General features: G+C 44.1%; 2 protein-coding genes across 2 annotated transcripts; one reads left to right on the forward strand and one right to left on the reverse strand.

Moving 5' to 3' along the window:
• Nucleotides 1–19,342: 19,342 nt before the first annotated feature.
• LOC141020716 (uncharacterized) lies at nucleotides 19,343–34,355 on the reverse strand. Its single transcript, XM_073495655.1, has 2 exons — nucleotides 34,011–34,355; nucleotides 19,343–19,948 (listed from the first exon to the last, which is right to left on the reverse strand). Exons 1-2 carry the CDS (start codon nucleotides 34,353–34,355, stop codon nucleotides 19,343–19,345), a joined length of 951 nt encoding a protein of 316 aa, XP_073351756.1.
• Nucleotides 34,356–48,339: 13,984 nt separating this feature from the next.
• LOC120970535 (uncharacterized) lies at nucleotides 48,340–49,179 on the forward strand. Its single transcript, XM_040397559.3, has one exon. The coding sequence runs from the start codon at nucleotides 48,363–48,365 to the stop codon at nucleotides 48,957–48,959; it is 597 nt and encodes a 198-aa protein (XP_040253493.3). The 5' UTR covers nucleotides 48,340–48,362; the 3' UTR covers nucleotides 48,960–49,179.
• The last annotated feature ends 22,910 nt before the right edge of the window (nucleotides 49,180–72,089 follow it).

Genomic DNA, 72,089 nt, shown 5'->3' on the forward strand with positions numbered 1-72,089 from the left:
TGAGATGCTACAGAAAGGATACACTCGTCCAAGCTCTTCACCATGGGGATCACCAGCAATCTTCGTGGACAAAAAGGATGGCAGTCTACGAATGTGCGTAGATTACCGACAGGTGAATGACGTCACCATTAAAAACAAGTATCCACTGCCGAGGATTAATGATCTATTTGATCAACTCAGTGGGGCCAAAGTATTCTCAAAGATTGATTTGAGGACGGGATATCATCAACTCGAGATAAAGAAGGAAGATATTTCTAAGACCGCGTTCACCACCAGGTACGGTCTTTATGAATACACCGTTATGTCCTTCAGCCTCACCAACACTCCTTCATTCTATATGCATATGATGAACAAGGTGTTTATGGATTTCTTGGACAAATTCGTGGTGGTGTTTATTGACGGCATCCTCATTTACTCCAAGAGCAAGGACGAGCATAAGGAGCATCTTCGGGCAGTTCTGCAAAGGCTTCGCGATCATCAACTGTATGCCAAATTCAGCAAAGGTCAGTTTTGGCTCCAGCAAGTGGGACTCCTCGGACGTATCCTCTCGGCAAAAGGAATCTCAGTGGACCCAAGCAAGGTAAAAGATGTACTTGATTGGTCCGCACCCACCACCGTCTCAGAAATCCGGAGTTTCCTTGGACTGGCCGGATATTATCGCCGTTTTATCGAAGGATTTTCCAAGATTGCCAAGCCAATGACTGAGCTCCTCAAGAAAGACAAGAAGTTCGTATGGACTGAGGACAGCGAGCGGAGCTTCAATGAGTTAAAAACCAGGCTGACATCGGCACCCATGTTAACTCTTCCAGACATCTACCGCAGTTTTGATGTTTACTGCGACGCCTCCAGAAAAGGACTGGGGTGTGTGCTCATGCAAGATGGCAAAGTGGTGGCCTATGCATCCCGCCAACTGTGGCAACATGAAGGAAACTATCCTGCTCATGATTTGGAATTGGCCGCTGTGGTGCACGCTTTGAAAATCTGGAGACATTATCTGATCGGAAAGAAGTGCCAGATATTCACCAACCATAAAAGTCTCATGTATATATTCAGTCAACCCGACTTGAACCTTCGACAGCGAAGATGGCTCGAGTTGGTTAAGGACTACGACCTCAGAATAAATTATCACCCTGGTAAAGCTAATGTGGTGGCTGACGCCCTCAGTCGCAAACCAGCCAACCTTAATGCTTTAATGGATTCCTTACCTCCGGAGCTTTATGAAGAAATCATGCAGCTAAACTTGGTGATCACCGACGCCCGTCTTACCAATATATTGGAAGTTGCCCCTGCTCTCGAAGAGGAAATCCGCAGTGCTCAGGCAGAGGATAAGGTGTTACAAATATATTTTCAGAACGTGCACCAAGGGCGTGCACCAGATTTCTCTATGGACCAGCACGGTTCGTTACGGTTTCGCGGAAGACTTTGCGTACCCGACCAAGAGAGTCTGAAGAAGAAAATATTGGCAGAAGCGCATGAAGCACCATATTCAATTCATCCCGGTGGTACCAAAATGTATGAGGACCTTCGCCAGATATTTTGGTGGGATGGAATGAAGAAAGATATCGCATACTTTGTGGCCTGTTGCGACATATGCAATAAGGTGAAGGCGGAACATCAAAAACCCGCCGGACTCCTCCAGCCTTTGCCGGTATCCCAATGGAAATGGGATGATATTTGCATGGATTTCATCACCAGATTACCAAGGTCTCATCGAGGAAACGACCTGATATGGGTCATAGTGGACACCCGAACCAAGGTGGCACACTTCCTGCCTATTCGGACTACATACCTTGCAAATCAACTCGCACAGCTGTATGTATCAAGAATCGTCATTCTACATGGAGTACCGAAGACTATCACCTCCGACAGGGGATCTCTTTTCACCTCCGCATTTTGGTCCCGACTACATCAAGCCTTGGGAACCACTCTGAAGTACAACACGGCTTATCATCCTCAGGCAGATGGACAAACTGAGCGAGTAAATCAAATACTCGAATATATGCTCCGGGCATGTACATTGGCCCAAGGAACCAAGTGGGAAGACTCTCTACCTTACGCCGAGTTTTCCTACAACAACTGTTTGCAGGCCAGCTTGAAGATGTCACCCTATGAAGCCCTGTATGGTCGGAAATGCCGCACCCCATTGAATTGGTCTCAAACCGGAGACAGCCGTGTTTTTGGGACTGGTTTAATGCTTGAAGCAGAAAAGCAAGTCAAGGAAATCCGGAAAGACTACAACTGCCCAAATCCCGGCAGAAGAGCTACTATGATGTCAAACATCGTCAGATCAGCTTCGAACCCGGAGAACACGTATATCTCCGAGTCACCCCTATGAAAGGAGTCAAGAGGTTTCAGACCTGAGGAAAATTGGCACCCCGATATATTGGTCCATTCCCCGTCATGGCCAGAGTCGGAACAGTTGCATACCAATTAGAATTTCCACCAGAATTGTCAGAAGTACACAACATGTTTCACATCTCACAGCTAAGGAGATGTATCTCGCCACCGGAGAAAAGGACTGATATGGCAGAAATATAATTGGCTAAGGATTTGACTTATGAGGAAAAGCCAATCAGAATATTGGATCAGACAGAAAGGGTCACTCGCAGCAAAGGGATAAGGTTTTACAAGGTTCAGTGGGAGCATCACACCGAAGAAGAAGCAACCTGGGAAAGAGAGGAAATTTTAAGGACTGCATACCCAGAATGGTTTTCCCAAGAAACTGAATCTCAAGGACGAGATTCATCCTATGTGGGGGAGGTTTGTGAAAGCCAGGATTTTGCCTTGTCTCTTTTGCCGGACTTGCCTTCTCTCTTTTTCCGGACATGGTTTTCACTGTGGTTTTTGCCCTGATTTGCTTTGGGTTTTGAATCATTTCAAATGAACTTGTCACTTGGGCATATCCTTGGTTTTCACCCAAGTGAGCTATCTACCTTATTCCTCCCACAAATTCCCAAAATAATCCAATGAATATTTTTCCTAATAGAAAAATATTCATTTTTCTCGCTGGAATTCACTTCAGAACCTTGTGCTCCAAAGCAACCCCAATTTTTCTTGCTCAGAAAAATCTGAGATAATTCCTAAATATTCTTAGAACCTTGGCACACCTTCCCATGCAAAAATATTGCACCACTTTTTGTATTATTTTTTCTATAGAAAATCATTTCACTTCTGGACCAGAAATGCACTTTGTACAGCAAGTACATTTTTCCTTGAGCTTTTAGCCTTGATCTTTCTTGAGCTTGAACACCCTCCTAAGAAACCCTAAACCCCAGGAGATCAGCCCTAATGGCCTTCTAGAAGGTGGTCAAACTTGGCGACCAAGTTTCTGTACAGAAACTTGTCAGCTAAGTGGAGTCACTTCTGGTCGACCTTGGCATGAGCCATCAACTCCCCTAGACTAAACACTGCACGGTCGAGCGCGTAGACAAGGTTTGGCCGCTCCTGGGCGTCGTTTTGACCATGCCAGCCTGGTGACCGTGCGTGGACACGGTGCCTGGCATGCGTCTCGACGCGCTCTGGCTGGCGCCTTGCGCTCTGTTTCGCGCGTTCTCAATCCAGCGCTCGCCTCCGACTGCCACACCACGCCACAAGCCTCGACCCATCACCCTTGACCGCTCCCTGGTGCTCGCCGACGCCGGAGCCGCCGCAGCAAGCACGGGCGCGTCGCAGCCAAAAGGCCACAGTACGCGCATGCCCTTGTCTGCTTCCCCAACCGCCTCGTGTGCACGTCCGCAAGCGTGGGCAAGCCCCTGAGTCGACACAGCACCTTGCCCCCTCACGTTGGAGTTTCTCGCCGACGTTCGCCACGTGTCCAGAGCTCTCCGGCGGCGACACGTCCCCCCTCCGCTCCGGCTATATATAGCGCTCCCCTCTTCGATTGCTAGCCACACACCACTCCAAACCACCTCCACGAACACGTAGACGAGCAGAAGCCCGGTCGGGCAGGCCTCTGGCCGTCGCCCCGGAAGAGGACTCCGGCGATCCCCGCATTCCAGCCGCCGCACTCCGGTGCCTCTCGAGCTCAAGCAGCTGCTTGGGCGGGGCATTGGGGGTCTGCTGGTGCTGCGTGGACCCCGTGGAGCCCATGGAGCTGTGTCTAGCCATCGTATTCTTCCTCTTCGGTGAATCTCGTCCGCCACCGAAGCTTGCGAGCTCAACTGCAACCTGCTCCGGCCACCTCTCGCCAAGCCACGGGTACGGGCAGGTGCGCCACGAGCCCCGCTTCAATCATATCCCTCTCGTTTAGCCCCAAACCCCCTCATCGCCGGCGTGAGATCCGGCGAAGCCCCGCCTCCCTCTGATCTCGCTCTCTCTCTCCCTCCTGACATGCGGGACCCACCTGTCGGTCTCACCACTCGCGCCCGAAGCGGTACGAGTGGAGGCGTATTTCTGTTTTACGCCTTCGACGTCACCCCCAGGAATTTCTGTTTAACTCAAATTTATTCAGAAATTTAACCAAACTTTGACCAGCCATCATTTCTAAACCACAAGTCCAAATGATTTGATTGTTTTTGCATTGTCTTTGTTACAGAAAACTCTAGCAGCACACCAGAAGGTGGATTTTTCCTTGCTGTCTAGAATTTCTGGTGATTTTCAGAATGTGTTTTGACATTTACTTTTGTGGTTTTAAATTATTTTTCAGAAGGAGAAGCTTGTGTTGAAGCAAACCAAGAGGGTTGTGATCCACCTCTACACTAAGGCAAGCCACACCAGCATTTGGATGGTGTTATTTCAATATCTATGATTTTCTACTTGAATATGAGTTCTTATTTGGTTTTAAAATTTGGTAAATAATTTTGGTAAATTATTAGTTACCTTATTCTGTTAGAAATGCTTGCTTTAGTTACTGGTTGCATGCATTGAACTTGTTTGGTTAAGTAGAGTAAGATTTTGCACTATGCATATTGCTATGGAAATTAATGGTAGTAATTTTACTAAGTGATATTTCCATTTAAATAAAGAACTAATAAAAATGTTGCTTGCTGATAAAAATAAGTTATAACCAGAGAGTTTTGATCTTTAGTGTCGCAAGGTAATTATGTGGTTAAGTTTGATCCATGAACATGAGTTGTTTGCTTTGCATGACGAGTAGTTGCATGAAAATTATTTTTCATATCATGTTTTTGATAAATAGTTTTTATCAAAGTTAAACCTGATTAAGTTCAACTTGAATATGATGTTGATCACATCATGGTGCCACAGAATTGGGTTTTAATTCAGTGTGACCACATTTACCTAATGGGAAGGTCTTGATTCGGTCCTTTGTTGTGGCTCTCACCGGTGCCTCCCGCGAGGGAAGGTTATGGGCATGCATACCCTGGCCCGGTAGGCAGACATAACCTTGTGTGCTCGTTTTGTTTTCATGGTACCTTGTCCCCGTTTGGGACCGTTTTGCCACGACGGTAGTTGTTGGTGTCTTTGGTAGACACGGGGCCACACAAGACCTAGCCCTGAGAGGGAGATGGTCGGAGTGGTCGGGGAGAGTGCATGATAAGGGAAGGGTTTCGTCGGAATATTTTAATCCACCCAAATGGGAGTGCGAGGTCAGGTATTCCGTAGTGTGGGTAAAGTGCGCTACCTCTGCGGAGTGTATTTAATATATCAATAGTCGCGCCCTCGGTTATGGGCAAGACTCGGGAGTAAGTCACACCATGGATCAACTTTTATAATTAATCTTGCAAACTAAGAGATTGTTGTGATGCATTGTTTCGTGGTGAACCTTGAACACTCGAGGTGTTCATGGGTTTTGGTTTGAGGTGTGACCCAGGTGTGGTCACCGTTTGGTTACGAGGTAACCGTCTGGTAAGCGAGTCCGCGTGACTCGGTGCACTGTTTGGCTGCATTGCATCTGTAGTATTTCTTGCATTGATTTAATTTGATTAATTATCATGATATTGTCTGTCACCGTGCTTATGTTTGTCGTGAGCTTACAAGTACATTGCATGTACTTACCTGGCATGTTATGCCAGCTTTCAGACAAGTCGATTCGTACTGGAGCGCATCTCTTGTCTAGGCCGTGTCCACATCGGTGTCCCTGTGCTATGGAGTTCCACTTCATCGTTCTTCCGCTGCCGCGTAGTTTCATGTGATCGAGGCCCCAACCATGTTCATTAAATAATGTACATACTTTCCAGCAGCACCGTGTGTGCCGCTTGGCCTCGCATCTCGATGTAATATCAGACCTCTGTATCCCGCTTGTATCAATAAAGCGGTTATTTCTGTACCATGTTGTTTTGTATTCCCAGAAGACTCGATCTCTGGGCTGGCAATGCAGGGTAAACCGGTTGCTCTGAGCCAGGGTGCCACACTGTCGGGGGCTTTGAGTACTTGTACGTTGGGATTGACAAGTTCACAAAGTGGCCGGAGGTGGAAGCAGTAAGGAAGGTGACATCACAGTCAGCCATCAAGTTCTTCAAGGGGCTAGTGTGCCATTTTGGTCTGCCGAACAGGGCCATCACCGACAACGGCACGCAGCTCACGAGCGACACCTTCATGCAATACATCCAAGACCTCGGCAACAAGGTCTGTTTCGCTTCCGTGGCACACCCATGGAGCAATGGCCATGCAAAGAGGCCAAATGCTGAAGTGTTGCAAGGCCTGAGGACGAAGACTTTTGTCAGGCTGCACAAGAGTGGAAGGCGCAGGATTGATGAGTTGCCGGTGGTTCTTTGGTCGATCAGACGACGCCAAATCGAGCCACCGGCCAGACACCCTTTGCCCTGGTATACGGGGCAGAAGCAGTTCTCCCCACGGAACTCATATACGGGTCACCTCGAGTGCTCGCTTACAACGAGCTTGAGCAAGAGCAATTGCGGCAAGATGAGGCAATGCTCCTTGAGGAAGATCGTCTTCGGGCGGCTGTCAGAGCAGCACGCTACCAGCAAGCCTTGCGCCGCTACCATAGCAGCAAGGTTCATGCCCGAAGCTTTGACGAAGGCGACCTTGTTCTTCGGCGTGTTCAGTCAGCCAAGAATTCCAAAAAGGTGACGCCGAAGTGGGAAGGCCCTTATCGGGTAATACGAGTCACCAGGCCCGGCACAATCCGCCTGGAGACCAAAGATGCTGTCCCAGTGAGCAACTCTTGGAACATCGAGCATCTTCGCAAGTTTTACACATAAGGCGCAGCTTGCCGGGCCTCCCGGCAAGCCACCTTTTGTACAAGCTTTGCCAACAAGGCATGTAACCCTTTGTACAAAGCCAGGCGCAGACCCTGAGCATAAATAAATGAAGCGCTGGCGCCCTAAGTTATAGCATGCATGCTAGGTTTAAGTCTCTCCCTCGGTTAGGTTTGGTAGTGCTTGGCGGCGACTAACCCCTAGCCTAGAGGTCGAGTGTGCGTCTTTCTATCCTCTTTGGTTCGCAGGGCACATGGACAGTTCTGCTGAGCCACTTGGAAGAAAGTGAACAAACCGGCGCTCCGGCCCCGGCAAGCCGAGGTTGCCGGGGGCTGCGAATTCAGATATGTCTTTCACCCCTGTTACGCATTTCCGTATGGAACTGGGACGTGTGAAACCTCGTTTATATTCTTAAACCACCGTGCTCCCCTTTTCCTGTGCCCAAGAGTTATCTCCTGGGTCGGAACTTGGACGTAGTTGCGGTGGCGAGAAAATGAACGAGGGGCCTAACTCTACTTCACCCCTGCCTCCGCCCATAGCGTGAGAATGGTCGATTGAAGTGGGAGGACGGCAAGGCCTGTTGCCGGGCGACAATGTCTAGCTTAAAAATAACAAGGATTCGTTCCTTGGCATGGGCCTCGCTCATGCACAAAGAACCCGGCAAGCACCCTTTTTCATTAAAAATGTCCCATACAGGTACAGTTCGTACGGAATAAAAAAACATGAGCAAGGGGACTATGAGTTTTAAATCTAACAAGTGCCCGCTGGCTTACGAACTAAAAAAAGATAAGATGCCCGTAATCCCTTTCTTGTCCCTCTCCTCAGGAGATGGAACAAGGTAGCAAGAGGGCGAAAGGAGCGCCTAGGCGAGGTGCGAGAAGCAGAAGGCGCCAAGAGAGCATCCCGGTGCCGAAGCTGGAAGATGAGGCAATGCCCCGACAATACGCGACGAAGGCGTCGGTGCCCCGCGTACTCCAACTTGACGGCCGCCGCCCGCCTTCTTCGCCTTCTCCGGCCCTCCTACGCCAGCCACCCAAGGAGGCGACGGGGAACGCGCTGATGAAGAGCTTGAAAAGGAAGGCCCTTTGCAGGGCGCGTGGCCAAGGGAGAAGCGACGCGGTCAGTCGAAGTCGGAGTCGGCATCCTGCCGCTCGACTCCCTCGTCGTCACTGTCGCTGTCCTCGTCGCCACTCCCGCTCGAGGAGGAATCTTCATCGTCAGAGGAGCTCTCCACGTAGCACTTTAGACGAGTTCCAAGATCTCCAAAGGACTTGACGGAGAGCAGGCCGCCCTCCATTAACTTGAAATAGAGGACGAGCCCCGCGGGTCAGGCCGTGGATGCGAGCAAACGTCTTCCATCCACGACAGAGGTGCATGACATGAGGAGTGGGGAAGTCGACGTCGACCCACGTGCCACCGTTCCTGCAGCCCCTCATGTGCAGCCTGAGGGTCTGGGGCGGATCGAGCTCCATCTCCCGAGCAAATGGAGAGGGGAGGCGAAGACGATGACGTGGTGGCCGAGGCAACCTGCTGAAAAACTCGCGTGGCTGGTCCCCGACGTGGCCTTCAATCGCGGGGGGCAACACTGGCAGAGGCACAACCATCGCGCCGCCTCGCCCCCCCTCACCCGACCGCTGCGGCGGCCTTGGCCTTGCCCCCTCCCCCTTCCTCTCGTGGACGGCTCCGCCGCCGCAGGCTCGTAGGAAGGAGGAATACGCTGTCCAGCGGCGACCCTCGCCGCCACCGTCGAAGGCCCAACACCTCCTCTCGCCATGGCAGATGGAGGAGAGGAGCGAAGGTGGAAGAGGATGGATACTGAAGGAATGTGGAGTGGCGTCCCCGTGCCCCTCCTTATAAAGTGGCGGGGTCGAGGCTCGGCCGCCCCACTCGGCCAATCCAGCCATTAGGGGCGTAGGGAATCATGACCGACCCGCTGCACCAATCAGCCACTGCCAGGTTTCCCGCCTCCGCCACCTGCCACCTGCATGGAGGACACGTGGCGAGCAAGCAGAATCGAGGTGATAGGTGAGGCGACCGTTCCCTGCCCCGTGATCGTGGGGCGCGGACGCCTTGAAGACCACGACCCGAGTCCACTCAGTAAATGAGCCGCGCCTCTGCGCCTCTCTCTTTTTATGGGGAAGGTGCGAGCCGTCTCTTTACCATGATGTGATGCATGCATGCGGGAACCGCCCCACGCCTGACCCCCACGTCACGCGCGATCCTCCACGTCGCTCGTTCAACGCAGGTCGTGGGGAAGCGCAGTGAACGAAACAGTTACTACGGTGAAATCCGTCCCACCTGCCTGCGCACCGTTCTGGGCCTAGCCCAACAACGCGTCGCGCTTAAGTGTGGCCCAGGCCCGGGAGCTCCTTTCGGTGTACAAAAGTAGGGTCTCTCGTTTTGACCCCTCTACTTGTGCATGGGCAGTCAGAGCCGCGCGCCATGGCCACACCTAGCAAGGCAGAAGAGGGAAGCCGGAGAGAAGCCAAAGCGCAAGGCAACCGGGGCAACGCCAAGACTAGAAACACAGGAGAGCAAAGGGGCGAGATGGACTCCCTCGGCAAGGCCCTTGCCGGGGTGGCCTCCGCGGCCCCGGCAAGAGCTTTGCCGGGGGAACTTGCCCAGTACCAGGAGAGTGAGCCACCCTCGAGCCCAAGAGTTCCAAACGCCGCCAACGACTACGTTGGAACCAAGGCTCGGGAGGCACCCCTGAGGTGGCATGCAGATCTTTGTCAAGATCATAAACACACAATATCAGATGAGGACCAAAAGACGGCGACCCTCGGCGGGATCCTAGCCGAGGAGATCCAGAAGACCCCCAGCAAGCGCCTTGCCGGGGACGACTGCGACACCATGACAAGACCCTTGCCGCCGCCCCGGCAAGGCCCTTGCCGAGGACATCAGCGGGGCCACTGCTAGGCCCGCACTAGCCAAGACTCCACCGCCGTCCCCAAGCAGCTGCTAGCTCAACCAGCTGGGCAGTCACCTGCGTGGCGACGGGCGGCCTCTACACCAACTCAGCAAGCAGCTGCGTGATGGCATGCAGATCTTCGTGAAGGCCCTGCCACGACGCCACCTCAGCTGCCTGCCTGCCTACATGGCACCGCACGCGTCGCTGGCCTGGGCGCATGTCAAAGCGAAGCGGAGCGGCGGCGGACGGGACGGGCCTCGTCCCCGTCCACAATAAAGCTAATGGACACCTAAGTAGCGCATTTAATGCGCTTTGTCCTGTAATGTCGGGCGGTAAGCTCGCGCACTGTAGACCTTTCCACCTCCTGTGTGCCACTGTGGCAACCCCTTTTGCCTATAAAAGGAGGCCCGAGGAGACCAGGAGACGGATTCGGCTCTTTTGGGAAAGTTACACCTCGTAGCTAGCTCAAGAACACTCAATACATCCACCAAAGCAGGACTAGGGTATTACGCATCCTCGCGGCCCGAACCTGGGTAAACGATCCGTGTGCTTCCTGTTAGACCTGCTCTTCTTGCAACCCTGCACCCGCCAACCGTAGAAGGGATTCCAATGATCCCATAGGTGTCGTTTCCCCGACACTAAGAGACAACTAGCTTTCTTGTTGATGTATAAAAAGTTATGACCAAGAAGTTCTGGCTGTTATATGGTTGTGTTATATTTCTTTTAGTTGTGAAGTGGCTAGAATGTCGATGCTACAATTATTTAGTCGTTCTAGTCAGCATTTCAAATACTTGCTGATTGATCTGCCTCATGTCTCTGTTTTTCTTTGAATTGAAGAACTGCTTTATCAAGTTAAAGCCTGCAGGCTTCTTTGTTGATGCAGGTAAAGCTATGATCAACAAACTCTTGTTGTTATGTGGTTGCATCAAACCTATGCTTGTTTTGGTACCAAAATTACCAATTCATTTTGGTGTGCATTTGAAAGATGTGCTCTGATCTTCCCCGTGTGTCTTCTCTATGACGCATGACTACGAAAGCGAGATTTGGGCCTTGAAATACCAGGTTGAATTGCTAGTTGCAGTGTTTGGAAAATTTAGCAAACATTGGTGTGTGGTGTTCGTCTCTTCAGACGGTGATCTGCTTGTGCTAGTCAAAGTTTACGACCGGCTACTTCAGATTGACGTGGGTGGCAAGCTGGTTGCCACTTTATATCGCAGAGGTCTGGGTGCCACTCGACATTGGCTCAAACAAACTCTAGTTCCAAATACATTGTTTGCGGCACTAGAAGGTTACGTTGTGAACTCTTTGCTTTTCCTTTGACCAGATGATTATTTTTGTGAATATTACAGGTTATTTTGTGAACATTAGCATTTTCATCTGAGGGCAGTTGAGTATGGTGCTGCTGCTTAACGGCCTAGCTATCCATATGTACATGAGTTGTAGTACGTATTAACGGAATCCGCTATGAGCCTGCTAGCTTCTTTGTTGATGTATAAAAAGTTCCAATCAAGAAGTTTTGGCTGTTACATTGTTGTTGAATATCCTTTTAGTCTGGATTAGCTGCCGTGAGGGTTGATGCTAAAACTACAAGACATTCTGCAGCATTTTTAAATGTTTGCCAATTGCCCTCACTCATGTTTATGTTTTCTTGAACTGGAGAATGACTATGCTATTTTTCTTTATATTATATAGTGGTCTTTATAGTACTCAATCGTTAACAATATAGCAGCCTCTTGTCTCTGTTTATTTAACTGAAGAATTTCATGTCCTTTTATCGAGGTCTTCTTTGACAAAGATTACCCAGTAGTCTTGTTAACACTAATTTTGCAAATATACACGACTTTGATGTTTCTACGTTTTTTATAGTTGTGGATGAATGAGGCAGATTATCCTCATTGTCGACTAGAAAGTTACACCTGAATTTTATGAGAATTCAGAACACTAGTTAAATTGAAATATTGCATTATAATTCTCATTCTCTATTGAAACATACTATAGTTCTTCCTTAGTTGCATCATTTGGAATTATATTTATCATTTCACCTTAGCTGCTAACTATTTTAAAGAACCGGTGCTTCATGTGATGTTCGATCTTACATATGCTCGAGAAATGAAACTTGTACTGATGAACACAAGAAAGATTTATCATGGTCAGGCTGAGGTCCAGATTGTGTTACCCTTTAGACTACCAAGCCATATTCTTTTTTTTCTATGAAATGCACGATGCATATGAACTGGGTCTACTGAATGATTGCATTATAGTCAACTTTCAAGTAATGTTCTGTTGCAGTTCCTTCTTGTTCATGATTCCATTGTATCTGGTTAGGTATTGAGTCATAGTATTGCAGTTCTGCCCTTGTGTTGCATCGTTTGGAATTATATTTATCATTTGACTTTAGCCGCTAACCATTTAAGGAATCAATGCTTCATGTGATGTTCGATCTTAACATAAGCTCAAGAATCTCTGACTGTCATGGCTGCATGAAATTTACACTTGTCTGAATATCCTTTTTGTTTGAAGTGGCTAGAATGTTGATGCTAAAATTTTGAAGTTCCTGTGGTCAGAGTTTGAGATAGTTGCTAATTGATTTGCATCATGCCTCCATTTCTTTGAACTGAAGAATTGAGAGTTATTGACCCAAAACCACCACACTTGGGGCTAGGGTAATAGGTCAGTACCAGATTTGAGCCATGTCACAAAAAATCACCAACTCTGAGACTAATCGGTAATGCGGAGCACTGACGAGCTGATATGGCCGCGTAAACAGCGAAACCGACAGGTGGGACCCATCTGTCGGGTTGACGTGGCGCAGGCTGACGGACATCGTTAGACGGACGATGACGGCCGTTTCCGCGCCCGTGTATTAGTGGGCCGCGCGGGTCGCTGGTCGGACCAGACCGCACTAGAGCACATCCGACCCCTCTGTCTCGACCTCCACGATCGCCGGCGCCGCCACCATCGTCTCGCCGCCGTCCGCCGGTCCGCCATGGTTTCCTGGAGCGAGGGGTCAAGGTCTTCTTCTTCGGACGATGAGTCAATGACTAGCCAGGTACGTTCATTAGGGGATTCCAACATTTAGGGTTAGGGTTAGGGTTCTTCAGTTAGGGATTTCTTACCAACTCGCTGATTTGTTCAATCTCTTTGGTTTTAAGCTTCCTAGGACTATCCCATGCTATGAAAGGAGTGGCATTGCTCATGAGCTCTCCTCTCGCTGTCTGCATCATGAGCCTTGCCTCAGGCTAGTAGCATTTGAATCTATGAACACTGGCCGATGTTTTCTTGCTTGTGCTGAGGAGAAGGTATGTTGGTTAGTACTGTATTTAGTTAATCTTAGTTAGTTTTTGCTATATTCAAATGCCAGAAGGAAATTTTGCTCTTCTTATTAGTGTGAAGAATTGTCACTGCCATAGTAGGAAATGATGCTTTGCCAGTAGGAAATTATGCTCTGCCAGTGTAATTTGCTCCAAATAATTTAGTAGTGTACAAGATTGTTAGTGCCAGTAGGAAATTATGCTATATTAAATAATTTGGTGGAAATAATATAGTTGTTGTTATAATTAATGACAACATATATTTAGTTTATATGCTGTTAAAATTGACAAAAATTTCTTATTGACAACACATATTAATTTCATAGGCTTTCTTAATTGTTTGTGCATTTAAATGATCACAATTTCTTATTGAGAACATCTCTTGTGTAGTATGATTAACAATATTTTTTTTCTGAATTATAGGCTGAACTAAAGTGCAACTATCTGGAGTGGATAGAACCTGAGTGGTCAGTCGCTTTGCAGTTCTACCTAACTGAATTGTGGAGCATGTATGACAAAGAAAACAAGGACAGGCTGAGAGACAATGTTTAGCTTTCTGAACACAATTTCAAAGTAGTTGCAGAAAAGAGCAAGATGGAGGAAGAGATGAGATTTTGTCAAAATTGATTTTGCAAAAATGGTGGCTGACAAGGAGGATGCTATTACTGAGCTGGGCAATGCTAGGTTGGCTCTCAATAATCTGAAAGAGGAGATGGAGAAGAAGAAGCTGGCAGACCATGGTTGCACAAATCTACATCAGTTACTCAGGGCAAAGGCAGAGAAGGAGAGGGACAAGCTTGTGGTAGAGAGAGACCAAGTGCTCACAGAGAGATACCAACTAAAGGAAGAGAAGAAAAAGCTGGAGTACATCATTTCTGATTTGCTGAAATAGAAGCATGGCTACAAGGACAAGATCAAGAAGTTGAAGGAGATCTGTGATGAATTTTAATTATTTAATGTGGTATTGTACTGGTGTAGTTGTGCTCTGTTGCACTGAATAATCAGACATAACTAGAAGTGCACTGTACTGTTTTAATGGTTAAATTTGTACTGAATTATGCAGTTTATCTGCAAGTCTAGAATTTGAACTTATGGCATGAATTTGAACTTAATTTGCAGTACTATCTCTTGTATTATATGGAGTACTCTATGATATTTATATCACTCCAGGTGAAACTGGTGTGATAGTCAAATTATTGTGCACAGAATAATTTGACATACTAGTAACTTATGGCATGAGTATACCAGGAACTTATGGCATTATTATTATGCACAGAATGTGATGATCAGGGAGTGCAAACAACATAGCAGTACAAAGTAAATATAGCAGTGCAAGCACAGAATTATAGATAGATATATGATGATCATGCAAGCCAACAAAGCAGTGCACAAGAATTATAGATAGCAGTTCCTCATAGCATAAAACCAAGATCCATACATAGGTTCAACATAGCAGTACACAGCAGTAGTTCTTAGTGCCACACATAGGTTCAACATAGCATTACATAAGTTCAAATTTAATCATGCACTACTAGGGAAAACCTTATACACAGAATATTAGCAGCAGCGCGGTTTAAAAACAAACGCTACTAATAATTAGCAGTAGCGAGCTTGACGAAACCTCGCTACTAATAACGCGGTAGCAGTAGCGCCCTAGGTGAAACAAGTGCTACTACTATAACTGCCACGGCGTTGCCTCCGGGCTAGATATAGTAGTAGCACCCTTCCCTGGACGCGCTACTGCTAAAGTACTTAGTAGCAGCGTTTTTCTTCAAAACTCGCTGCTGCGAAGTAATGCACCTAATTAAGTTTAGTTAGTCCCATACTGCTAAGCGAACAAGGTGTTTACCACCTTAAATATGTTACTTCTCAAACTGTCTCGAGCACTTGGTCTTCATTGAACTATATGTGTAGGATTTGTGGCTGCAATATGAATCTTCACCAGTGCGTATATAGGTACTGTGAGGATTCATGTTGACTATTTAGATTCTACAGAAAAAGATCAATGATGACCAATGTATATTTTTGATGCGTGCTTAGACTTATCAGTAGCGTTTTTATGTAAAACGCGCTATTGCTACATTAGCTATAGCGTGTTTACTAAAGTGCGCTACTGCTAGTTCGACTTAACCACCCGCGGGCTCAAAATTTTGCTAAGTCCTCCTTTCCCCCCTGTTCCCCTACTCCTCTGTCGCCGCCGCCCGAGCCTGTCCTCACCGCCGCCGCCCGAGCCTGTCCTCACCGCCGCCGCCCGAGGCCGCCCTCAACCTCACCGCCGCCGCCCGCCGCCGCTCTCGACCTCACCGTCGCCGCCCTCGACCTCACCGCCGCCGCCCGAGCCCGCCCAGCACCGCCGCCTCCCGATCCCGAGCCCGCCCTCGCCGCCCCTACCTCTCCGTCGCCGAGCACCTCCCCGCCACCGTCTCTCCCCTCTCTGTAAGCCCCCCACCCCTCACCCACCCGCTTTCTCTCTGCTTACTTAGTACTAGATGTTTTTTCGTAGTAGTAGATGTTAATTTAGGGTTCATAGATAATGATTTTTAGTAGTAGTAGATGTTAATTAGTAGTAGTGATGGTACTAGTTAACTAGGGCAGTATGGTTAATAGTAGATGTTTTTTACTATTGTATAATGTAGTTTTTTTACTGTTTTCAGGAAGTGTTTAAAATAATTAGTAAGTAAATTAATAAACTAGTTGAACAAGTTTAGTTTTAGTTGAACTAGTTTAGTAAGTAAATTAATAAACTAGTTGAACTAGTTGAATTAATAGAACTAATGTATTTTTAGTAAGATAATTAATATAACTAGTTGAACTACTTTTTTTAGAAAGAACTAGTTTTTGTCTATTTATAGTAAGTTTATATTTAGTAAGAACTAGTTGAATTAATAGAGCTAGTTGAACATATCATATTTGTTGTTATTTTTTTAGTTTAAGCAATTATTCGGGATGTATTAGTGATAACTTATAGGGTTTTTGCTTTTGCAGAAATCAAGGAGCCCCTCCATCATCCCCGCTGTCGTCCCCGTCACCGACCCCCTCCGACCTCGAGGAGAGACCAGCCAAATCTCCATGTATATCTTGTGTTGCTCAAATAGGATATGTGGTTGCCCAAGTGGCCGGTCATGTTCAGGTTACACCTCCGAGTGCCCTTTGTTTTGCCGGAGTGTTGATTAATTTCCGTTCCGGTAAATTTCAGGCGCTCGATATGGCCTTTTTTAGCAAAGGTCTTGCCGGATTTTTCCGTGAATTCTGGCATGACTTGTGCTAGGATATGTAGGAAATATCGAGTGGCCTGGATTTTCTCGAAAAATAATGATCCAATTTAGGTTTTTTAGTACATATATTTAATTGTACAAGTTTAATCTTTAAATTATGAACGTAGGAAATGTCGTACTCGGACGACGAAAGTCTCCCGGGGGAGTGCAGCTGGTGCCACGACGATCGAGGTTTGTGTGATAGGTGCCCTCAGCTGGACGAAGATCGATGCTTCAGCATTAAGCTCGAGGAGACCTTCGATGTTGAAACGGTACGCAACGACGACAAGTGTTTTTTTCGTAATTAAGCATGACTTCAACTATTTCAACGTCTAATTTTCATCTTTTACAATTCGACTAGCTTATCCCATGCCATGCAAGACGCTATGTCTTGGAGAGGATGGGTTTTGAAGACCATGAAAATTCTGAAACAAAGAAAATACACCTAAGGACCCATCATGATATGGATTTTGAAGTAAATCTGTACAATTCTCAGAGCGTAACCCATTTTGGTTGCCAAAATCGGGAACACTTTGCAAAATGTATGGTTTTTATGAGGCTATGATTATCACCATGGATCTTGGTGATCCTGACATCGAGCAAGACAATATGGACATTTGGGTCCTTGTTGATACGCTTCCGATTCTACCGCTATGTGAGTTTCTCAAACATAGTTATTAACTAATTTATATTGTTTATTTCAAAATAGTTGACAGCTTATTTCCATTGACAGCTTATTTTGATTCTTCAAAGAATGTGCGGAAGATGGTAGACAAAACCCACTACACCGATGGCTCCGAATTAACTTATAAGGAGAAAAATCATCTGATCGCATTTTGTACTTATCTTGAGAATTACAATACCTATTATCGAACTCCTCCAAATTATGGTGAATATGTGCCACTAGTGCACGTGTTGAACCACGGTAACTTCTATGGAGATACCCTGGTATGATTTTTTACTATTACGACATCTGTGCATCTTTTGCATACTTCTAAAACTAGTACATCATTGCTAACTACGAAGTTATTACTATGTTTTTCAACAGAAAATCCCGATGGATTGTGTGCCTCATCTGATGTATCAGAATGGTCGCCTTGAAGTTCTGAACATACAGCCTGGTCAACCTACGGATCTCACCTGTGCATATCGGATTTCTAAAACCGGTGAACACATGCTAATTAAAGAATGGAAAAAATGTTTGGACATTCCTAGGAGGTTCTTGGAAGTAACAATAAGCGAAAGGCAAGAATTGGAGACAGGATAATTTACATTCTCCATAATGGAGAGTCAGGGGCTATCTTGTTTTTTGCTATTTTACCTTAGAGAATATAGTAGGTCCTAAGAGAATGTAGTAGGTCCTATGAGGTACAATATGTTTATTATGTGGTACAATGTGTTAGAGTTCATGATGAGGAGTAGTTGTGATTATGATTAGTGACCAATTTGCTATGTGATGTCTCATTGATGAAAACGATGATCTTGAGGAGGTGTTATATGACAATGATGTATTATGATGATAAGTTGTTAATGATATGATGATGATGATATTTATTATATCATTGGGTGAAAGAACCGCGGATTAGTTTCAAGTGGATGGACATCCACTTGAAACTAGTCAACGGTTCTTTCACCCCGTGATGTAATAACTCATTATGATGTAAAGACAATCTCTAAATTCCTGTCGTATGAAAACTTGTATAAAGGTGTATGAATACAACATGAAATAAAAAAGAAATAAAATACGAAATAATAGTAGTAGCGCGGGCAGGGAGCAGCGCTACTACTAATTACCAGTAGCGCTCCTCGTGGAAAGCGCTACTACTAAGTCGATATAGCAGTAGCGTGGGTTAAGGCACGCTACTGCTAACCTTTAGCTGTAGCGTCGTACCAGTAGCGCTCCAGCTCGCGCTATTGATAGGCCTAAAACCGCGCTGCTGCTAGGCTTTTCCCTAGTAGTGATGGCATAGATAAAGTGCTCTAGTGCGTGATGGAGCACACATGCACTTGGATACGTAGTCAAACAAGAACTCTCAGTAGTTCCCACTGGCATAGAAGTACCCCTCTATCATTTTGCTCATGTATCTTGTCCTTTTGGACCTATTTCCTGTTGGCTGGCTAGTTGAAGCTTCTGCAGTAGTTCTTGGAGGATTGAAGCTTCTTGCACCTGTTTTTGCACCTCTCCTTGCAGCAGCAGTACCAGCACCAGAAGGAGAAGAATTTGCAGCTCTAGCAGATGAACTAGCAGCTCTAGCAGATGTAGCAGCAGCTCTAGCAGAGTTGCCCCTTGAAGCAGCAACAGATGAACCCCTTGAAGCATATGTAGAGCTTGCACCCCTAGGAGTTGTTGTACCAGATGTTGAGCTTCCACCTTGCTGCCATGCAGGGGCTGTCCTGTTTTCCTGCAATTATTTTTGTTGGATAAATTTCAGTGATACTTAATGAATGATGAGACAGAGAAGGAAGTCAAAAAGAACATACCATGTGTTTGTTCTTCCTAATTTGCAGATCTGGCCTCAATGGCTTTGGACAACTTGTGTATTTGTGGCCCTACAACTTGCAGTTACTACAAGTTATTGTAGCCATCCTTGATGCCTGCTTTGCTTGATGAGGCTCAAACCTGCCTTTCTTCCATTTCTCTTCTACTGGTCCCTTCTTGTCTTCTTTGAACTGAGGTGGGTCAATGTCAGGAGTTGCAGTTTTGACCCAACAACCAGGACTAGGAACAGGGTAAATTATAGGCTTATATCACTCCAAGTACATAGCCTTTTTGAAGAACACATTTACATGGTCCTCTGGTAGTTGTTTGGACATGTAGATGGCGGAACAACCATGGTTGCAAGGAAATCCAGAGATGTCCCACTTCTTACAGCCACATGTTTTCAGGTTAGTGTCAACAGAGTAGGTCTTGTCCCCACTACTCACTTGGAAAAGACCTGGTCCCACTATCAATGATTTGTAGTCCCTTGCATATCTCTTGTTCATCTCTAACTTCTCAGCATAAGTTGGTGCAATTTCCCATGTTGAAACTAGTCCACCCTCTCTCGTTTGCTGATACCTTACCAGAAATTTGTCCTTGACCCCATTGATCATGGTGACAATTGGCTTGTTCCTTACATCAAGTATGTACTTATTAAAAACTTCACTTAAGTTATTGACAACCAGATCAGTTTTGCAGTTAGTATCCATTGCATGTCTTGACCAATCTTTTGGAGGAATCCTTGACATCCACTCCCAAGCAGCCTGGCACTCAGTATTCTTGCTCTCCATTGCTAACAGAAAGTCATGTTCAGTGTAAGCATATGCACCTGCATCCATGCATTTCTTTAAGTCTTCTCCTCTGAATCCTGCTCTCTAAAAGTTGGCATAAATGTGCCTCAAGCAGTACCTATGAGGGTAGTTTGGAAAGACTGATGTGACTGCATTCAACAGACACTGCAAAGGATTTTGAATTTGTTTAAATGAAAGAATTTATCAAAACAAATTTTGAATTTTGAATTTTTAAAGAAATTATCAAAACAAACCCTGCTATTTAACTGTTGTAGTATATTATTTCAATTTAACTGTTGTAGTATATTATTTTGATTTAATTCAATTTAATAGTTGTAGTAATATTATTTTGATTTATGTGTCGACAAGATGTGTTACCACTGGACACATGCCAACTACGGTAGGTGGGTTCGAAGAAAGGTTGCTTGTCCTATGTTGACCCATAAGGGTCACCTAGGCTATCTTGACCTAAGTGTCGACAAGATGCGTTACCACTCGACACATGCCAACTAGGGTAGGTGGGTTCAAAGAAAGGTTGCTTGGGCTATGTTGACCTATAAGGGTGCTACCTCTTGAGCATGCGTTGGTTTTCCCTTGAAGAGGAAAGGGTGATGCAGCAAAGTAGCGTAAGTATTTCCCTCAGTTTTTGACAACCAAGGTATCAATCCAGTAGGAGACTACACGCAAATCGCCTAGTACCTACACAAACAATCAAGAACCTTGCAACCAACGCGATAAAGGGGTTGTCAATCCCTTCACGGCCACTTGCAAAAGTGAGATCTGATAAAGATAATAAGATAAATATTTTTGGTATTTTTTTGTATAGATTGGAAAATAAAGATTTCAAAATAAACAGCGTCATAAAAATAGCTAGTTGACGGGAAACTAATATGATGTAAAATAGACCCGGGGGCCATAGGTTTCACTAGTGGCTTCTCTCATGATAGCATATATTACGGTGGGTGAACAAATTACTACCGAGCAATTGATAGAAAAGCGCATACTTATGAGAATATCTAGGCATGATCATGAATATAGGCATCACGTCCGTGTCAAGTAGACCAAAACGATTCTGCATCTACTACTATTACTCCACACATCGACCGCTATCCAGCATGCATCTAGAGTATTAAGTTCATAAGAACAGAGAACGCATTAGGCAAGATGACATGATGTAGAGGGATAAACTCAAGCAATATGTAATAAACCGCATCTTTTTATCCTCGATGGCAACACCTGTGGGTTTATTTTTCTTTCTTTACTTTTAGTCTTTATCATAAAAATACCAAAAATATTATATTATCATCTCTATCAGATCTCACTTTTGCAAGTGGCCGTGAAGGGATTGACAACCCCTTTATCACGTTGGTTGCAAGGTTCTTATTTGTTTGTGTAGGTGCGTGGGACTTGAGCGTGGTCTCCTACTGGATTGATACCTTGGTTCTCAAAAACTGAGGGAAATACTTACGCTATTTACTACATCACCCTTTCCTCTTCAAGGGAAAACCAATGCAGTGCTCAAGAGGTAGCAAGAAGGATTTCTGGCACCATTGCCAGGGAGTCTACGCACAAGTCAAGATATACCAAGTGACAATCACAAACTCTCATCCGTCACATTACATTATTTTCCATTTGCCTCTCGTTTTCCTCTCCCCCACTTCACCCTTGCCGTTTTATTCGCCTTCTTTTTCGTTTGTCTTTTTCTTGCCAGATCTAATGTTTGCTTTTGTTACCATGTGCCTTCTTTTTGCTTGCATCTTTGCTTGCTCAAAATCTATTGATATGGATCCACTTAAAGTGTTCTCCTTGGATCATCTTCGATCCTTATGCGCTCGTGCTGAAACCCCAACTAGCCTAGTTGATGGGAAATCTTTAGATGAGCATGCTCATTTTGGGCGTCACCATTTGTCTGAAAAAGGGAAGCTCTTATGGTACCAAATAAATAGTTTGCTATGCTATGCTTGTAATCTTTGTGAAATCTATGATTTTACTTGTTGCTCTAAGAACCCTAAAAAACACCTTCCCTACCTATGTGAGTTTAATGATAATGAAATCTTCTTATGGAAAGGGTGTTTATAGTTACTATGATATCGAACAAATTGTAGAATTTGTCGTTTTTAAGGGTGCTCATGAAGTTGCTTCTTTGATTGAAAAGTATAATATTACTCTCTACAATTCTGAAAATTCCGACATACTTAAATATTGCTATGAAAACTATGCTCATAATGCCTATGTTAAGGAATTTATTGAGAGAATGACCATTGCTTTGGAAGAAAATAATGATATGCACGAATCTATAGATAATTATGATTACGACGATTTGATTGAAATATCCCTTGATGAACATGATGCTTGCTATTCTTCTGGCCATGATGACAATATTTATGGAGATGAATTTGCTATAGTTCCCTATGTTAAACATGAGATTATTGCTATTGCACCCATACTAGATAGTTCCTTGAATAAAAAGCATGATTGCAATGATGTTACTATAAATTCTCTTGATGTTAATTGTGCTAATAATATGAAAAACCCTAAGCTTGAGGATGCTAAGTTTGCTATGTCTACTACTAGTTGCAATGATCATGATTGGGTTGATTCTTCTTATGATCTCGAAAATTTATTTAAGCCACATGATGAATATAAGATTGATAGTAGTGTTTGTAATAATATTGAAAGTGGGTTTGGAAGAGTGTCAACTTTAGATCCCACATATTTGGAGAATATTCAATCTTATGAGTTTTTTTATAAAAGTGGGTGTGGAGAGGTCATGACTTTAGTTAATGTTAATCCCACTATTTCGGAAGAGTGCCAACTTTGCATGCATGTGGATCACGAAGAGAATATGTTATGTGATAGCTATATTGTTGAATTTTCTTATGATCCTACATGTAATTATTATGAGAGAGGAAAATATGGTTGTAGAAACTTTTATCTTACTAAATTATCTCTCGTCATGTTGAGATTGCTATTGTCACTTTCTTCTTCCTTGCATATGCTAGTTTTTGCTTGCCTTGCAAATTTGTTTACTTATAATATGCCTATGCATAGGAAGTATGTTAGACTTAGATGTGTTTGTTACGTGTTTCATGATGCTCTCTTTGCGCTTCAATTCTTGTCTTTCATGTGAGCATCATCGAAATCTCAATGCCTAGCTAGGGGCATTAAACGATAGCGCTTGTTGGGAGGCAACCCAATTTTATTTTAGTTTATTGATTTTTGGTTCAGTTTACTAATAAATATTTGATATAGCCTATGGTTAGATTTGTTTTTATGTTTTAATTAGTGTTTGTGCCAAGTGAAACCTATAGGATCATCTTGGATGATAGTTATTTGATCTTGCTGAAAATTACAGAAACTTTCTGTTCACGAAAACAATTGTTAAAAATCACCAGAACGTGATAAAATACTGATTCAAATTGCAGTAGATCAATAAACAAATTATCTAGGTCTTCCTATTTTGGTAGATGTTTCTGAGTTCCAGAAGTTTGCGCTTGATACAGATTACTACAGACTGTTCTGTTTTTGATAGATTCTGTTTTGTGTGTGTTGTTTGCTTATTTTGATGAATCTATGGCTAGTAAAAGAGCTTATAAACCATAGAGAAGTTGGAATACAGTAGGTTTAACACCAACATAAATAAATAATGAGTTCATTACAGTAACTTGAAGTGGTGTTTTGTTTTCTTTCGCTAACGGAGCTCACGAGATTTTCTGTTGAGTTTTGTGTTGTGAAGTTTTCAAGTTTTGGGTAAAGATTTGATGGATTATGGAACAAGGATTGGCAAGAGCCTAAGCTTGGGGATGCCCCGGAAGGCATCCCCTCTTTCGTCTAGTTCCATCGGTAACTTTACTTGGGGCTATATTTTTATTCACCACATGATATGTGTTTTGCTTGGAGCGTCTTGTATGATTTGAGTCTTTGTTTTTTAGTTTACCACAATCATCCTTGTTGTACACACCTTTTGAGAGAGACACACGTGACTCGGAATTTGTTAGAATACTCAATGTGCTTCACTTATATCTTCTGAGCTATATAGTTTTTTCTCTAGTGCTTCACTTATATCTTTTAGAGCACGGTGGTGGTTTTATTTTATAGAAATTATTGATCTCTCATGCTTCACTTATATTATTTTGAGAGTCTTAAACAGCATGGTAATTTGCTTTAATCGTGAAATTAATCCGAATGTGATAGGCATCCAAGATGAGCATAATAAAAACTTCCATATTGAGTTCATTGAATATCATGAGAAGTTTGATACTTGATAAGTGTTTTGAGGTATAAAGGTGTTAATATTAGAGTGTGCTAGTTAAGTAATTGTGAAATTGAGAAATACTTGTGTTAATATTGGCATGTCCCGTAGCATGCACGTATCGTAAAATTTGTGTGACAATTTTGACACATAAGGTGTTCTTTTATTGCTTTCCTTATGAGTGGCGGTCGGGGACGAGCGATTGTCTTTTCCTACCAATCTATCCCTCTAGGGGCATGCGTAGTAGTACTTTGCTTCGACGGCTAATAAACTTTTGCAATAAGAATATGAGTTCTTTATGACTAATGTGAGTCCATGGATTATACGCACTCTCAACCTTCCACAATTTTCTAGCCTCTATGGTACCGTGCATTTCCCTTTCTCGCCTTGAGAGTTTGTGCAAACTTCGCCGGTGCATCCAAGCCCCGTGATATGATACACTCTATCACACATAAACCTCCCTATATCTTCCTCAAAACAGCCACCATACCTACCTATCATGGCATTTCCATAGCCATTCCGAGATATATTGCCATGCAACTTACCACCGTTTCGTTTATTATGACACGCTCCATCATTATCATATTGCTTTGCATGATCCTGTAGTTGACATCGTATTTGTGGCAAAGCCACCTTTCATAATTTTTTATACATGTCACTCTTGATTCATTGCATATCCCGGTACACCACCGGAGGCATTCACATAGTCATATTTTGTTCTAAATATTGAGTTGTAAGTAATAAAAGTGTGATGATCATCATTATTAGAGCATTGTCCCATGTGAGGAAAGGATGATGGAGACTATGGTTCCCCCACAAGTTGGGATGAGATTCCGGACTAAAAAAAGGAGGCCAAAGAAAAAGAGAAGGCCCAACAAAAAAATGAGAGAAAAAGAGAGAAGGGACAATGTTACTATCCTTTTTCCACAATTGTGCTTCAAAGTAGCACCGTGATCTTCATGATAGAGAGTATCCTATGTTGTCACTTTCATATACTAGTGGGAATTTTTCATTATAGAACTTGGCTTGTATATTCCAATGATGGGCTTGCTCAAAATGCCCTAGGTCTTCGTGAGCAAGCAAGTTGGCTGCACACCCACTTAGTTTCTTTTGTTGAGCTTTCATATATTTATAGCTCTAGTGCATCCGTTGCATGACAATCCCTACTCCTCTCATTGACAGCAATTGATGGGCATCTCCATAGCCTATTGATTAGCCGCATCAGTGTGAGACTTTCTACCTTTTTGTCTTCTCACATAACCCCCATCATTATACTTTATTCCACCCATAGTGCTATATCCATGGCTTGCGCTCATGTATTTCGTAAGGGTTGAAAAGGCTGAAGCGCGTTAAAACGTATGAACCAATTGCTCGGCTTGTCATCGGGGTTATGCATGATGAGAACGTTTTGTGTGACGAAATTGAAGCATGGCCTAATTATATGATTTTGTAGGGATGAGCTTTCTTTGGCTATGTTATTTTGATAAGACATAATTGCTTGGTTAGCATGTTTGAAGTATTATTGTTTTATGTCAACATTAAACTTTTATCTTGAATCTTTCGGATCTAAATATTCATGCCACAATAAAAAGAATTACATTGAAAATTATGCTACGAAGCATTCCACATCAAAAATTCTGTTTTTATCATTTACCTACTCGAGGACGAGTAGGAATTAAGCTTGGGGATGCCTGATACGTCTCCAATGTATCTATAATTTTTTATTGTTCCATGCTATTATATTATCTGGTTTGGTTGTTCAATGGGCTTTATTATACACTTTTATATTATTTTTGGGACTAACCTATTAACCGGAGGCCCAGCCCAAATTGTTGTTTTTTGCCTATTTCAGTGATTCGAAGGAAAGGAATATCAAACGGCAAACGGAATAAAACCTTCGGGAAGTGATTTTCTGAACAAACGTGATCCAGAGGACTTGGAGTGGATGTCAAGTAATCAACGAGGAGGCCACGAGGAAGGGGGCGCGCCTACCCCCCTGGGCGCGCCCTCCACCCTCGTGGGCCCCTTGTGGCTCCACCGACCTACTTCTTCCTCCTATATATACCTACGTACCCCAAAAACATCAGGGGAGGAGCAAGAACCCTATTTCCACCGCCGCAACCTTCTGTACCCGTGAGATCCCATCTTGGGGCCTTTTCCGGCGCTTCGCCGGAGGGGGCATTGATCACGGAGGGCTTCTACATCAACACCATAGCCTCTCCGATGATGTGTGAGTAGTTTACCTCAGACCTTCAGGTCCATAGTTATTAGCTACATGGCTTCTTCTCTCTCTTTGGATCTCAATACAAAGTTCTCCTCGATTCTCTTGGAGATCTATTCGATGTAATCTTCTTTTGCGGTGTGTTTGTCGAGATCCGATGAATTGTGGGTTTATGGTCAAGATTATCTATGAACAGTATTTGAATCTCCTCTGAATTCTTTTATGTATGATTGGTTATCTTTACAAGTCTCTTCGAATTATCAGTTTGGTTTGGCCTACTAGATTGATCTTTCTTGCAATGGGAGAAGTGCTTAGCATTCGGTTCAATCTTGCGGTGCTTGATCCCAGTGACAGTAGGGGAAACGACACGTCTTGTATTGTTGCCATCGAGGATAAAAAGATGGGGTTTATATCATATTGCATGAGTTTATCCCTCTACATCATGTCATCTTGCTTAAAGCGTTAATCCGTTCTTATGAACTTAATACTCTAGATGCATGCTGGATAGCGGTCGATGGTGGAGTAATAGTAGTAGATGCAGGCAGGAGTCGGTCTACTTGTCGCGGACGTGATGCCTATATACATGATCATACCTAGATATTCTCATAACTATGCTCAATTCTATCAATTGCTCGACAGTAATTTGTTTACCCACCGTAATACTTATGCTCTTGAGAGAAGCCACTAGTGAAACCTATGGCCCCGGGTCTATTCTCTATCATATTAATCTACCGTTATTTCTATTACCGTTTATTTTGCTTTCTTTACTTTTAGTCTTTATCATAAAAATACCAAAAATATTATCTTATCATCTCTATCAGATCTCACTTTTGCAAGTGGCCGTGAAGGGATTGACAACCCCTTTATTGCGTTGGTTGCAAGGTTCTTATTTGTTTGTGTAGGTGCATGGAACTTGAGCGTGGTCTCCTACTGGATTGATACCTTGGTTCTCAAAAACTGAGGGAAATACATACGCTAGTTTACTGCATCACCCTTTCCTCTTCAAGGGAAAACCAACACAGTGCTCAAGAGGTAGCACATGCTATGGGACATGCAATCCTCAACACAAGTATTTCTCAATTCCACAATTTCCCAACTAGCATGACTCTAACATTACCACCTTTATATCTCAAAACAACTATCAAGTATCAAACTTATCATAGTGTTTAATGCACTCTATATGAAAGTTTTTATTATACCCATCTTGAATGCCTATCATATTAGGACGAATTTTATAGACAAAGCAAATTACCATGATGTTCTAAAAGACTCTCAAAATAATATAAGTGAAGCATTAGAGATCAATAATTTCTATAAAATAAAACCACCACCGTGCTCTAAAAAGGTATAAGTGAAGCACTAGAGCAAAATTATCTAGCTCAAAAGATATAAGTGAAGCACATAGAGTATTCTCATAAATTCTGATTCATGTGTGTCTCTCCCAGAAGGTGTGTACAGCAAGGATGATTGTGGTAAACTAAAAATCAAAGACTCAAATCATACAAGACGCTCCAAGCAAAACAAATATCATGTGGTGAATAAAAATATAGCCTCAAGTAAAGTTACCGATAGACGAAGACGAAAGAGGGGATACCTTCCGGGGCATCCCCAAGCTTAGCCTTTTGGTTGTCCATGAATTTTACCTTGGGGTGCCTTGGGCATCCCCAAGATTAGGGTTTTGCCACTCCTTGTTCCAAAATCCATGAAATCTTTACACAAAAACTTGAAAACTTCACAATACAAAACCCAAAAAGAAAATCTCATGAGCTCTGTTAGTATAAGAAAACAAATCACCACCTTAAGGTACTGTAATGAACTCATTCTTTATTTATATTGGTGTTAAACCTACTGTATTCCTACTTCTCTATGGTTCATAACCCCTGATACTAGCCATAGATTCATCAAAATAAGCAAACAACACACAAAAACAGAATCTGTCAAAAACAGAACAATCTGTAGTAATCTGTATCAAACGTGTACTTCTGTAACTCCATAAATTCTGAAATAAATTGTTGGACTTGAGGAATTTGTATATTAATAATCTACCAAAAGAATCAACCTAAAAGCACTCTCCAGTAAAAAATGGCAGCTAATCTCGTGATCGCTAAAGTTTCTATATTTTACAGCAAGATTGCAAAGACTTCACCCATGTCTTCCCAAAGGTTCTACTTTGCAAAAACACTAATTAAAACATAAAAACACGTATAAACAGAGGCTAGATGAATTATTTATTACTAAACAGGAACAAAAAGCAAGCAACAAAAATAAAATTGGGTTGCCTCCCAACAAGCGTGTCGGGGAAAACGACACCTATGGGATCACTGGAATCCCTTCTACGGTTGGCGGGCGCGGGGTTGTGAGAAGAGCAGGTCTGACAGGAAGCACACGGATCATTTACCCAGGTTCGGGCCGTGAAGATGCGTAATACCCTAGTCCTGCTTTGGTGGGTGTATTGAGCGTTCTTGTGTTCTTGAGCTAGCTGCGAGGTGTAACTTGCCCAAAAGTGCTGAATCCCTCTCCTGGCACCTCGGGCCTCCTTTTATTGGCATAAGGGGTCGCCACAGTGGCACACAGGAGGTGGAAAGGTCTACAGGGCATGAGCTTATCGCCCGGCGTTACAGGACAAAGCGCATTAAATGCGTTACTTAGGTGTCCATTAGCTTTATCGGGGACGGGAACGAGGCCCGTCCCGTCCGTCGCCGCCCCGCCTCGCATCGACACGCGCCCGGGCCAGCGAAGCGTGCGGTGCCATGTAGGTTGGCAGGCTGCTGAGGTGGCGCGGTTGTGGAGCCTTCACGAAGATCTGCATGCCACCACGCAAGTGCCTGCTGAGTCGGTGTAGAGGCCGCCCGTCGCCACGCAGGTGCCTGCCCAGCTGGTTGAGCTAGCAGCTGCTTGGGAACGGCGGTGGAGTCTTGGCTGGTGCGGGCCTAGGTGTGGCCCTGCTGATGCCCTCGGCAAGGGTCTTGCCGGGGGGCCCGGCAAGGGTCTTGCCGTGGCACTGCGGTCATCCCCAGCAAGGCTCTTGCCGGGGGTCTCGTGGATTTCCTCGGCTAGAATCCCGCCGAGGATCGTCGTCTTCTGGTCCTCATCTGATCTCATGTATCTATGATCTTGACAAAGATCTGCATGCCACCATAGAGGTGCCTCCCGAGCCCTGGGTCCAATGTAGTTGTTGGTGGCATTTGGAACCCTTGGGCTCAAGGGTGGCTCGCTCTGCCGGGGTTGGGCAATTTGCCCCGGCAAGCGCCTTTCCAGGGCCGCGGAGGCCGCCCAGGCAAGGGTCTAGCCGGGGGAGTCCACCTCGCCCCCTTGCTGTTTTATGCTTCTGGTCCTGGCATTGCTTTGTTTGCCTTGAGCTTTGGTTTCCCTCCGGCTTCCCTCCTCTGCCCCGCTATGTGCGGCCGCGGCGTGCGGCTCTGACTGCCCGTGCACAAGTAAAGGGGTCAAAAGGAGAGCCCCTACTTTTGTACACCGACAAAGCTCTATCGTTTTAACGCCCCTAGCTAGGCATTGAGATTTTGATGATGCTCACATAAAAGAGAAGAATTGAAGCACAAAGAGAGCATCATAAAACACGTGACAAACACATCTAAGTCTGACATACTTTCTATGCATAGGCATTTTATAAGCAAACAAATTATCAAGGCAAGCAAAAACTAGCATATGCCAGGAAGAAGAAAGAGACCATATTCTTAACACGAGAGGTAATTTAGTAAGATGAAAATTTCTACAACCATATTTTCCTTTCTCATAATAATTACATGTAGGATCATAAGCAAATTCAACAATATAGCTATCACTAAACATATTCTTAACACGATCCACATGTATGCAAAGTTGACACTCTTCCAAAATAGTGGGATTATCATTAACTAAAGTCATGACCTCTCCAAATCCACTTTTATCAAAAATACCATAAGATTGAACATTCTCCAAATATCTGGGATCTAAAGTTGACACTCTTCCAAACCCACTTTCAATATTATTACAAACACTATTATCAATCTCATATTCATCATGGGGCTTAAATAAGTTTTCAAGATCATAAGAAGAATCACCCCAATCATGATCATTGTAACAAGTAGTAGACATAGCAAAACTAGCATCCCCAAGCTTAGGGTTTTGCATATTATTAGCACAGTTGACATTAAGAGAATTTATAATAACATCATTGCAATCATGCTTTTCATCGAAGGAACTATAAAGTATGGGTGCAATAGCAACAATCTCATGTTTAACATAAGGAACTATAGCAAATTCATCTTCATAAATATTGACATCAGGGCCACAAGAATAGCAAGCATCATGTTCATCAAGGGATATTTCAATCAAATCACCGGAATCATAATTATCTATAGATTCATGCATATCATTATTTTCTTCAGAAGCAACAGTCATTCTTTCAATAAATTCTTTGACGTAGACATTATGAGCATAGTTTTCATAGCAATATTTAAGTATGTCAAAATTTTCAGATTCGTAGAGAGTAATATCGTACTTTTCAATTAAAGAAGCAACTTCATAAGCACCCTTAAAAGCAACAAATTCTTCAATTTGTTTGATATCGTTGTAACTATAAACACCCTTTGCATAAGAAGATAAAATTTCATTATCATTAAACTCACATAGGTAGGGGAGGTGTTTTTTAGGGTTCTTTGAGCAACAAGTAAAATCATAAATTTCACAAAGATTCCAAGCATAACACATCAATCCGTTTATTTGATCCCATAAGAGTCTCCCTTTTTCAGACAAACGGTAACACACAAAATGAGCATGCCCATCTAAAGATTTCCCATCAACTAAGCTAGTTGGGGTTTCAGCACGAGCACATAAGGATCGAAGATGATCCAAGTAGAACACTTTAAGTGGATCCATATCAATAGATTTTTAGCAAGCAAATAGAAGGCACATGGAAACACAAAGAAAGATACATACAGGAAGAAGGCGAAGAAAAGGCAAAGGTTTTTTTGAAAATCGTTTTAGAAGTGGGGGAGAGGAAAACGGGAGGCAAATGGAGAATAATGTAATGCGAGCGATAAGAGTTTGTGATGGGTACTTGGTATGTCTTGACTTGAGCGTAGATCTCCCCGGCAACAGCGCCAGAAATCCTTCTTTCTACCTCTTGAGCATGCGTTGGTTTTCCCTTAAAGAGGAAAGGGTGATGCAGCAAAGTAGCGTAAGTATTTCCCTTAGTTTTTGAGAACCAAGGTATCAATCCAGTTGGAGACTACATGCAAATCGCCTAGTACCTTCACAAACAATCAAGAACCTTACAACGAACGCGATAAAGGGGTTGTCAATCCCTTCACGGCCACTTGCAAAAGTGAGATCTGATAAAGATAATACGATAAATATTTTTGGTATTTTGTTGTATAGATTGGAAAATAAAGATTGCAAAATAAACGGCGACAGAAATAGCTAGTTGACGGCAAACTAATATGATGTAAAATAGACCGGGGGGCATAGGTTTCACTAGTGGCTTCTCTCATGATAGCATATATTACGGTGGGTGAACAAATTACTGCCGAGCAATTGATAGAAAGGGCATAGTTATGAGACTATCTAGGCATGATCATGAATATAGGCATCACGTCCGTGTCAAGTACACCGAAACGATTCTGCATCTACTACTGTTACTCCACACATCGACCGCTATCCAGCATGCATCTAGAGTATTAAGTTCATAAGAACAGAGTAACACATTAGGCAAGATGACATGATGTAAAGGGATAAACTCAAGCAATATGATGTAAACCCCATCTTTTTTTCCTCGATGGCAACAATACAATACGTGCCTTGCTGCCCCTGCTGTCACTGGGAAAAGACACCGCAAGATTGAACCCAAAGCTAAGCACTTCTCCCATTGCAAGAAAGATCAATCTAGTAGGCCAAACTAAACCGATAATTCGAAGAGACTTGCAAAGATATCAAATCATGCATACAAGAATTCAGAGAAGAATCAAATATTGTTCATAGATAATACTGATCATAAACCCACAATTCATCGGATCTCGGCAAACACACCGCAAAAGAGTATTACATCGAATAAATCTCCAAGAACATCGAGGAAAACTTTGTATTGAGATCCAAAGAGAGAGAAGAAGCCATCTAGCTAATAACTATGGATCCGAAGGTCTGTGGTAAACTACTCACACATCATCGGAGAGGCTATGGTGTTGATGTAGAAGCCCTCCGTGGTCGAATCCCCCTCCAACAGATTGCCGGAAAAGGCCCCAAGATGGGATCTCACGGGTACAGAAGGTTGTGGCGGTGGAAAAGTGGTTTCGTGGCTCCCCGGATGTTTTAAGGGTATAAGAGTATATATAGGCGAAATAAGTAGGTCGGTGGAGCTACGAGGGGCCCACGAGGGTGGGGGGCGCGCCCTCCTGCCTCGTGGCTTCCTCGTTGCTTCCTTGACTTCCACTCCAAGTCTCCTGGATTGCGTTTGTTCCAAAAAAGATCCTCGCGAAGGTTTTGTTCCGTTTGGATTCCGTTTGATATTCCTTTTCTGCGAAACACTGAAATAGGCAAAAAAACAACAATTTGCACTGGGCCTTCGGTTAATAGGTTAGTCCCAAAAATAATATAAAAGAGCATAATAAAGCCCATTAAACATCCAAAACAGATAATATAATAGCATGGAACAATCAAAAATTATAGATACGTTGGAGACGTATCAAAGGGTCAGCCTAGGCTATCTCGACCGAAGTGTCGACAAGATGCATTACCAGTCGACACATGCCAACTAGGGTAGGTGGGTTCAAAGAAAGGTTGCTTGGGCTATGTTGGCCCTTTTGGGTCACCCTAGGCTATCTTGACCTAATTGTCGACAAGACGCGTTACCCCTCGACACATACCTACTAGGGTAAGTGGTGAACTAATTAATGAACTAATTACACTAAATGCATAAAAAATTAATGAACTAATTAAACTAAGTGTTGAACTAATTAGACTAAATGCAGAACAGATTAATAAAGTAATTAATCTAAATGCAAAACAAATTAATGAACTAATTATACTAAGTGCTGAACTAATTAGACTACATGCAGAACAAATTAATGAAGTAATTAAACTGAATGCGGAACAAATTAGTAAACTAATTAAACTAAATGCATAACAAATTAATGAAGAGGATATACTACTCCCTCCATTCCTAAATATAGGTCTTTCTAGTGATTTCAACAAGTGACTACATACGGAGCAAAATGAGTGAATCTACACTCTAAAATATGTCTATATACATCCTTGTGTGATAGTCCATTTGAAATCTCTAAGAAGACTTATATTTAGGAACGGAGGGAGTACTAATTTAGGGACAAGTGAAGATGTAGATGAACTCACCTTGTGTCTATCAGACATGAATGTGTACTTCCCAAATTTTCCCTCTTCAGTCCCTCCTAGGGCATACTTGAGTTAAGTCAAGAACAAGGACCAATTTGGTGTGTCTTCAACTCCAACCACTCCAAATGCTATGGGGTACATATTGTTGTTTGCATCCCTTCCAGTAGCAGCTAGTATTTGTGCCCCACTAGTTAACTTAATGAAACAACCATCTAGGCCTATGAATGGCCTGCATCCATTCAAAAATCCCTCAACACATGCATTCAAACAGAAAAAAGACCATGAAACCTTGGTCCTGCAGTTGTATTTTCTCTTGTTTTTCCACTCACAGTACTGACAATGCATCTTGATCCGGGATTTCTAGCTTTCACAGTCTTCAAATAATCTCTCAGCCTCTTGTATTTCCTCTTGTGATCTCCAAGCACAATCACCTTTGCTTTCCTCTTTGCTCTCCAAGCCATCATCTTGGGCACCTCAACACCAAACTGCCTCTTTGCCTTATCAACTATAGCAGGTATAGTTGTGTTGGGGTCTGATCTGATAGTTTCAAGCATTTTGTTGCCAAGCCACTTTGAGCTAATCCTTGTCTTCTCAGATTGGGTGGGACATGTGTGTTCCAATATCATATTCTTAATGCAGAAAGTGGGCTCATTACTGATCTTTACTGCAACCATGTGGAACTGACATCCCTCTCCATCACAGCACACTATTATCCTATCACAACAGTTTCTGTTATATTTGTATCTTCTGAGTTATTTCACATGCAAATTGACAAGAGCCTCACTAAATTGGTAAACATCTCTGAAACAAAGACTGAGCTGGAATTGCTTCTCTGGATGTAGCCTCTCCTCATCATACCAGACCCTGGGTGGTCTTTTCTTAGCTCTACTCCTTCTACCAGAAGGGGATTACAAAGGACATTGGTTCATTGCCATCATCATCAGCTTCAAAGCTTGTATCATCCTCTTCTGAAGATGGATACCAGTCCTCATTCATACTTCTGGCAGCACTAGAGTGCGAACTGCTTGTAGGCCCAGGCCTCTTTACCTTCTTCTCAACAGGATCAGGAACTGCAATCTCTTGACAGTCATCACCCTCTTCCTACAAGTCTATGTGATATAAATCTTCAGGGTCTGTGTCCCCTTCACAATGTGTACTACACATGTATTGAGCTCTCTTCTTCTTAATGTCTGATATTATTTCTTTCAGATCACTGTCTACTGTCCTCCTCTACTCTTCTTCTCTGGCCACACTATCTTCTGCTTCATAATGCATGGAATCAGATTCTTCTTCTTCTGCATCTGGGATGTCCAGATCAGCTACAAAGTCTTCATCAAATACTGAGTCATCATCTTCATCAGATGTGTCCTCATTTGTTGCATGCTCCTCCTCATCTATATCAAACTGGAAATCTACATAATTAACCCTTACTTGAGTGTTAACCTGCTGCAATGCAATGTTTTCCTGCTCTGCATCTGCCTTCTCTGGCTCAATTGGGTGACTTTGTGTCTCAAGAAGAAGCTGGCATGGTGGAGGAACTGATTTTATTGGCATATAGTTCACACTTTTTTGAGTACCAAGAAAATATGATGAGCCAATATAATCATCTATTGTTTTGTGCACAACACCTGACTCATTAACAGCAAAAACAACAGGTTGGTCCACTATTAAATCTATAATTGTTTCGGCTGGGTCCACTTCTTCAGTTTCTACTGGTGCTTGCTTCCTATTTAACTTCCCCTCTTTAACACACAAACACAATGTCTGACTGGTTTTAAATTTATTTATCATATCATCCACTTCAGTGTTGTTTGTGATGACAGATATCCCTTGCAGCCCTATGCCATCCTTCCTCAGGTAGAAAATACTGTCATCACTTCCATATCCATTTCTGTCCATCACATTAAGCAAACCGCCATAAGTGATGTCTCTCTCATACATCTTCACAAGGGCATACTTTCTGGCAGCATCTTTAGAAGGAAACTGAAAATATAATGACCATGGCTCCTCAGGCCTACACAAGACAAAACAAAATAACAACATTTTCAGTGTAGTTAAAATATTCAGTACAAACAACACTGAATAACAGCAATAAAAACTATGACATATTCACAGCAAAAATAAGAGAAAAATGTCATTAATAAGCAGTTCCTCATTCACTAGGATCTATGTATGAGGATAATAAAATGTCATTAAGATCTATGTATAATATTCAGATAATAAAATGCAGTTCCTCATTTAGTAGCACAATAAAAACTATGACATATTCAGCACAATATCAGAACTGACAATATTGCTACAATCAACTAGGCCTAACCCTAGGTGCAGCTAGAACTAACACTAGGTATCCTAACTAAGCAGTATTGCTAGACCCTAACCCTAGGTATTTTGCACTGAGATTTACCTGCGTTGAGATGGATGCAAGCGGGGTACTAATACGTCTCCAACGTATCTATAATTTATGAAGCATTCATGCTATTATATTAGTTGTTCTGGGTGTTTATGGGCTTTATTATACACTTTTATATTACTTTTGGGACTAACCTATTAACCGGAGGGCCAGCCCAAATTGTTGTTTTCTTGCCTATTTCAGTGTTTCATAGAAAAGGAATATCAAACGGAGTCCAAACAGAATGAAACCTTCGGGTGCGTGATTTTTGGAACGAACGTGATCCAGGAGACTTGGAGTTGAAGTCAAGGAAGCTTCGAGGTGGCCATGAGGCAGGGAGGCACGCCTGCCCCCCTGGGCGCGCCCCCCACCCTTGTGGACCCCTCGTGGCTCCCCCGGCCGACTTCTTTCGCCTATATAAGTCCATATACGTCATAAACTTCGGAGAACAGAATAGATCGGGAGTTCTGCCGCCGCAAGCCTCTGTAGACATCAAAAACCAATCGGGACCCTGTTCCGGCACCCTGCCGGAGGGGGGATGCCTCACCGGTGGCCATCTTCATCATCCCGGCGCTCTCCATGACGAGGAGGGAGTAGTCCAGCCTCGGGGCTGAGGGTATGTACCAGTAGCCATGTGTTTGATCTCTCTCTCTCTCTCGTGTTCTTGATTTGGCACGATCTTGATGTATCCTGAGCTTTGCTATTATAGTTGGATCTTATGATGTTTCTCCCCCTCTACTATCTTGTAGTGGATTGAGTTTTCCCTTTGAAGTTATCTGATCGGATTGAGTTTTCAAGGATTTGAGAACACTTGATGTATGTCTTGCATGTGTTTATCTGTGGTGACAATGGGATATTCACGTGATCTACTTGATGTATGTTTTGGTGATCAACTTGCGGGTTCAGTGACCTTGTGAACTTATGCATAGGGGTTGGCACATGTTTTTGTCTTGACTCTCCGGTAGAAACTTTGGGGCACTCTTTGAAGTTCTTTGTGTTGGTTGAATAGATGAATCTGAGATTGTGTGATGCATATCGTATAATCATACCCACGGATACTTGAGGTGACATTGAAGTATCTAGGTGACATTAGGGTTTTGGTTGATTTGTGTCTTAAGGTGTTATTCTAGTACAAACTCTATGATAGATCGAACGGAAAGAATAGCTTCGCGTTATTTTACTACGGACTCTTGAATAGATCGATCAGAAAGGATAACTTTGAGGTGGTTTCGTACCCTACAATAATCTCTTCGTTTGTTCTCCGCTATTAGTGACTTTGGAGTGACTCTTTGTTGCATGTTGAGGGATAGCTATATGATCCAATTATGTTATTATTGTTGAGAGAACTTGCACTAGTGAAAGTATGAACCCTAGGCCTTGTGTCTTAGCATTGCAATACCATTTACGCTCACTTTTATCGCTTACTACCTTGCTATTTTTATAATTTCAGATTACAAAAACCTATATCTACCATCCATATTGCACTTGTATCACCATCTCTTCGCCGAACTAGTGCACCTATACAATTTACCATTGTATTGGGTGTGTTGGGGACACAAGAGACTCTTTGTTATTTGGTTGCAGGGTTGTTTGAGAGAGACCATCTTCAACCTACGCCTCCCACGGATTGATAAACCTTAGGCCATCCACTTGAGAGAAATTTGCTACTGTCCTACAAACCTCTGCACTTGGAGGCCCAACAATGTCTACAAGAAGGTTGCGTAGTAGACATCAGGTACTTCCTCCCCCAACTAATCAGCCACCGCCGACACCTTCTCTGCCTCCGCAGCAGCCTTCTCTGCCTCTGCAGCAGCCTTCTCTGCCTCCTCCTTATACTGGGACGGTGGCGGCATGACAGCTTTTTCCCAAGCCGCCGTCGAGTCCGAATCGCCATCGGGGTTGGGGCCCCACTTGCCATCGGGGTCGCATTGCGGGCGGCGGCCACCGTTAGAACGGCCACCACCGCCGGAGCCGTCGGCACCTTCTCCGCGATCGCCCCCGCCAGAGCAGGTCGCCATGAGTAGAGCGGGAGGAACGCGCGGGAGGAAACTGAATCGGGGATTGCAGAGGGAAACGGCGGGCGCGTGACCTAATACACGGGCAGCGAAATGGCCGTCGCCCTCCGCCTAACGTCATCCGTCAGCCCGTGCCACGTCGACCCGACAGGTAGGTCCCACCTGTCGGTTTCGCTATTTCCGCGGCTAAACCGGCCAGTCAGTGCTCCGCGTTACTGATTAGTCTCAGAGTTGGTGGTTTTTTATGACATGGCTCAAATCTGGTACTGACCTATTACCCTAGCCCAAGTGTGTGGTGGTTTTGGGTAAATAACTCAAGAATTGACATGTTTTTTCTTTTATATCGATGTCTTCTTCTTTCTTAAATATTATCCAGTTTTTTTCTAATACTAAGCGTTTCTAAGTATTGTAGTATCTGATGATTAAATGTGGCAAACCATCTTGTCAGTTTGTTCAGTTGCTAGCTTCACCTGATTATTTGATAAGCTTGGAGCTCGCACTGCGCTGGTTATATTGAATGGAATGGTCGCATTATATAGTAAACTTACCAGTCGATTATTCTGTTGCAATCCATTCTTCGGCATGCGTCCATTGCTCTATCATTGTCAGGTTTATGTCCCAGATTGTGTTGCTCTTTTTTTTTGCGGTAACCGGTGCAAGGCCGTGTTGCAGAGTTGCAGGCTACTCACAATACCCTTTTGTGTGTGTGATAAATGCACCCACTGCAGACAAATATATTTTTGAAGTGTGGTTACAGGTTACACTGTCAATTCAGTGTACAAGTCAGCGCCTGCATTAACTTATCCCAGTGTGTCTGCTATCTTAAACAAGTGAACAGCTGAAGCTCTTCTTCTATAGCAGTTGCATGAGCTGCCTTAACTGATTTTTTTAAATATATTTTCGGCCCAAGGTTGCAGTTCTTCTAGAGCAATTAAGCGGGCATCTTTAACTGAAATTTTTGATTTTCCGCGCAAGGTTGCAGTTCTTCTAGAGCAATTACATGAGCATCCTTAACTGAATTATTTGATTTTCCGCGCAAGGTTGCATTTCTTATTGTACCAGAGCTCACCGATGGACTGGCTGAGTGAGTACATCGCGATCCGGCAGCAAAAGTTCCTCCATTCTTATCCTGACTTTAGTAGCTGAAGTTGCAGCGAGGTTAACTAGAACTGAAATTCAGTTCAGAAAACCCAGTAGAAACTGATGGGAAAACATGAAGTGTCTTTGAAAAACAATGAAAGGAAACCAAAAGGAGGAATACCATAGAGAAAAAGGTCTGAAAATAAATCAAAATTGGGCGGAGAGAATAGAAGGAACATACTAGGTTGAAATAAAAGATGAAAATGTTTGGAACAAGTTGCCAAAAGAAAATACAGTAAGTCATGCTCATGGTATATTCAGAATAACATTACCTGCTTCTCGCAGACTTGCATCAGTTTCCCCGTATGTAGACATGAAAAAACATTTTGTAAATATGTTTGCCTATCCATTAAATGTGTTACCTACTTAGGGAAAAATATGTGTTTATCCAACTCATGCAAAATGTTCTTGTTCCGAGAAAAAGCATGATAAAGCCTATTGTGCTAGAATCAACTTATTCTGTTCAAAATATATGTACACACACGTGATAATTTTTTATTTCTCAAAAAAATTCATAAACCTGCATGAAAATATTACCCAAGTATCGGTGGAACTCAACAAAGCTAATTAAAATAAAATAAAAGGTAAAATATAATTATAAAACAAATTAAAAGTACTATAAACTCCATGAGAAAATATATAAAAGAGGAATATAAAACTAAAAAGTAAAAAAACATGAAACCAAAATACAAAAATACTGGAAAATCAAACAAGGACATTTTGTTGGGCTTTGTTAAGGTAAGCTAGTGAGTTTTTTCTTTGACCCTTAAGCTAGCTGATTTCTTTTTGTGACATCAAACTTGCTGAATTTTTTTTGCGAGAAAACATCCGATCTATTCATCTTCAATCATGGTAGTACAACGAACACTAGAAATAAAAAAAATTACATCCTGATTCATAGACAACCTAGCGACGGCTACAAGCACTGAAGCGAGCCGAAGATGTGCCGCCGTCATCGCCCCTCCCTCACAGAAGCTGGGCAAAACTTGTTTATAGTAGATAGTCCGAAAGTCATCGTGCTAAGGCCCCATAGGACCAACAACGCTTCAGAACAACAACCGCCGCCGATGAAGTGTAGCGTAGATCGGAAGGATCCAACCTGAAGACACGCGAGCGTAGACGAACGATGAACAGATCCGAGCCAATCCACCAAAGGCAGATCCACCGGAGACACATCCCACACGCCCACCGAAGATGCTAGATGCACCACTGGAAACGGGGGCTAGGCGGGGAGAACTTTATTCCATCTTCAGGACACAAACCCTAACAAAACTCGAAAACGCAACTATGAACGGAGCCCTCCCACCAACAAGGTCCGGGATCTACTGCGCCTCCATGGCTCTAAGGCCACCACAGACGAGAAGGACCAGCGGCGGCGCCGGCGGGATGCGGAGGAGCGGCTGCTTGAGCCCCTACGTGCGCGCGTTGTATAACTTGCTGATTTTGTTAATTGTGATGATCCATCATGGTAATCAAAATGTTACTGTTTTAAGAAAAAGCATGATAAAATCATTTGTTTTAAAATTAATGTACTCTGTTCCAAATATATACACAAACATGAGATAATTCTTTTTATTTCTCAAACAAATTATAAAACAGCATAAAAATATTGTGTACCGGTGGAACACATGAAAGCTTATTGTAGAGAGGATATTTGGTGCAACTCATTGTATTCCATGGAGTAGGTTACATTATATACACAGGATGTCTTGCGTGACAAGGTAACTAATCCTACCATATCTCTAGGAGTTAGCTATACAAGGCTAGAGAAGATAAGACTAGAAATACAAGATATGTCACATTCAACACCCCCCCCCCCCCCCCCCCCCCCGCAGTCGAAGCGTCGGCGTCGGCGATGCAAAGACTGGAACGAAACTCCTGGAATGCAGCGGTTGGAATCCCCTTGGTCATAATGTCGGCAAACTGCTGGGTGGTCGGTACATGAAGAACACGAAGCTGACCCAACTGTACCTTCTCGCGGACGAAGTGAACAACAAGTTCAATATGCTTAGTGCGCTTGTGCTGCACTGGGTTGGCCGCGAGATAGGTGGCCGAAACATTATCACAGTAAACCACCGTGGCTTTCGGGGTGGAAACCCAAAGTTCGCCAAGTAACTGACGGAGCCAACATGTCTCGGCAACAACATTGGCGATGGCACGGTACTCGGCCTCCGCACTCGAGCGGGAGACAGGGGCTGCCGCTTGGAGGACCAAGAAATGAGAGAGTCACCAAAGAAGACACAATATCCTGATGTGGACCGTCGAATGTCAGGACAGCCAGCCCAATCCGCATCAGTGTAAGCGAGCAGCTCGGTGGAGGTAGAGGCACGAAGACGAAGTCCGAAGGTTGGTGTGCCACGAATATACCGAAGAATGCGCTCGACCAAGGACCAGTGAACATCACGGGGCGAGTGCATATGCAAGCAAACTTGCTGGACTGCAGACTGAATGTCTGGTCTGGTGAGCGTGAGATACTGAAGAGCACCAACAATACTACGGTAGAGAGCGGCATCGGTAGCAGGTTGCCCAGTAGTGGCAGAAAGCTTCGGCTTGGCCTCAGCAGGTTTGCAGTCGGTCATACCAGCACGATCTAGGAGATCAAGAACATACTGTCCTTGATGGAGAAAAAATCCGGAGGCATCACGTCGCACATTAATGCCGAGGAAGAAGTGCAATGCGCCCAAGTCCTTCAGCCGAAACTCAAAACCAAGACGACCGATGATGTCGCGAAGTATGTCCGCGCGAGAGGCGGTGATGACAATATCGTCCACATACAAGAGAAGCATGGCGACATGATTAGCTCGATGAAGCACAAATAGCGATGTGTCCGAGGTGGTGCTGCGAAACCCAAGAGCAGTGAGGAATGCTGCAATGCGGTGATACCAAGCACGAGGCGCCTGCTTCAGACCATAGAGAGACCATGAGAGCAAGCAGACATCATCAGGCCGAGTGGGATCAACAAAAGTAGTAGGCTGCTGACATAGAACACGCTCCTAGAGATGACCATAAAGAAAAGCGTTGTTGATGTCGAGCTGATGAATAGGCCAATGACGAGATGCAGCGAGCTGAAGGACAACACGAATCATGGCGGGTTTCACAACCGGAGAAAAGGTCTCCGAGAAATCAACGCCAGCACGTTGTGCGAAGCCACGAACAACCCAACAGGCCTTGTACCTGTCCAAAGAGCCATCCAGAAGGAACTTATGCCGAAATACCCACTTGCCAGTAATGATGTTAGCTCCAGGGGAACTTATGCCGAAATACCCACTTGGCGACGAGGGCATCATACTCAGAGCGCATGGCGGCAAGCCAATGCGGATCACTCAACACAGAACGCACCGAGCGCGGTACGGGTGAGACGACCGTGACGCTGAGGTTATGATAGCGAGGGTTTGGTTGCCGGATCCCGTCCTTGGCACGTGTCACCATATAATGATGAGGCGGTGGAGGCGGTGGCCGAGACGGCCGTCGAGGAGGAGCCACAGCCTCGGGAGAAGGCAGGGCGACGGTGACAGCCGGTGACGAGGCGGCAGGCAAAGCCGGAGACGGGACCGCCGATGAGGACGGCGTGACCGCAGCCGAGACGGCGGGTGACGAGGGCGACGAGGCCGCAGGTGGCGACGACGAAACCGCGGGCAAGGCCGCGGGTGGCAGCACCAGCGATGGCGACGGGGCCACGGACAAAGCCGCGGGTGGCCGTACCAGCAGCGGCGATGGAGCCGCGGACGAGGCCGCGGGTGGCCACGATGGCGACGGCGACAGGGCCGTGGGTGACCGCGATGGCGACGGCGACAGGGCCGCAGGTGCAGCCGCGGGTGGCGGGGAGGCCGCGACGTGCATGGGCGACGCCGACCGAGGCAATGTCGGCTCCTCCTGAGCCGGCGAGCGAGGCCCCGCCGAGAGGCCTGATGGGCCCGCCAAAGAAGAGGGCGGGCGCGGCGAAGGAAGCGCAAGGGCTCCCCGAGACCGTCGAGTGGGAGCATCCGAGGTCGGAGCTGCTATCGATGAAACCTGCTCAAAGGGAAAAACAGCTTCATCAAAGTAAACGTGCTGTGAGACGAACACTCGACGAGAGACCGGGTCAAAGCAGCGAAAGCCTTTGGTGTTGGGTTGATAACCAAGAAAGACACAAGTGAGAGAGCGTCGTGCGAGCTTGTGGGGCGCGGTAGCGGCCATATTGGGATAACACAAGCAACCAAAGACGTGGAGATCATCATAGGATGGAGGAGACCCAAACAGAAGATGGTGAGGGGTATAGTTCCAGCGTGGTTTACAAGGCCGGAGGTTGAGAAGGAGAGTGGCGGTGGTGAGTGCATCGGGCCAAAAGCGAGGTGGCATGTGTGCATGAAAGAGCAAAGCGCGGACACTCCCATTGAGGGTGCGGAGAACACGTTCGGCACAGCCGTTTTGTTGGGATGTGTATGGACAAGTTAAGCGAAATATGGTGCCATGAGTCGAGAGGAGATGGCAAATGGCGAGGTTATCAAATTCTTTTCCGTTATCGGTTTGAAGATGAGCAATGGTGCGATGAAAATGGGTGTTGACATAGGCATAAAATGAGTGGAGGGTGGAGGCGACATCGGATTTGCGGCGTAACGGAAAAGTCCAAGTGAAGTGTGAAAAATCATCTAAAATCACAAGGTAATATGATAAACCCGAATTGCTAGACACTGGGGATGTCCAAACATCACAATGAATAATATCAAAGGGAAAAGTAGCAATTGATGAAGATGAAGAAAACGGTAGACGAACGTGTTTTCCTATGCGGCAAGCATGACAAGTATGAGCCACTGATTTATTACATGAAAAGGGAAAAGTGCTCAAAATTTTATGAAGAGCGTCGGCGCCGGCATGACCGAGACGAGCGTGCCAAAGCGAGACGTCGGCATGGAGAGCAACCGGGCCACTGCGTGTAGAAGCACCGTATGGGTAGAGATCATCGGGAGAGTCACATTGATGCAGAACCCTCCGGGAGCGAGCATCCTTAATAGAAAAACCGAGAGCGTCAAACTCAACAGTGACAGGATTTTCACGAGTAAGAGTACAAACAGAACAAAGATTTTTAATTAAGGATGGTGAAACGAGCACATTAATGAGAGTTAAAGAAGAAGAGGGTAACGGAAGGGAGGATGAACCATGATGGGTGATGGGAAGAGAGCTTCCATCACCAACCATGATGCGGGAGGAGAAGGGATAGGAAGGGGCACTAGATAAGACACCGGGGTTGGAGGCCATGTGAGCAGCGGCGCCGGTGTCCATGTACCAATCGCCGCCTCCGTTGTAGGTGCTCGACGAGGGGGTAGCATGAAGGGCGGAGAGAAGCGCCGGGTCGTAGACCGGAGGGGCGCCACCATATGCACAATAGCCCGGCGCACCGCCGTACGCCGAGGGACCACCATAGGCCGACGGGCCACCGTTGGCCGCGGCGGTGCCATACGCGGCAGAGACCGGTGCGATCAGCAGCGCCTGAGGGGTGCTCGGCCGTGGCCCGAGAATGCCCGGAGCTGGTGGGCGGGGGACGGGCATGGAGTAGGCGTGCACTACTCCCATACATGGGTTATACCCCGAGAGCCACGGCGGGGGAGGTGCAGCCGCCGCGGGCGCAGGGGCGCGGCGTCGTGTTGGAGTTGCTGCCCCGGCCCCCGCGACCCTTCTGCTTGCGGCCGCCAGAGGGCGCAGGCGTGGGTGGTGGGGCAGGAGCGGGAGCGCGCGGCCCCGACTGGGTTGGGGAAGAGCCGTGGCCGGCGGCGAGGCCGACGTGGAGAGCGGCGTGGGTCGCCTGCCGAGCGGTGTGACGGAGACGCTTTTCCTCCATGCCAAGATATGTGACCGCCTTCGCGTACGTCGCCGTGATGAGGGAGAGGTTGGCGGCGGAGGAGGTTGGTGAGGAGGCCCGAGTCATCGATGGTCATGCCGACGTCGCGTAGCTCATCGGCGAGAACCTTCAGCCGCGTGCAGTACTCGTCGATCGAAAGATCGTTTTGCTGCATAGTGAAGAACTCCCCTTGAAGAAAGACACGGCGCTGTAGTTGATTGTCGAGGAAGAGATCACACAGGCGCGTCCACATAGCATACGCGGACGGATCGCAGGCGTTCACCATGTTGAAGAGGCTGCCGGAGATGGTGAGGAAGAGCCACTTGACGATGCAGGCGTCCACAGCGAGCCACTCGTCGTCGTCCTTCATGTCGCGGATGGCAACGCTCCCGTCAACATGCTCGATGAGACGGTAAGAGCGGAACAGCAGCGCGAAGTACGTGCGCCATGCGTTGTAGGATGGCGAGTCGAGGTCGAGGATGACAGGTACGTGGTCCTTGATGTGAATCTCGTTGAGGCGATCGGAGGTGAACATGGCACCGGAAAAGGAACCGGCGTCGGATGCGTCAGCCTTGGCCATGGAGACGGTGGGTAGTTAGGGTTTTTGGTGGTGGTGAGAGGAGGAGGGAGAAGGCGGCGGCGGCTACAGAGGGAAGAGGGTAGCGGCGGCGGCCCTGAGGGTTTCGGGAGAGAGGTGGTGAGGGCAGGGGGAAGAAGAGAAGCGGCAGCGGCAGCGGCTACGGGAGATGTGGCGGCGGCTTGAGGTGAGGGAAGGAGGAGGCGGCGGCGGTGGCTACGGGGGGAGTAGCGACGGCGGCGGTGGTAGGGTTTAGGAGTTGGCGCGGCGGCGACTAGGGGTAGGCGCGGCGGCTTAGGGGTGCGGAAGCGACAGAAGATCGCGGTAAAACTGATACCACGTAGCGAGGATATTTGGTGCAACTCATTGTATTCCATGGAGTAGGTTACATTATATACACAGGATGTCTTGCGTGAGAAAGGTAACTAATCCTACCATATCTTTAGGAGTTAGCTATACAAGGCTAGAGAAGATAAGACTAAAAATACAAGATATGTCACGTTCAACACTTATTACAAAAAAGTAAAAGGCAACTCAAAAAACAAAAATAAAAGTAAAAGGGGAATATAAATATAAAATAAATACAAATATTGGAAGGTAAGAATACTGGAAGAATACATGAAACTAAAATGCAAGAATACTGGAAGATCAAACAACGGTATTTTATTGGGATTTTGTAAGGTAAGCTGCCTAGTTTTTCTCTGAAATTTAAGCTAGCTGATTTTTTGTGACATCAAACTAGTTAATTATGTTGCCTATGCCTCCTCCCCAAGAAAAGGCTAGGTTTTCTCTATCTCCCTCCGGCGCTGCCCGCCGGTCCGTCTCGTCTCCGGTGGCCTTAGGGCCATTGCGGCGCGGTGGATCCCGGTCCTTGCGGGTGGGAGGGCTCTGTCTTTAGGCGTTCCTTCGAGTTTTGTTAGGGTTTGTGTCCCACTCAGGAAAACGAGACGGTGCCAGCTCACTGAAGATAGGATAAGGTTCTTCCTGTCTAGTCGCCATTTGGGTGGTGCGTCTAGCATCGTCGGTGGGCATGTGGAGGTATGTCTCCGGCGGATCTGTCCTTGGTGGATTTTAGCAAATCTTATCGTAGTTTGTCTACGTTCATGTGTCTTCAAGTTGGATCCTTCCGATCTACGCTACTCTTCAATGGCGGCGGTTGCTGTTCTAGTGCACTGGTCCTAAGAGGCCTTAGCACGACGACTTTCCGACTGCAAGTTTTGCCTGGCTCCGGCGAGGGTGGGGTGTTGACGGCGGTGCATCGTTGGCTCGCTTCAATGCTTCTAGTCGTCGCTAGGTGGTCTATGGATCTGGATGTAATTCTTATTATTTCTAGTGTTCTTTGTACTGCCAAGATTGAAGATGAATAGATTGTGAGTTTTTGCACCAAAAACCTTGTTAATTATGTTAGTTGTGATGATACATCTAGTTAACTAACCTCACCACCAGTTTTTCTGGAATCGTTCTCACCTCTCAAACCCTAGAGAGGAGATTTTCTGGATGGACCGCGCCGCCATCTCTTATCCGGTGGTAGGTCGCCACCTCCTCCACTGCTGATATGGGAGTGCCGGAAAGCCCTGATCTCTAGTATTCCCCTCTTTGATACTTTTACTAGGGTTGCGCGGCAGCGCCGTCGGTGTGGCGAATAAAGTTTCCTCGAGCCTCCCCATCTCAACAATGTCGGCTGCGATGGTACGATGGCTCGTTGTCGTAAATCATTGTTGACCTATCTATCTGGCTAGGTGAGGGTCTGTTGATTTTGCCAGCGTGGCAGTAACGGCTGCTTCCCTTCGCTGTTTGGCGTGGCAGTGACCATCTCGGCTCATAAAGCAGCGTTGCCGTAGATTTTCGTTCAGTACATGAAGAAGCAGCTATGTATGACGGTTCACAACCTGTTCAGCTATTAACTAGAACTAGTCCGGGCATCAAATAATATGGTGTACGTACGTATAGGCCTACGGTGCTGGCATGCACGTGGTTTTGGATCGATCTTGCCATCCCACTTGAACTTGATGGTCTGCTAATCACTTCTTCATGCATGGCTACTTGACCCAACGACTTGATTGATTACATGGGCGGCGTCGTCGTTTACTTCGACTCCAGCTCTTGCTTGCCATCGGCAGTGACAACCACTTGCCCACGTCGTTAACCCCGCGGGCCTATCCTAGCCCACGGTTAATCATCCAGCTAATTAACATGCATGCATGCATGGTTATTTGACCGTAAGATAAAATGGTAATCATGCATGCAAGTAGCATAAACGGATACAGATGTAATTAGTCCAGACATTCAGTGGTGGTGTAGGCTTAATTACCTTGACAAGATGATCCGTGGTGCCGGCATGAACGTGGTTTGGATTTTTGCCATCTGCTAGTACAATACCCTCCAACTCCAAATTCAACTACCGAAACTTCCAGGTTGCTGCCTCCTCTGCTCTAATGTCAACTATTCAAGCCTGGAGCTAGATGTATTCATCAGTGGATGCTTGAATGCATGTGTTTTTAGAACTGTTGACCCAACGTGGATGCGATCACGATTAGAAGTCAGTCATCTCGTTTACTTTTACCTGCACCAATTAAGGCACTAATTATTCTAAGCCTCCACCTACAGTAGAGACATCACTTCGTCAACAACTCCACCAACACCCCCAACATGCATGGCCGGAAGCACCACTATAAATATCCATTGATATTTCGCTTACAACTCATCTCATCTTGCAAGAGTACACACTTCCATAAAACACACACAATGGTAGGCACAAAGCTAGTAGCCCTCGGCTATGTTTTCCTCTTGAGCATTGGACTGGCCAATGCTGCAAGGGTGGTTAGATTCGGCAGTGGAAGCGCCACGGGAACGGGAGAGGGAGGAGGAGAGGGTGGGGGAATTGTGAGTGGTGGTGGCTCGGGTGCTGGGAGTGGAACTGGGTCTGGCGTTAGTTCTAGTAGTGGTAGCCATGCAAGCGGTGGAGGTGGAGGTGGCGGCGGAGGCGGTGGCCAAAATGGTGGAACTGGATATGGTAGCGGGTCCGGCTCTGGCTCCGGTTCCAGTCAATATAGTCAAGGATCTTCATATCCTTATGGTGGTGGCTATGGTGGATATACTAGCGCTGGCGGTGCCGGTGGTGGCGGTGGTGGAGGGAAAGCTAGTGGTTATCAAGGATCTAGTGGATATGGGGCTGGTAGTGGCACTGGTTCTGGCTCAGCTACAGCTACTAACAATTGGTATAGACAAGGTAGTACAAATGCAGATGCTGGTGGAAACGGTGGTGGCAATGGTGGAGGAAGAAATGGTGGGAGTGGTGCAGGCAAAGGTGCTGGATCTGGGTATGGCAATGCCAACCCCTAGTTCCCTTCATGTGAGGAATCTAAAAAAATGGAGCCCAACCTACTGTACTGTGTCAAATTGATAGCTTTGACTATTTTTTCATTTATTTGTTATCATTTAACATATTATCAAATAAGGGCTTCATTGTTCTATTGGAAAATGTACTAGTGTTCGTGATATATTCCAAGAATGTTACATGTCAATGTATCACTATTTATATGTATTAAGTTATATACCATCATTTTGGCTGACCGACTTGCAATGGAAACTCTTTGCGTGTCTTATGGTTATGTAACAGAAGTTGCTCACTTATGGTTAAGTTCCAAAAATTATCATTTCGACAATACATGTCATTTCACGAACGGCGTCAGTCATGTATTGCATAACTCACATCCACCACTTTAGTTTTGCGTAAACTTCTCTCGCTGGGTAGTGCTTCTGGGGAGTTCCAAGGCTACGAACCCCCATAGTGAAACCACACCCCAATATCCTACACATCCTCGGTCATACACACATTGCCTTAAGAGAGTGTTGATCATCACAAGCCGTACTAGGTCGCACCTGTCATGACTTTGTGTCATGAAGTCATGAATGGTGTGAGGATGCATGGCCTAATTTTCTTATATTTATATTTTTATTACACTGCCATTTTTTTGTATGATCCACTTGTTAGATTAGAAACTTAGCTTTACAACTTTGGAACTTCATTTCCATCGATCACAATGGTGGAAATTTTTATTCCAATGTTGTGCTTTAATATTTTTTGAATGTTGACATATCTTTCAAAGTTATGGTTGTCCAAAGTGCCTTTCTTTTGTCAAAGTCGTTACTTCTTTTTATGAAGTCATGTATTAAATTTTTTCGAAAGCTTGTACAGTTTTTGACAATTGTGGTTGTTCTTACACTTTGCGAAATTTGATTTCTCAAGATGTAAAGTTTGTTCTCCGGTCTTCAATAGTTATTGTTCAAATGTCTAGGAGCTCAGAATAATTTTTCTACAAAGCTATTTTTTTGCTGAAACGTGGGGTTTCATTTATTGATAATAGTGTATTTACAACCCTTCAGAAGGAGCTAAAAAATAGCAGATATGCAGATGGATCTGTTTGCACTCGTAGCAGCTACCTGCGCGAGAGCACGAGCAACCTTATTTTCTACCTGTGGTGTATCCTTGTACTGGTACATTGCAACGATCTGTTTGTCTCCTCCATCCTTCAGGGTATTGATGATGTTAGGCAACGCAGTAATTTCAAACAATTTCCTACGATCACGCAAGATATATCTAGGAGAAGCATAGCAACGAGCGGGGAGAGTGTGTCCACGTACCCTCGTAGACCGAAAGCGGAAGCGTTTTATCAACGCGGTTGATGTAGTCGTACGTCTTCACGATCCGACCGATCCTAGCACCGAACGTACGGCACCTCCGTGTTCAGCACACGTTCAGCTCGATGACGTCCCTCGTACTCTTGATCCAGTTGAGGCCGAGGGAGAGTTTCGTCAGCATGACGGCGTGGCGACGGTGATGATGAAGTTACCGGCGCAGGGCTACGCCTAAGCACTACGACGATATGGCCGAGGTGTGTAACTGTGGAGGGGGCCACCGCACACGGCTAAAATATCAACTTGTGTGTCCTAGGGTGCCCCCCTCCCCACGTATATAAAGGAGGGGGAGGAGGAGGCCAGCCAAGGGGGAGGCGCGCCATGGGGGGGAGTCCTACTAGGACTCCAAACCTAGTAGGATTCGCCCCCGCTTTCCTATTCCAAGTGGGAGAAGGGGGGAAGGAGGAGGAGGAGAGAAGGAAGGAGGGGCGCGCCTCCCCCTCCTGGATTGGGGCAAGGGGGCGCGCGCCACCTCCTGGCCAACCCTCTCTCTTCTCCACTAAGGCCCATGAGGCCCAATAGCTTCCCGAAGGGGGTTCCGGTAACCCCCGGTACTCCAAAACTTATCCGAAACGACCCGAACCACTCCTGTGTTCGAATGTAGTCTGCCAATATATGAATCTTTATGTCTCGACCATTTCGAGACTCCTCGTCATGTCCATGATCTCATTCGGGACTCCGAACAAACTTCGGTCATCAACACACATAACTAATAATACAAATCGTCATCGAACGTTAAGCGTGCGGACCCTACGGGTTCGAGAACTATGTAGACATGACCGAGACACATCTCCGGTCAATAACCAATAGTGGAACCTGGATGCTCATATTTTCTCCTACATATTCTACGAAGATCTTTATCGGTCAAACCGCATAACAACCTACGTTGTTCCCTTTGTCATCGGTATGTTACTTGCCCGAGATTTGATCGTCGGTATCATCATACCTAGTTCAATCTCGTTACCGGCAAGTCTCTTTACTCGTTCCGTAATGCGTCATCCCGCAACTAACTCATTAGTCACACTGCTTGCAAGGCTTATAGTGATGTGCATGACCAAGAGGGCCCAGAGATACCTTACCGAAACACGGAGTGACAAATCCTAATCTCGATCTATGCCAACTCAACAAACACCATCGGAGACACCTGTAGAGCATCTTTATAACCACCCAGTTATGTTGTGACGTTTGATAGGACACTAAGTGTTCCTCCGTTATTCGGGAGTTGCATAATCTCATAGTCATAGGAACATGTATAAGTCATGAAGAAAGCAATAGCAATAAACTAAACGATCATAGTGCTAAGCTAACGGATGGGTCTTGTCCATCACATCATTCTCTAATGATGTGATCCCATTCACCAAATGACAACACATGTCTATGGCTAGGAAACTTAACCATCTTTGATTAACGAGCTAGTCAAGTAGAGGCATACTAGGGACACTCTGTTTGTCTATGTATTCACACATGTACTAGGTTTCCGGTTAATACAATTCTAGCATGAATAATAAACATTTATCATGATATAAGGAAATATAAATAACAACTTTATTATTGCCTCTAGGGCATATTTCCTTCAGTCTCCCACTTACACTAGAGTCAATAATCTAGATTACATAGTAATGATTCTTACACCCATGGAGCCTTGGTGCTGATCATGTTTTGCTCGTGAGAGAGGCTTAGTCAACGGGTCTGCAATATTCAGATCCGTATGTATCTTGCAAATCTCTGTGTCCCCTTCCGACACTTGATGATGGATGGAACTGAAGCGTCTCTTGATGTGCTTGGTTCTCTTGTGAAATCTGGATTCCTTTGCCAAGGCTATTGCTACAGTATTGTCACAAAAGATTTTCATTGGACTCGATGCACTTGGTATGACACCTAGATCGGATATGAACTCCTTCATTTGCTGCGTCTGAAGCAGCTATGTACTCCGCTTCACACTGAAACGTCAATTTTGCATCATGCTTTTATATTGATATTTATTGCATCATGGGATGTTATTACACATTATGTCACAATACTTATGCCCTTTCTCTCTTATTTTACAAGGTTTACATGAAGAGGGAGAATGCCGGCAGCTGGATTTCTGGGCTGGAAAAGGAGGAAATATTAGAGACCTATTCTGCACAACTCCAAAAGTCCTGAAACTCCACAAAAGTCAGTTTTGGAATATATTAAAAATATTGGGCAAAGAAAGCACCAGAGGGGGCCACACACTGTCCACGAGAGTGGAGGGCGCGTCCTACCCCCCTGGGCGCGCCCCCTGCCTCGTGGGCCACCTGGAAGCACCCCGATGCCCATCCTCTGGTATAAGGTGTCTTTTGCCATGGAAAAAATTATACGGAAGCTTTCGGGACGAAGCGCCTCCGTCTCGAGGCGGAACCTTGGCGGAACCAATATAGGGCTCCGGCAGAGCTGTTCTGCTGGGGAAACATCCCTCCGGGAGGGGGAAATCGTCACCATCGTCATCACCATCGATCCTCTCATCGGGAGGGGGTCAATCTTCATAAACATCTTCACCAGCACCATCTCTTCTCAAACCCTAGTTCATCTCTTGTATCCGATCTTTGTCTGAAAACATCAGATTGGTACCTGTGGGTTGCTAGTAGTGTTGATTACTCCTTGTAGTTGATGCTAGTTGGTTCATTCGGTGGAAGATTATATGTTCAGATCCTTTATGCAGATTAATACCCCTCTAATTATGAACATGAATATGATTTGTGACTAGTTACGTTTGTTCCTGAGGACATGGGAGAAGTCTTGTTATAAGTAGTCATGTGAATTTTGTATTCGTTCGATATTTTGATGAGATGTATGTTGTCTTTCCTCTAGTGGTGTTCTGTGAACGTCGACTACATGACACTTCACCATTGTTTGGGCCTAGGGGAAGGCATTGGGAAGTAATAAGTAGATGATGGGTTGCTAGAGTGACGGAAGCTTAAACCCTAGTTTATGCATTGCTTCGTAAGGGGCTAATTTGGATCCATATGTTTCATGCTATGGTTAGGTTTACCTTAATTCTTCTTTCGTAGTTGCAGATGCTTGGGAGTGGGGTTAGTCATAAGTGGGATGCTTTTCCAAGGAAGGGCAGTACCCAAGCACCGGTCCACCCACATATCAAATTATCAAAGTAACGAACGCGAATCATATGAGCATGATGAAAACTAGCTTGACGATAATTCCCATGTGTCCTGAGGAGCGCTTTCTTTTATATAAGAGTTTGTCCAGGCTTGTTGAAAGGACTATGATAGATCCCCTATACTTGTGGGTCATCAAGACCCTTTTCTGGCGCCGTTGCCAGGGAGTGAAGCGCCTTTGGTAGGTGGAATTTAGTAAGGAAAAATTTATATAGTGTGCTGAAATTTACTGTCACTTGTTACTATGGAAAATAATCCTTTGAGGGGCTTGTTCGGGGTATCTTCACCCCGACCAGTAGAGCAAAGAGTTGCTCCTCAACCTACTGAAACTACTGAAAATGTTTACTTTGAAATTCCTTCGGGTTTGATAGAGAAACTGCTAGCTAATCCTTTTACAGGAGATGGAACATTACATCCCGATATGCACCTAATCTATCACTAGTGCAGAACCGGCCTTTATCACCGGTTCGTAAGGGCCTTTAGTGCCGGTTCTGCAACCGGCACTATGGAGTGGAGACTAAAGGCCCCCCCCCTTTAGTACCGGTTTGGCACGAACCGGCGCTAACGTGCCACCACGTGGCACGAGCCAGGCCCGGGTGCGTGTAGGACATTAGTACCGGTTGGTAACACCAACCGGTACCAAATGTTTGGGTGTGTTTTGGTTTTCATTTTTATTTTTCCTTTAGTTTTGTGTTTTCAATTTAATTTAGTGATTGTTTTACAATATAATGAGTTGTTAAATCATTAGGTGAAAGTACCGCAGATTAGTTTCGACTGGATGCATGTGGATCCTAGCTAAGTGATCAGGTATATGCCATATCCATATTACTTGATCACTTACTGATCTAAGTAATATGGATATGGCATATACTTGATCACTTAGCTAGGATCCATCCAGTTGATACTAATATGCGGTTTCTTTCATAAATGATATAATAACTCATCATCATCATCATCATCATCATCATCATATTAATATAAAAACTCTTGCATCATATCATCACCAACAACAGTATATACTAGCTAGCAAAGATATCATCGAGTTCAACATGGTCATGATATGATAAGCGTTCATAACACCACAAAAGCAAATCACTCTTTGAGATTAAGTTCAGGACGAAGAACACGGATACGCATGAGAGGACAACAAGTACTAAGAGCATGATAACTAGCTAAATCACTCCTGCTGCTCTGTCTCAGGTAAAATAGCATAGAACATGTATAGCTCTCCTGATTCATCATATTGGAGCATGCAGATGAACATGTCTCCTAATCATGGGCTGCGCTTCTGATTGCTGCCCCCTATTACTTCTCTGCGATCGTTAACAATTTTGCACCAATCATTCACTATTAAGCATTCATTGCTTTCAGAAATCCTGAATGCACTCATGTGCACTGTAGGATATCTTGGCCGTAAGCTAACAATTGACATGCGACCTTTAGTCTCGATCCACTGAGGCACAACTGTCATCGGGAGTCCCTGCTGAAGAACATCGTATAGTAATTAATATACTTAGCAATGAAAGTTTAGCTTGAAAAATAATGTATGCGAAAGATGCACTGAGGACTAATAGTAAAAATCTTACCATCTTTCCTAAATACATGTGACCGTAGTTCAATACGATCACTATTGGTCGCACGTTTTGAGTACTAAGATTTTCAAATTCAGGAAAATGATTTCTCTTAACAGCATCAAGATCCTCAAGCCATGAAACATAATGACTTATCTCCTCGCAGTTTAGTTCAGCTCCGGGACAGTAGTAGGTCCTGTCTACCAAGCGCCGGACATGTTTGCTTAAATGGAAACTAGTTCAACTAAGCATTTACTAAAAGTAAACTAGTTATATTAATTCGACTAGTTTAAATAATCTCATATACCTAAATTTTCTTACTAAAAATAAACTTGTTCTATTAATTTTCATACTAAAAATAAACTAGTTATATTAATTCAACTAGTTCAAATCTCATATATATACCTAATTAATATCTAGAAAATTCATCCAAAATTGACATTAATATTTAACTTCTTTTCCATATAATTCATCTAACTTTAACATTCTAACATTCTTATCTACGTAATTTATCTAACATTAATCTAAACAACAGAAAACAGAAAATAAGTAAAAGCAATATGTGTGTGTGTGTGTATGTGTATGTGTCTGTACGAGCGGGGTGTCGCGGCATACGGGCGGCGGCGCGAGACGGCGATGCGACGACGACGGCACGACGACGAGCGGCAGGCCGGGGGCGACGGCGCGATCGAGACGGCGACGTGGTACGGGGCGGCGGCGACGGGCGGTGAGGGCGACGGCGGTGACGGCGACGACGGGCGGTGAGGGCGACAGCGGTGACGGCGACGACTGGCGGCGGGGACGACGGCGCGCGCCGTGGGCGGCGAGGGCGGCGGCGATGTCGCGTGAAGTAGTTGGAGAAGAAGAGGTGGTCGATGAAACTGATTTTTTCGTAAGTGCCATATATATAGGAGGGGCCTTTAGTACCGGTTGGAGCCACCAACCGGTACTAAAGGCCAATTTTCACCAGGCGAAGGGGCGGGAAACTGCCCCTTTAGTACCGGTTGGAGCCACGACCCGGTACTAAAGGTGTGCGCTGGCGCAGGAGCGGTGCGGGCAAGTTTAGTCCCACCTCGCTAGCCGAGGGGCGCCCGCACCAGTTTAAAAGCCCCGGCGCGACTGCTGTCTCGAACTCCTCTCTATAGCAGGTTCTGGGCCTAACTTTGGCGCGCTGCCCGTTGAGCCTTCCAGCCCTTCTGGGCCTGTATTTGCAAACCCTAGGGTTGGCAGGCCCAGCGGGCAGCGCCCCAAGAATTTTTTATATAATTTTCTTCTATTTATTTCCGAGTAATTTTTTTCTGTATTTAGTTTCTTTGTGAACATATAAAAAATTATATAGTTTTTTTCTTTTCTGCATTATTTATTTTCTGCTATTCATTTTGTACTGATTTTCAAGTTCACTGTCATTTAGCTCTCTAAACAAATCGGTAAATGACTGAAAAACAGCAAATGATGTCAGAACGTGTTGGAAATTGATGACGTCGCTTTGAATGATGCATACTGAACGCAAAAATAGGCTGGAGTTCAAATAAGTTTTAAAAACATTGAAGTGCCCGTGTAACAGATGAGTTCTCGTCCGAAACCCTGATACTCCGAAAGAGATTGTCCAGTTTGTAGTGATTTTCAATTTCACCGTCATTTAGCTCTCTAAACAAATCGGTAAATGACTGAAAAACAGCAAATGATGTCAGAACGTGTTGGAAATTGATGATGTCGCTTTGAACGATGCATACTGAACGCAAAAATAGGCTGGAGTTCAAATAACTTTAAAAAACATTGAACTGCCCGTGTAACAGATGAGTTCTCGTCCGAAACCCTGATACTCCGAAAGAGATTGTCCAGTTTGTACACGAGGTGCGTCCAGTTTTTTCCGTGACCCTCTCTACTCTTTTGCACATGCTATGCGGGCGAAATGATGATACCATGCCAAGTTCCAACATTTTCAGAGTTCATTTTGTAGTGATTTTAAATTTCACCGTCATTTAGCTCCCTAAACAAATCGGTAAATGACTGAAAAACAACAAATGATGTTAGAACGTGTTGGAAATTGATGACGTCGCTTTGAATGATGCATACTGAACGCAAAAATAGGCTGGAGTTCAAATAAGTTTAAAAAACATTGAAGTGCCCGTGTAACAGATGAGTTCTCGTCCGAAACCCTGATACTCCGAAAGAGATTGTCCAGTTTTTACACGAGGTGCGTCCAGTTTTCGCCGTGACCCTCTCTAGTCTTTTGCACATGCCATGCGGGCGAAATGATGATACCATGCCAAGTTCCATCATTTTCAGAGTTCATTTTGTAGTGATTTTCAATTTCACCGTCATTTAGCTCACTAAACAAATCGGTAAATGACTGAAAAACAGCAAATGATGTCAGAACGTGTTGCAAATTGATGACGTCGATTTGAATGATGCATACTGAACGCAAAAATAGGCTGGAGTTCAAATAAGTTTAAACATCATTGAAGTGGCCGTGTAACAGATGAGTTCTCGTCCGAAACCCTGATACTCCGAAAGAGATTTTCCAGTTTGTACACGAGGTGCGTCCAGTTTTCGCCGTGACCCTCTCTACTCTTTTGCGCATGCTATGCGGGAGAAATGATGATACCATGCCAAGTTCCAACATTTTCAGAGTTCATTTTTTAGTGATTTTCAATTTCACCGTCATTTAGCTCCCTAAACAAATCGGTAAATGACTGAAAAACAGCAAATGATGTCAGAACGTGTTGGAAATTGATGACGTCGCTTTGAATGATGCATACTGAACGCAAAAATAGGCTGGAGTTCAAATAAGTTTAAAAAACATTGAAGTGGCCGTGTAACAGATGAGTTATCGTCCGAAACCCTGATACTCCGAAAGAGATTGTCCAAATTTTACACGAGGTGCGTCCAGTTTTTGCCGTGGCCCTCTCTACTCTTTTGCACATGCTATGCGGGCGAAATGATGATACCATGCCAAGTTCCAACATTTTCAGAGTTCATTTTGTAGTGATTTTCAATTTCACCGTCATTTAGCTCCCTAAACAAATCGGTAAATGACTGAAAAACAGCAAATGATGTCAGAACGTGTTGCAAATTGATGACATCGATTTGAATGATGCATACTGAATGCAAAAATAGGCTGGAGTTCAAATAAGTTTAAAAAACATTGAAGTGGCTGTGTAACAGATGAGTTCTCGTCCGAAACCCTGATACTCCGAAAGAGATTGTCCAGTTTGTACACGAGGTGCGTCCAGTTTTCGCCGTGACCCTCTCTACTCTTTTGCGCACGCTATGCGGGCGAAATGATGATACCATGCCAAGTTCCAACATTTTCAGAGTTCATTTTGTAGTGATTTTCAATTTCACCGTCATTTAGCTCACTAAACAAATCGGTAAATGACTGAAAAACAGCAAATGATGTCAGAACGTGTTGCAAATTGATGACGTCGATTTGAATGATGCATACTGAACGCAAAAATAGGCTGGAGTTCAAATAAGTTTAAAAAACATTGAAGTGGCCGTGTAACAGATGAGTTCTCGTCCGAAACCCTGATACTCCGAAAGAGATTGTCCAGTTTGTACACGAGGTCCGTCCAGTTTTCGCCGTGACCCTCTCTACTCTTTTGCGCATGCTATGCGGGAGAAATGATGATACCATGCCAAGTTCCAACATTTTCAGAGTTCATTTTTTAGTGATTTTCAATTTCACCGTCATTTAGCTCCCTAAACAAATCGGTAAATGACTGAAAAACAGCAAATGATGTCAGAACGTGTTGGAAATTGATGACGTCGCTTTGAATGATGCATACTGAACGCAAAAATAGGCTGGAGTTCAAATAAGTTTAAAAAACATTGAAGTGGCCGTGTAACAGATGAGTTATCGTCCGAAACCCTGATACTCCGAAAGAGATTGTCCAAATTTTACACGAGGTGCGTCCAGTTTTTGCCGTGGCCCTCTCTACTCTTTTGCACATGCTATGCGGGCGAAATGATGATACCATGCCAAGTTCCAACATTTTCAGCGTTCATTTTGTAGTGATTTTCAATTTCACCGTCATTTAGCTCCCTAAACAAATCGGTAAATGACTGAAAAACAGCAAATGATGTCAGAACGTGTTGCAAATTGATGACGTCGATTTGAATGATGCATACTGAATGCAAAAATAGGTTGGAGTTCAAATAAGTTTAAAAAACATTGAAGTGGCCGTGTAACAGATGAGTTCTCGTCCGAAACCCTGATACTCCGAAAGAGATTGTCCAGTTTGTACACGAGGTGCGTCCAGTTTTCGCCGTGACCCTCTCTACTCTTTTGCACACGCTATGCGGGAGAAATGATGATACCATGCCAAGTTCCAACATTTTCAGAGTTCATTTTGTAGTGATTTTCAATTTCACCGTCATTTAGCTCACTAAACAAATCGGTAAATGACTGAAAAACAGCAAATGATGTCAGAACGTGTTGCAAATTGATGACGTCGATTTGAATGATGCATACTGAACGCAAAAATAGGCTGGAGTTCAAATAAGTTTAAAGAACATTGAAGTGGCCGTGTAACAGTTGAGTTCTCGTCCGAAACCCTGATACTCCGAAAGAGATTGTCCAGTTTGTACACGAGGTGCGTCCAGTTTTCGCCGTGACCCTCTCTACTCTTTTGCGCATGCTATGCGGGAGAAATGATGATACCATGCCAAGTTCCAACATTTTCAGAGTTCATTTTTTAGTGATTTTCAATTTCACCGTCATTTAGCTCCCTAAACAAATCGGTAAATGACTGAAAAACAGCAAATGATGTCAGAACGTGTTGGAAATTGATGACGTCGCTTTGAATGATGCATACTGAACGCAAAAATAGGCTGGAGTTCAAATAAGTTTAAAAAACATTGAAGTGGCCGTGTAACAGATGAGTTATCGTCCGAAACCCTGATACTCCGAAAGAGATTGTCCAAATTTTACACGAGGTGCGTCCAGTTTTTGCCGTGGCCCTCTCTACTCTTTTGCACATGCTATGCGGGCGAAATGATGATACCATGCCAAGTTCCAACATTTTCAGCGTTCATTTTGTAGTGATTTTCAATTTCACCGTCATTTAGCTCCCTAAACAAATCGGTAAATGACTGAAAAACAACAAATGATGTCAGAACATGTTGCAAATTGATGACGTCGATTTGAATGATGCATACTGAATGCAAAAATAGGCTGGAGTTCAAATAAGTTTAAAAAACATTGAAGTGGCCGTGTAACAGATGAGTTCTCGTCCGAAACCCTGATACTCCGAAAGAGATTGTCCAGTTTGTACACGAGGTGCGTCCAGTTTTCGCCGTGACCCTCCCTACTCTTTTGCGCACGCTATGCGGGAGAAATGATGATACCATGACAAGTTCCAACATTTTCAGAGTTCATTTTGTAGTGATTTTCAATTTCACCGTCATTTAGCTCACTAAACAAATCGGTAAATGACTGAAAAACAGCAAATGATGTCAGAACGTGTTGCAAATTGATGACGTCGATTTGAATGATGCATACTGAACGCAAAAATAGGCTGGAGTTCAAATAAGTTTAAAAAACATTGAAGTGGCCGTGTAACAGATGAGTTCTCGTCCGAAACCCTGATACTCCGAAAGAGATTGTCCAGTTTGTATACGAGGTGCGTCCAGTTTTCGCCGTGACCCTCTCTACTCTTTTGCGCATGCTATGCGGGAGAAATGATGATACCTTGCCAAGTTCCAACATTTTCAGAGTTCATTTTTTAGTGATTTTCAATTTCACCGTCATTTAGCTCCCTAAACAAATCGGTAAATGACTGAAAAACAGCAAATGATGTCAGAACGTGTTGGAAATTGATGACGTCGCTTTGAATGATGCATACTGAACGCAAAAATAGGCTGGAGTTCAAATAAGTTTAAAAAACATTGAAGTGGCCTTGTAACAGATGAGTTATCGTCCGAAACCCTGATACTCCGAAAGAGATTGTCCAAATTTTACACGAGGTGCGTCCAGTTTTTGCCGTGGCCCTCCCTACTCTTTTGCACATGCTATGCGGGCGAAATGATGATAGCATGCCAAGTTCCAACATTTTCAGCGTTCATTTTGTAGTGATTTTCAATTTCACCGTCATTTAGCTCCCTAAACAAATCGGTAAATGACTGAAAAACAGCAAATGATGTCAGAACGTGTTGCAAATTGATGACGTCGATTTGAATGATGCATACTGAACGCAAAAATAGGCTGGAGTTCAAATAAGTTTAAAAAACATTGAAGTGGCCGTGTAACAGATGAGTTCTCGTCCGAAACCCTGATACTCCGAAAGAGATTGTCCAGTTTGTACACGAGGTGCGTCCAGTTTTCGCCGTGACCCTCTCTACTCTTTTGCGCACGCTATGCGGGAGAAATGATGATACCATGCCAAGTTCCAACATTTGCAGAGTTCATTTTGTAGTGATTTTCAATTTCACCGTCATTTAGCTCCCTAAACAAATCGGTAAATGACTGAAAAACAGCAAATGATGTCAGAACGTGTTGGAAATTGATGACGTCGCTTTGAATGATGCATACTGAACGCAAAAATAGGCTGGAGTTCAAATAAGTTTAAAAAACATTGAAGTGGCCGTGTAACAGATGAGTTCTCGTCCGAATCCCTGATACTCCGAAAGAGATTGTCCAGTTTGTACAGGAGGTGCGTCCAGTTTTTGCCGTGACCCTCCCTACTCTTTTGCACATGCTATGCGGGCGAAATGATGATAGCATGCCAAGTTCCATCATTTTCAGAGTTCATTTTGTAGTGATTTTCAATTTCACCGTCATTTAGCTCCCTAAACAAATCGGTAAATGACTGAAAAACAAGAAATGATGTCAGAACGTGTTGGAAATTGATGACGTCGCTTTGAATGATGCATACTGAACGCAAAAATAGGCTGGAGTTCAAATAAGTTAAAAAACATTGAAGTGGCCGTGTAACAGATGAGTTCTCGTCCGAAACCCTGATACTCCGAAAGAGATTGTCCAGTTTGTACACGAGGTGCGTCCAGTTTTCGCCGTGACCCTCTCTACTCTTTTGCGCACGCTATGCGGGAGAAATGATGATACCATGCCAAGTTCCAACATTTTCAGAGTTCATTTTGTAGTGATTTTCATAATCACCGTCATTTAGCTCCCTAAACAAATCGGTAAATGACTGAAAAACAGCAAATGATGTCAGAACGTGTTGGAAATTGATGACGTCGCTTTGAATGATGCATACTGAACGCAAAAATAGGCTGGAGTTCAAATAAGTTTAAAAAACATTGAAGTGGCCGTGTAACAGATGAGTTCTCGTCCAAATCCCTGATACTCCGAAAGAGATTGTCCAGTTTGTACAGGAGGTGCGTCCAGTTTTTGCCGTGACCCTCCCTACTCTTTTGCACATGCTATGCGGGCGAAATGATGATAGCATGCCAAGTTCCATCATTTTCAGAGTTCATTTTGTAGTGATTTTCAATTTCACCGTCATTTAGCTCCCTAAACAAATCGGTAAATGACTGAAAAACAAGAAATGATGTCAGAACGTGTTGGAAATTGATGACGTCGCTTTGAATGATGCATACTGAACGCAAAAATAGGCTGGAGTTCAAATAAGTTAAAAAACATTGAAGTGGCCGTGTAACAGATGAGTTCTCGTCCGAAACCCTGATACTCCGAAAGAGATTGTCCAGTTTTTACACGAGGTGCGTCCAGTTTTAGCCAAGGCCCTCTCTAGACTTTTGCACATGCCATGCGGGCTAAATGATGATACCATGCCAGGTTCCAACATTTTCAGAGTTCATTTTGTAGTGATTTTCAATTTCACCGTCATTTAGCTCCCTAAACAAATCGGTAAATGACTGAAAAATAGCAAATGATGTCAGAACGTGTTGGAAATTGATGACGTCGCTTTGAATGATGCATACTGAACGCAAATATAGGCTGGAGTTCAAATAAGTTTAAAAAACATTGAAGTGCCCGTGTAACAGATAAGTTCTCGTCCAAAACCCTGATACTCCGAAAGAGATTGTCCAGTTTGTACATGAGGTGCGTCCAGTTTTCGCCGTGACCCTCTCTACTCTTTTGCACATGCTATGCGGGAGAAATGATGATACCATGCCAAGTTCCAACATTTTCAGAGTTCATTTTGTAGTGATTTTCAATTTCACCGTCATTTAGCTCCCTAAACAAATCGGTAAATGACAGAAAAACAGCAAATGATGTCAGAACGTGTTGGAAATTGATGACGTCGCTTTGAATGATGCATACTGAACGCAAAAATAGGCTGGATTTCAAATAAGTTTAAAAAACATTGAAGTGGCCGTGTAACAGATGAGTTCTCGTCCGAAACCCTGATACTCCCAAAGAGATTGTCCAATTTTTACACGAGGTGCGTCCAGTTTTCGCCGTGGCCCTCTCTACTCTTTTGCACATGCCATGCGGGCTAAATGATGATACCATGCCAAGTTCCAACATTTTCAGAGTTCATTTTGTAGTGATTTTCAATTTCACCGTCATTTAGCTCCCTAAACAAATCGGTAAATGACTGAAAAATAGCAAATGATGTCAGAACGTGTTGGAAATTGATGACGTCGCTTTGAATGATGCATACTGAACGCAAATATAGGCTGGAGTTCAAATAAGTTTAAAAAACATTGAAGTGCCCGTGTAACAGATGAGTTCTCGTCCGAAACCCTGATACTCCGAAAGAGATTGTCCAGTTTGTACATGAGGTGCGTCCAGTTTTCGCCGTGACCCTCTCTACTCTTTTGCACATGCTATGCGGGAGAAATGATGATACCATGCCAAGTTCCAACTTTTTTAGAGTTCATTTTGTAGTGATTTTCAATTTCACCGTCATTTAGCTCCCTAAACAAATCGGTAAATGACTGAAAAACAGCAAATGATGTAAGAACGTGTTGGAAATAGATGACGTCGCTTTGAATGATGCATACTGAATGCAAAAATAGGCTGGAGTTCAAATAAGTTTAAAAAACATTGAAGTGCCAGTGTAACAGATGAGTTCTCGTCCGAAACCCTGATACTCCGAAAGAGATTGTCCAGTTTGTACACGAGGTGCGTCCAGTTTTCGCCGTGACCCTCGCTACTCTTTTGCACATGCTATGCGTGCGAAATGAAGATACCATGCCAAGTTCCAACATTTTGAGAGTTCATTTTGTAGTGATTTCAATTTCACCGTCATTTAGCTCCCTAAACAAATCGGTAAATGACTGAAAAACAGCAAATGATGTAAGAACGTGTTGGAAATAGATGACGTCGCTTTGAATGATGCATACTGAATGCAAAAATAGGCTGGAGTTCAAATAAGTTTAAAAAACATTGAAGTGCCTGTGTAACAGATGAGTTCTCGTCCAAAACCCTGATACTCCAAAAGAGATTGTCCAGTTTGTACACGAGGTGCGTCAAGTTTTCGCCGTGACCCTCTCTACTCTTTTGCACATGCTATGCGTGCGAAATGATGATACCATGCCAAGTTCCAACATTTTCAGAGTTCATTTTGTAGTGATTTTCAATTTCACCGTCATTTAGCTCCCTAAACAAATCGGTAAATGACTGAAATACAGCAAATGATGTCCGAACGTGTTGGAAATTGATGACGTCGCTTTGAATGATGCATACTGAACGCAAAAGTAGGCTGGAGTTCAAATAAGTTTAAAAAACATTGAAGTGCCCGTGTAACAGATGAGCTCTCGTTTGAAACCCTGATACTCCGAAAGAGATTGTCCAGTTTGTACACGAGGTGCGTCCAGTTTTCGCCGTGACCCTCTCTACTCTTTTGCACATGCCATGCGGGCGAAATGATGATACCATGCCAAGTTCCATCATTTTCAGAGTTCATTTTGTAGTGATTTTCAATTTCACCGTCATTTAGCTCTCTAAACAAATCGGTAAATGACTGAAAAACAGCAACTGATGTCAGAACGTGTTGGAAATTGATGATGTCGCTTTGAATGATGCATACTGAACGCAAAAATGGGCTGGAGTTCAAATAACTTTAAAAAACATTGAAGTGCCCGTGTAACGGATGAGTTCTCGTCCGAAACCCTGATACTCCGAAAGAGATTGTCCAGTTTGTACACGAGGTGCGTCCAGTTTTCGCCGTGACCCTCTCTACTCTTTTGCACATGCTATGCGGGCGAAATGATGATACCATGCCAAGTTCCAACATTTTCAGAGTTCATTTTGTAGTGATTTTCAATTTCACCGTCATTTAGCTCCCTAAACAAATCGGTAAATGACTGAAAAACAGCAAATGATGTCAGAACGTGTTGGAAATTGATGACGTCACTTTGAATGATGCATACTGAACGAAAAAGAAGGCTGGAGTTCAAATAAGTTTAAAAAACATTGAAGTGGCCGTGTAACAGAAGAGTTCTCGTCCGAATCCCTGATACTCCGAAAGAGATTGTCCAATTTTTACACGAGGTGCGTCCAGTTTTCGCCGTGGCCCTCTCTACTCTTTTGCACATGCCATGCGGGCTAAATGATGATACCATGCCAGGTTCCAACATTTTCAGAGTTCATTTTGTAGTGATTTTCAATTTCACCGTCATTTAGCTCCCTAAACAAATCGGTAAATGACTGAAAAACAGCAAATGATGTCAGAACGTGTTGGAAATAGATGACGTCGCTTTGAATGATGCATACTGAATGCAAAAATAGGCTGGAGTTCAAATAAGTTTAAAAAACATTGAAGTGCCGGTGTAACAGATGAGTTCTCGTCCGAAACCCTGATACTCCGAAAGAGATTGTCCAGTTTGTACACGAGGTGCGTCCAGTTTTCGCCGTGACCCTCGCTACTCTTTTGCACATGCTATGCCTGCGAAATGATGATACCATGCCAAGTTCCAACATTTTGAGAGTTCATTTTGTAGTGATTTCAATTTCACCGTCATTTAGCTCCCTAAACAAATCGGTAAATGACTGAAATACAGCAAATGATGTCAGAACATGTTGGAAATTGATGACGTCGCTTTGAATGATGCATACTGAACGCAAAAGTAGGCTGGAGTTCAAATAAGTTTAAAAAACATTGAAGTGCCCGTGTAACAGATGAGCTCTCGTTTGAAACCCTGATACTCCGAAAGAGATTGTCCAGTTTGTACACGAGGTGCGTCAAGTTTTCGCCGTGACCCTCTCTACTCTTTTGCACATGCTATGCGTGCGAAATGATGATACCATGCCAAGTTCCAACATTTTCAGAGTTCATTTTGTAGTGATTTTCAATTTCACCGTCATTTAGCTCCCTAAACAAATCGGTAAATGACTGAAATACAGCAAATGATGTCAGAACGTGTTGGAAATTGATGACGTCGCTTTGAATGATGCATACTGAACGCAAAAGTAGGCTGGAGTTCAAATAAGTTTAAAAAACATTGAAGTGCCCGTGTAACAGATGAGTTCTCGTCCGAAACCCTGATACTCCGAAAGAGATTGTCCAGTTTGTACACGAGGTGCGTCCAGTTTTTGCCGTGACCCTCTCTACTCTTTTGCACATGCCATGCGGGCGAAATGATGATACCATGCCAAGTTCCAACATTTTCAGAGTTCATTTTGTAGTGATTTTCAATTTCACCGTCATTTAGCTCTCTAAACAAATCGATAAATGACTGAAAAACAGCAACTGATGTCAGAACGTGTTGGAAATTGATGATGTCGCTTTGAATGATGCATACTGAACGCAAAAATGGGCTGGAGTTCAAATAACTTTAAAAAACATTGAAGTGCCCGTGTAACGCATGAGTTCTCGTCCGAAACCCTGATACTCCGAAAGAGATTGTCCAGTTTGTACACGAGGTGCGTCCAGTTTTCGCCGTGACCCTCTCTACTCTTTTGCACATGCTATGCGGGCGAAATGATGATACCATGCCAAGTTCCAACATTTTCAGAGTTCATTTTGTAGTGATTTTCAATTTCACCGTCATTTAGCTCCCTAAACAAATCGGTAAATGACTGAAAAACAGCAAATCATGTCAGAACGTGTTGGAAATTGATGACGTCGCTTTGAATGATGCATACTGATCGCAAAAATAGGATGGAGTTCAAATAAGTTTAAAAAAAATTGAAGTGCCGGTGTAACAGATGAGTTCTCGTCCGAAACCCTGATACTCCGAAAGAGATTGTCCAGTTTGTACACGAGGTGCGTCCTGTTTTCGCCGTGACCCTCCCTACTCTTTTGCACATGCTATGCGGGCGAAATGATGATACCATGCCAAGTTCCAACATTTTCAGAGTTCATTTTGTAGTGATTTTCAATTTCACCGTCATTTAGCTCCCTAAACAAATCGGTAAATGACTGAAAAACAGCATATGATGTCAGAACGTGTTGAAATTGATGACGTTGCTTTGAATGATGCATACTGAACGAAAAATAGGTTGGAGTTCAAATAAGATTAAAAAACATTGAAGTGGCCGTGTAACAGATGAGTTCTCGTCCGAAACCCTGATACTCCGAAAGAGATTGTCCTGTTTGTACACGAGGTGCGTCCTGTTTTCGCCGTGACCCTCCCTACTCTTTTGCACATGCTATGCGGGCGAAATGATGATACCATGCCAAGTTCCAACATTTTCAGAGTTCATTTTGTAGTGATTTTCAATTTCACCGTCATTTAGCTCCCTAAACAAATCGGTAAATGACTGAAAAACAGCAAATGATGTCAGAACGTGTTGGAAATTGATGACGTCGCTTTGAATGATGCATACTGATCGCAAAAATAGGATGGAGTTCAAATAAGTTTAAAAAAAATTGAAGTGCCGGTGTAACAGATGAGTTCTCGTCCGAAACCCTGATACTCCGAAAGAGATTGTCCTGTTTGTACACGATGTGCGTCCAGTTTTCGCCGTGACCCTCTCTACTCTTTTGCACATGCTATGCGGGCGAAATGATGATACCATGCCAAGTTCCAACATTTTCAGAGTTCATTTTGTAGTGATTTTCAATTTCACCGTCATTTAGCTCTCTAAACAAATCGGTAAATGACCGTAAAACAGCATATGATGTCAGAACGTGTTGAAATTGATGACGTTGCTTTGAATGATGCATACTGAACGAAAAATAGGTTGGAGTTCAAATAAGATTAAAAAACATTGAAGTGGCCGTGTAACAGATGAGTTCTCGTCCGAATCCCTAATACTCCGAAAGAGATTGTCCAGTTTGTACACGAGGTGCGTCCTGTTTTCGCCGTGACCCTCCCTACTCTTTTGCACATGCTATGCGGGCGAAATGATGATACCATGCCAAGTTCCATCATTTTCAGAGTTCATTTTGTAGTGATTTTCAATTTCACCATCATTTAGCTCCCTAAACAAATCGGTAAATGACTGAAAAACAGCAAATGATTTCAGAACGTGTTGGAAATTGATGACGTCGCTTTGAATGATGCATACTGCACGCAAAAATAGGCTGGAGTTCAAATAAGTTTAAAAAACATTGAAGTGGCCGTGTAACAGATGAGTTCTCGTCCGAATCCCTGATACTCCGAAAGAGATTGTCCAGTTTGTACACGAGGTGCGTCCAGTTTTCGCCGTGACCCTCTCTACTCTTTTGCACATGCTATGCGTGCGAAATGATGATACCATGCCAAGTTCCAACATTTTGAGAGTTCATTTTGTAGTGATTTCAATTTCACCGTCATTTAGCTCCCTAAACAAATCGGTAAATGACTGAAATACAGCAAATGATGTCAGAACGTGTTGGAAATTGATGACGTCGCTTTGAATGATGCATACTGAACGCAAAAGTAGGCTGGAGTTCAAATAAGTTTAAAAAACATTGAAGTGCCCGTGTAACAGATGAGCTCTCGTTTGAAACCCTGATACTCCGAAAGAGATTGTCCAGTTTGTACACGAGGTGCGTCCAGTTTTCGCCGTGACCCTCTCTACTCTTTTGCACATGCCATGCGGGCGAAATGATGATACCATGCCAAGTTCCATCATTTTCAGAGTTCATTTTGTAGTGATTTTCAATTTCACCGTCATTTAGCTCCCTAAACAAATCGGTAAATGACTGAAAAACAGCAACTGATGTCAGAACGTGTTGGAAATTGATGACGTCACTTTGAATGATGCATACTGAACGAAAAAAAAGGCTGGAGTTCAAATAAGTTTAAAAAACATTGAAGTGGCCGTGTAACAGAAGAGTTCTCGTCCGAATCCCTGATACTCCGAAATTTTACACGAGGTGCGTCCAGTTTTCGCCGTGGCCCTCTCTACTCTTTTGCACATGCCATGCGGGCTAAATGATGATACCATGCCAGGTTCCAACATTTTCAGAGTTCATTTTGTAGTGATTTTCAATTTCACCGTCATTTAGCTCCCTAAACAAATCGGTAAATGACTGAAAAACAGCAAATGATGTCAGAACGTGTTGGAAATTGATGACGTCACTTTGAATGATGCATACTGAACGAAAAAAAAGGCTGGAGTTCAAATAAGTTTAAAAAACATTGAAGTGGCCGTGTAACAGAAGAGTTCTCCTCCGAATCCCTGATACTCCGAAAGAGATTGTCCAATTTTTACACGAGGTGCGTCCAGTTTTCGCCGTGGCCCTCTCTACTCTTTTGCACATGCCATGCGGGCTAAATGATGATACCATGCCAGGTTCCAACATTTTCAGAGTTCATTTTGTAGTGATTTTCAATTTCACCGTCATTTAGCTCCCTAAACAAATCGGTAAATGACTGAAAAACAGCAAATGATGTCACAACGTGTTGGAAATTGATGACGTCGCTTTGAATGATGCATACTGAACGGAAAAATAGGCTGGAGTTCAAAGAAGTTTAAAAAACATTGAAGTGCCGGTGTAACAGATGAGTTCTCTTCCGAAACCCTGATACTCCGAAAGAGATTGTCCAGTTTGTACACGAGGTGCGTCCAGTTTTCGCCGTGACCCTCTCTACTCTTTTGCACATGCTATGCGGGCGAAATGATGATACCATGCCAAGTTCCAACATTTTCAGAGTTCATTTTGTAGTGATTTTCAATTTCACCGTCATTTAGCTCCCTAAACAAATCGGTAAATGACTGAAAAACAGCAAATGATGTCAGAACGTGTTGGAAATTGATGACGTCGCTTTGAATGATGCATACTGAACGCAAAAATAGGATGGAGTTCAAATAAGTTTAAAAAACATTGAAGTGCCGGTGTAACAGATGAGTTCTCGTCCGAAACCCTGATACTCCGAAAGAGATTGTCCTGTTTGTACACGACGTGCGTCCAGTTTTCGCCGTGACCCTCTCTACTCTTTTGCACATGCTATGCGGGCGAAATGATGATACCATGCCAAGTTCCAACATTTTCAGAGTTCATTTTGTAGTGATTTTCAATTTCACCGTCATTTAGCTCTCTAAACAAATCGGTAAATGACTGTAAAACAGCATATGATGTCAGAACGTGTTGAAATTGATGACGTTGCTTTGAATGATGCATACTGAACGCAAAAATAGGTTGGAGTTCAAATAAGATTAAAAAACATTGAAGTGGCCGTGTAACAGATGAGTTCTCGTCCGAATCCCTAATACTCCGAAAGAGATTGTCCAGTTTGTACACGAGGTGCGTCCAGTTTTCGCCGTGACCCTAACTACTCTTTTGCACATGCTATGCGGGCGAATTGATGATACCATGCCAAGTTCCATCATTTTCAGAGTTCATTTTGTAGTGATTTTCAATTTCACCATCATTTAGCTCCCTAAACAAATCGGTAAATGACTGAAAAACAGCAAATGATTTTAGAACGTGTTGGAAATTGATGACGTCGCTTTGAATGATGCATACTGCACGCAAAAATAGGCTGGAGTTCAAATAAGTTTAAAAAACATTGAAGTGGCCGTGTAACAGATGAGTTCTCGTCCGAATCCCTGATACTCCGAAAGAGATTGTCCAGTTTGTACACGAGGTGCGTCTAGTTTTCGCCGTGACCCTCTCTACTCTTTTGCACATGCTATGCGTGCGAAATGATGATACCATGCCAAGTTCCAACATTTTGAGAGTTCATTTTGTAGTGATTTCAATTTCACCGTCATTTAGCTCCCTAAACAAATCGGTAAATGACTGAAATACAGCAAATGATGTCAGAACATGTTGGAAATTGATGACGTCGCTTTGAATGATGCATACTGAACGCAAAAATAGGCTGGAGTTCAAATAAGTGTAAAAAACATTGAAGTGGCCGTGTAACAGATGAGTTCTCGTCCGAAACCCTGATACTCCAAAAGAGATTGTCCAGTTTGTACATGAGGTGCGTCCAGTTTTCGCCGTGACCCTCTCTACTCTTTTGCACATGCTATGCGGGAGAAATGATGATACCATGCCAAGTTCCAACTTTTTCAGAGTTCATTTTGTAGTGATTTTCAATTTCACCGTCATTTAGCTCCCTAAACAAATCGGTAAATGACTGAAAAACAGCAAATGATGTCAGAACGTGTTGGAAATTGATGACGTCGCTTTGAATGATGCATACTGAATGCAAAAATAGGCTGGAGTTCAAATAAGTTTAAAAAACATTGAAGTGCCGGTGTAACAGATGAGTTCTCGTCCGAAACCCTGATACTCCGAAAGAGATTGTCCAGTTTGTACACGAGGTGCGTCCAGTTTTCGCCGTGACCCTCTCTACTCTTTTGCACATGCTATGCGTGCGAAATGATGATACCATGCCAAGTTCCAACATTTTCAGAGTTCATTTTGTAGTGATTTCAATTTCACCGTCATTTAGCTCCCTAAACAAATCGGTAAATGACTGAAATACAGCAAATGATGTCAGAACGTGTTGGAAATTGATGACGTCGCTTTGAATGATGCATACTGAATGCAAAAGTAGGCTGGAGTTCAAATAAGTTTAAAAAACATTGAAGTGCCCGTGTAACAGATGAGCTCTCGTTTGAAACCCTGATACTGCGAAAGAGATTGTCCAGTTTGTACACGAGGTGCGTCCAGTTTTCGCCGTGACCCTCTCTACTCTTTTGCACATGCTATGCGTGCGAAATGATGATACCATGCCAAGTTCCAACATTTTCAGAGTTCATTTTGTAGTGATTTTCAATTTCACCGTCATTTAGCTCCCTAAACAAA

The sequence above is a fragment of the Aegilops tauschii genome, chromosome 3 (genome assembly GCF_002575655.3).
Source record: "Aegilops tauschii subsp. strangulata cultivar AL8/78 chromosome 3, Aet v6.0, whole genome shotgun sequence".
In the NCBI taxonomy this organism is placed as follows: Eukaryota; Viridiplantae; Streptophyta; class Magnoliopsida; order Poales; family Poaceae; genus Aegilops; species Aegilops tauschii.

Bases quoted from the DNA above. Each gene is read 5' to 3' on its own strand.
- LOC141020716 (XM_073495655.1), bottom strand. From the start codon at position 34,355: ATGGTTGCAGTAAAGATCAGTAATGAGCCCACTTTCTGCATTAAGAAT. The intron at 19,949-34,010 runs GTGAGTGGAAAA...GCCAACTTTTAG, and splicing joins CAAGATGCATTGTCAGTACT to AGAGCAGGATTCAGAGGAGA.
- LOC120970535 (XM_040397559.3), top strand. From the start codon at position 48,363: ATGGTAGGCACAAAGCTAGTAGCCCTCGGCTATGTTTTCCTCTTGAGC.